This window comes from Orbicella franksi, chromosome 6 (assembly GCF_964199315.1).
Source record: "Orbicella franksi chromosome 6, jaOrbFran1.1, whole genome shotgun sequence".
NCBI classification, from domain to species: domain Eukaryota; kingdom Metazoa; phylum Cnidaria; class Anthozoa; order Scleractinia; family Merulinidae; genus Orbicella; species Orbicella franksi.
In genome coordinates, this window is record NC_138150.1 from 14,988,961 (window position 1) to 15,039,603 (window position 50,643).

The window sequence follows — 50,643 nt, forward strand, 5'->3', positions numbered from 1 at the left end:
GTACTCACCAGATTGTCATGTGGTTTTAGCCACCTGTTGCAGGTTGTTTGCTTAAAAAAGGCTTACAAAATCGGGGGTGGGGGGTGTCACGGGCAACCCAGGACCCCCTTAGCTACGCTTCTGAACAATCTTTCCCGGGGTTGTCTCTCTCTAGAGGAAGGAGAGGACCCTGAAAACAAGGCTGCTTTTGTCGTAAATTCAGTTGGGAAAAATTTGGAAGAACGTCTCACTTCGTTACATAAGGTCAATTAACGTGGTTAGCTAGTTCTCCTGACCTAGCCATTATTTAGAAGAAACTTAAGATGAGAGCTACATCAGTTCAGTTTCCATTTGTTGTACCGTCTGTGTACAATGTGAATCAACAAGCCGCAATTGTTGTCATCACCTGATACTGCAGCTTGCACGTGTACAAGTACATTTTGAATCGAGGTGTCTGCGTGAACAGCTGCACTCAATATAACTGTTATTTACAAAAATCACAAAATCAAAAGCAGCTTGAACATTTTCAGCTTGAAAATTGTCTAAACATTAGAGCCTGTTGCATCACGCCCCCCGCCCAATGATAGACTTTCTTTGTACTGTAGTTCCAAACAATACTGAATGCGTCTTTTTCAGTTACTTAGTTGATACATGCAGAAACGTTCGATTGAAGGGTTAACCCTGTAAAACAGTGGCAAGGTGTTGCAAAATATTTTGATGAGTGCATGTATTCTATTAGTTGCGAGATGAAATCAATTCTTGCTTAGATTCGGAAAATTTGGATATCGCGTGTTATCGGTCTTGGCTTTCCATTTCTAATAAAAACAATAAATTCTTGTTTATACAGGGTGACCATCAGATGAAACTGCTATCAAACGTGGGCCCTGTGTGAAAAAATGAATAAATAGCTATAAGGAAAGTGCAAAACTGGACGACGAAAACTTAAAGTTTTAGGATTCTTGTGTCACTCGTTGCTAACTCTCGAAACAGCTGCACTGACATGGTTTTCAGGAGAAGAAACGTGGGTCCTGACGACACATACCAAGAAGCTAAGCCTTAAACGAAATAAATATTTCTTCAAGTTCATAGAATTCTCTGTCGGTAACAAAATGAACGCCTGCCCCACTGAACCTAGACTTCTGATGTCTGACTGGCTTGCGGGCTAGCTTGACATTTCCAGGGCAAAGAATTAAACGTTGTGTGTGGTTTTTCACACGTTAAGAACTAGCTAGTCGGCTAAGGGCCGGGACTCAGTTGAGGTCAATACACTATGTACCTCTGGCATAACCTGATCCACTTTATGAGTCTAGTAATTCAATTACGGGAGGAAAGTTTAAGTGTTTCAATTAGAAGTTTGTCATTCATCTTGAACGTGTATAACGTTTGTGTATCAATAAAGTAACTGCTTATGTAGCCTCTAAACACACTGTTTATATCAGTTTTAGTTTCTTCCTATGGCGACACGATCCACAGTCAAGAGTTCAGAAGCTTCACACTTGTTTAAAGGCTTCAATAGGAAAATCCACCGTTTTGGAGAAGAAAGTGACTCAGCAGGTTTAGAACACGTTACAAGAAACTTATCTAGTTAACAGATACAAAACAAGAGGCTATACGTATTTCCTGCTTATTTTCCCTAGCGGACATACGCACACTTCTTTCGACCTCACGGGTCTGAAATCCAACCCAGCATAAAATAATTTCCGTTCGTAGTTCACGAGGTATTATGTTCTTTTCGTGACCAAATCTTGCTGATTCATTCAGGTGCTCAACTGGTTTTCCAAATAATTTATATGAGCTGAGGTAGGATTTTAACACAAAGAATTTTGGAGAAAAATAAGACGCACGTCTAAGCAAGAAACAAAAGTTTAATACACAAGAGGCCTTTTTATTTAGTTGTAGTGGTACGTGGTAATTGGGTTGTACTCAACAAATGGCTTCAGGGCCTGAATTAAAATTTGCTTAGAACATCAACTGTTTTTTGTTTTATTTTTTTGAAGTTGGGTTTGTTTTTCGTCAGTTCTGCAGTTTTCATGCAAATAGATTGTAGATTTTATTTTGAGTACCATGCACACAAGTGCTGATAACAGCTACTCGTTTAGATTTTAAAGACACAAAACTTCAAGCTAAAGTCACGTTCGTTCGCGTGAAATAAAATACAGGAAACCTCTAACGAGCTGTCATAAGTAAATTACTGATAATAAACGGTGTTGCTGTTTATGAGCATATAAAAATACAGTCAGATATGTTTTTTTCGTGAAAAGCATGTTGTTGACACACCGTTCTTATTGTACTCGAAATGGCGAATATGTTTGCAAGACTTGTTACCGCAGTGTTAAATGTCATGAGCACAGAGACTTCGTGGGAGCAAACAAAGACATTTGCCGGACATGTAACTGCAAGAATAGGTTTTACAGCTAACGCTACGCCACCGGTATTTAGCCTACACGAAGAAATGCTCTTAAAGATTTTAAGTTTTCTTTCCCCTGAAGATTTGCTCCGCTTTTCTCGAGTTTCCCGAATGTGCTACCGACTATCATTAGATCGGTCCCTGTGGAGGCATGTTGATCTGAGGAGCTTCGCTTCACGTCTGAACGATCCTGCAAAACTGGAACTGCTCATTTTCAAACGATTTTCAAACAAAATACGATGCCTCGATTTGAGTGGATTTACCGTGTCAGAGGGAAATCTTAACACCCTTGCTATTTCTTGCAGACAGTTGCGGGTTTTGAAACTGAAAAGTGTAACTTTTACGACTGATTCAAACAGAGACATTCAGAGGCATAACTCAGAACAAAGTGCGATTTTCCCAGGGAAACTCAATTGCCTTGATATTAGATTTTCACAAGGCCACCCCGGCGTGTTTCGAGTTATCGCCTCAAACCTCAGCAAAGTCGAAAGTCTAGGACTCTGTGACGCTTTTCTATACACCCTTCTTGAGGGTGGAATTTTGGAAGCAACCATTGAAAGCATGAACAACCTGCGCGTGCTGGATCTCAGCCACTGCCGCTTACTGAAGGAAAACACCTTGGCTCTGTTCGCGCGCTGTAACAAGTTGGAAGTTTTGAGAGTGCGCAGATGTCCTATGCTGACGGGCAGTTCTGTTCAAGAGTTTCTGGAGTCTTGTACTCGTCTTAAGGCTTTAACACTCGACGGCATCAGCATAGACGACCAAACTCTTCAAAGCATAAAGTGGGACAGTACTTTCTTGACTTCTCTTGAGTTGGGGTGGTGTCCGCTGATCACCCCAGTCGGCCTCAAGTTAACCCTGCGCAGGGTGTCAAAGATCCCAAGCTTGGAGTATTTAGGACTGTGTTCAATAGGAGGTGGAAAGGCATTGAATGATGAAATTCTTCTTGAGATGGCTGCCGGTATTTTGAAAGGTCAGTACGGGAGGCTAACAGAGGTTAACCTAAGTTGTTCGTGGCGCATAACAGAGGATGGCCTTAAGAGGCTTCGCCCCTTGGTGGGGACATTGGATACCACAAGTTGTCCAGTTTCGAACGGATTTCCAATGAGATACGACAAAAACAATAACATTGAACGAAGTACCAGAAAAATAAGCAAAGGAAAGCACATTTCTAGTCACTTTACCAGATTTGAATGGTGCCTAGAAACGCCACTTTGATTTTAAATCATTTCGACCGTTCGTAAGTCGCCGTCAGTCGTCTATAGCCGTCAAAAAGCGTTTTAATCTTATTCACAATACACGTGGATATGAACGAGATGGAACCAGCAAATAATTAAAGAACATGCAGGTTAAATAAGTCAGTTTTTACATATTCTTGAAGTTATTTTCCAATTCGAAATTCCAAGATAGTATAGCCGTGTCTGCTATGTCTCATTTTCCAAGATGTTTCTTCGCGCCGTCCTGGAATGACTGAGCAGTTTGTTCATTGTTCAGTTTGATAGTAGGTTGAAAATAAAGTATTTTAGTTAATTCACTGCTTAGTCTCTTGTAATTTTGTTAAGAATAAGTGATAAACTTTAATTCGTGTTCATGTGTTATCCTATTAATAAAAGGTCTGCCACACTCCTCAGCACACGTGCGACGATTCGATTTTTGGACCGCCGATCCAAGTGTCATGATGTGGCTTCCTTTTCCATTGTTCTCATAAAAACTGTTAAGGTTGTAGTAATAGTATTTAAGAAAATATTTATCAGTTGTTTTCACGGTATATTTTGCATCGTTTTGTGAAGATTGAAGTTCTCGATCTCGCCCCATAAGAAAATGTCAGAGCCCGGGGGGGGGGGATACTTTGGGAATTTCTGGGTGGGGATGTTCCGCTGGGACCCTGGAACCCTTAGCCTATACCAGAGCTAGTTCAGCTGAATTTTGCTAACCTATACTAGAGTAAACTCCCCAAATCCTTCCATCTATCGACACTGTTGAGGCTGATTTGCGTAAATTTAAACTTGCCGATTTGATTTTTTTATATTTTTGAGTGGCAATTTCTGGTTTCCTTACTCTAGATAAAATCTTCTACCAACCGGTCAGTTTTGTAAAAATGATACCATATTATAGACCCAAGCGCTCTGATTTATATACTCTATCCTAGAGTAAACTGCTTGAAAACCATACCCGTCACAGCGGTACATACCTATATAGCCCATATATGGCAGTGCCCCCCCCCCGGGGGGGTCAGAGGCGGGACAGTGATGTTCCGAAGACCAAAGATCGTGTAACGAAGTGTCACGCGAAAATCGGAAATCATTGGTAGTGGCACATGCTACTGAGTCGAATGATTAAAAACTTCCAGGGTCGACCCGGCAACGTCGCACGTGCGCATTATCGTGACACGATCCCTTAAACTTTTTCAAAATGTCGAATGTTGCATGAGCTTATAGATGGCGCGGTTACTTTTAACGAGATATTGAGAGTCTCCCCTACCCCCCTTCCCACTCCGAAGAGTAATTTTGATACTTATGCCGCCTACTAAGAATTTTCCATAGCAGTGAGATATTAATAGAAAAAGGGCTGCTGTGCTCTTAGAACTAAAAGAAAAGTCTTATCTTCGTTTAGTTTTACATGAAACGTTGCCTGGGTTAGGCTCGATTAACTGCCGTCCCCGACAGAGCGGCGGAAATCGAGCTCATGTCACGAGGAACGTCTTGGTATGAATGTCACGGGATTCCAAGTTAACCTTATGAGTGTCATCGCTCGGTGAAATCGGGTGATTTGAACTTGATTGTAGAACTGGGAGTAGTGAGGATGATAGGAAGGTAATGCCTCAGAACATCTCCTAAGGGTGAAGTATGTAGTAAATATGAGATGGGGCCCAGAATAGAACGCTGTGTGACACCACAAAGTAGCGGGACCAAAAGGCGAGTGAGTCGCGTTTTTTCGCAGGCGAGACAAGACGCAACTCAACTGATCGTTCATACAAAGGTAAAACTGGAATTTTACTCAATTCTCGACCAATGAATAGGAACCTCCAATTGATGACCTGGACAATTTCAGATTAAAAATTCTTTATGGTTCTTACTTTAATGTGGGGTAGAATCGTAAGATGGTTCTATCGGACTGAATTGTGATCAAAACCATGTCTTAAGAGGAACTCAGGAAAAACATAACTGAGTTTGAATGCAATTGATTTGCAGGCCAGCTGGCTAGTTCTTCAACTTAAACTGGACGCATTGAAATCTCTCCTAATTACTAGATTTGACCGCAGGTGATCTTTCTAGTCTCTACCCGAAAAAGAGCGCTTGATAAGGTGGTAGATTGATTACGCCTCTGACAAAAACTGTAGGAATCAGACTCCCTGTGGTCTGACCTTTGCTACATGCCCAATCTTGGCCTCCATACTTCTAGGTTACTTCACCGACTAAAATGAATTGCCTGTGAAGGCCTACTCGTGGTTTTGGGCGGTCGTTTCATTGTACATGAATAACTGTATATTTGTAAACACTTATCCCCGAAAGTTAACATAAGGAAATAACACTATGACATCAAGATTACAACCTCAAGAAGCCATTTGAGTTTAGTTAGTCACATGAACGACACTGAAAATATCCCGTATCTTTAACTTTGTTGGTTTTCCACTGTTGGACACAACAATCTTCAACTAATAATTGTGCTTCTTAATTTATTGGTGGTCATTTTAGGAAACATATTCGTTGTAGAATAGCTTGTGCCCAATGTCTCCACAAAAAGTTCATCCTGTGTTTAATGCCATGAGCAACTTAGGTTAAGAGACGATAGTTGTTTGCCATACCATTGCGCTAAATCTGGAAGCCATCCTAAGAAGAATTCCATCATTCCGCCTACCATTTAATCCCCCCAGGGGGTACTCCCAGAAAAATCGGATGGGGGTGTGCGGCCCGCTTCCCAAAACCCTTACCTATTTAAGACTAAAATCTGTGATTTTCCCTACCCTATTTATGACCTGACCAAAAATTTCATGCCCTATTTACACCTGACCCTTAAATCAGTGCTGTTTCAGACCTGGTTTATAACTTGTTACCTAGTTCAGACCAATTTATAGGCATTGTGAAGGGCTTTTGTTGATGGTAAGATAAGATAAGATAAGATAAGATAAGATAAGGTAACTTTAGTTATACACGGTTTTTCCGTCAGTCAACAAAGTTACTGGACTATCTACCTGTCTGCCTAACTACAATAGAAATTTTAAAAAAATGCTTTTCATGGAGGCCGTGTCTAAAAATTCACTTAAAATTAAGATATTACTTTAAACTGTGGCGACTTAATTTAGATTTGAAATTGGTCAGTGAAGATGCTTGTCTTAGGTCTATAGGTAAGTTGTTACGCTACTGAGCTCCGCTGTGCGAAAAACTTCTCTTAAGATAATCAGTTCGAGGTTGTGGAAGAACTAATTTGTTTTCGGTATGCCTTAAACGATAAGCATTTACGTTGTCACGATATACGAATCTTGATCTCAGATAATCAGGTGTCATACCATGTAACGTTTTATTAGGATAGACTTCTGTTCCAATCTTTGACAGTAGAGTCTTCGCCACCCTTGTGTCCGGAACAAATCATCCAAATTACTATCATAGCTCGCAGACATTAGGGTGCGAGCTGCGCGATTTTGAAGCCTTTGCAGTTTTCCGGAAAGACCCTTGTTACAGTTTCACCACAGTACATTGCAATAATCAAAATGTGGTTGAACAAGGCTATCATAAACTTTAATTAAAACATTAAATGGAGTGAGACGCTGAATTCGTTTAACTGATTGAACCAATGGCACAAGCTATCTTCTTAGAGATATTTTCAATATGACACTCCCAGTTTAGGAGTAATGATGAATATATAGCTTTGTCCAAAAAAAAAAACAAAAAAAAACCATGCCGAATTTAGGACTAGAGTGCAAAAACCATACCCTATTTCAGGCCAAAATGGTCAAAATCGATACCCTATTTAAGACCAAAATTGCTTAAAGACCAAACCCTTTGGAGCCGCGCATACCTATATACACCTACCGATACCTTTTTTTTTTTTTTCATTTTTTTTTATATAGCCCGTATAAGGGGGTACCCCTCGGGGCAATGAACATAGCACTATGCGCAGGGTTGACTTGAAACAGATTGGAGTGATATACCGCCCTAATGAACAGAATAATCGAGAATAATCAGATAATCGAGTTTCTTAGGAAATGTAGGTGCACTTATCCTTATTAGTAAGTCTAAGTTATCTAACTGTATGATTGTTTGAATCAGTTTTAGACCTAACACTTTTCAGTTTTAGAACATGCAGCTGCTTCCAAGAAGGAGCCGGGTGTTCAAGGTTTCCACTAACCCGCTAAATCCGCTCGGATCAAGACATAGTATCTTGTTCGTTGTCTGAAAACCGTTTGAAAATGAGCAGTTTTATTTTTACAGGATCGCGAAGGCGTGAAGCAAAGCGGTTCAGATCAATAGTCTTCCAAACAAATGATAACAAGAGAGGATGATAAGATAATAACGGTAGGACATTTGGTAGACTTGGAAAAGGAGGATCAAGTGCTTAGAGGACAGGAAACTAAGGTCCTCCACGTGTAACGCAATCGAGCAAACTTGACGCCAAGAACTACAAGTTTGGTTTAATATGTATGTTTCCACAGTCAAAGGCTGGGAATTAGCTCTTGGTAACACGTTTCCTAGGTAACGCCCCTGACATATTTTTCGCTGTAGGAACAGCATTTTAAAACTAGCTAGACTTCTGAATTGTATCTATAAAAGGAATAGGTTTTTATTGCATACGGTTCGAAGAGTTTTTTTAAGAAAAATAGCAAAATTTTGACATGTTTTTAAAAACATTTGGATAGTTCAGATAGGTATGTGTAAAGGCCACAAATTCTGTCATTAGCATGGTAGCTCACACGATGCCGATTCTTTTGCTCTTTTTTCTCTGTCGTGCATGTGGAGATCAGGTCAAGCAAAGTTTCTTTTTCAAGGGAACGACACGATTACAGAGCCGGCCAGGACGAGCTGAACCTCAGCTGCTTTCCGATCGGAAGTCCTCTCTGCTAAGAAGATCAAACTCAGTTGTAATCTTCATCGTGGGTGATTACACTGTGAGATAAACAATAATCGGTTCACGGTAGGTAATTGTGATGTGACTAAACCTGTATTTTTGTTGTTCATTGACTGAAGGGTTCTTTTGGAAATTTTTACTGACTAGAAGTAAAATGATCTTCCGGGAGTTAAAACGCACTTTCCTAGGGTTTAAGCAATACTCTATTAGTCTACTTTATGTTCATTATACAAGAGTATTCTTTTTCCTTTTAGTTTCAGGACCATAATCATTACTTAATTTCCTGGGACCGGCAAATGAGTTTGAAAACTGAACTACCGTGTGGCACGAAATGTTTGCGAGTTCTAATTTTTGCGATTTTCGGGTTTTTTCCACGATCCGCAAAAAAAAAAATGTTCCCGCAACAATTTCCTCTGCTAGCGAAAGTATACAAACAAACCTCTCATGCAGAATCTTGTTGATGCCATTTATTTAAAACTCGAAAAACCGGGCTTTCACAACGGCAAAAATTAGTACCCTCAAAATGCAAAAAATCGCCGATTCGCAAAACTCCCTCAAAAATTTCGAGCTGCACGATACTCAATATTCCATGGAGATTTAAAGCCGGCTTTAATTACTCATTGATAATATTTTTCAGTTTTTTCAGCCATCCTTTTGTCTTCATTATTCTGCCACGTCACTCTCCAATGATGCAACGACATCCGGTGGGGAAATGTTTGCTATCAGTCCGGGCAGATTTTTGCCTCGAAACAACTAAACTAATAAAAAAAGATTTAAAAGCTGCTTAGCCTGCGATCGCTTCGCTCTCCCAATTCTTAAGTTTAGGAATTTTTTTCCGTCCTCACCGGAGCCTGTTTAAGAACAAGTTTGTCCAGAATTTAAAAGCCGTCCCCTCCCTTGCCGAAAGGGGCTATTCGCTTTTCACAACGAGTTAGCTTTGGTTGTATATTAAGAGATTTTTTCGAATACATCTAGAATTATGCATGAGTCCTTTCTCTGTCATGTGGGCATGAAAACTCAATATTGGTTTACGTTCACAGTATGGCTGTAAATCTTGATCACATCAATCCAGGAAGGGTTTATGAAATAATTTTTAGTGTTTAGTTTCAGTAGTTGACCGGCTACCATTTGAACGAGGATTTCTTTACTGGGTTGATAGAGTGCGAAGGATAGGCCATTGGTGCTACATTTTCACAAAGGCCTGTGTGGTATTCCCACAAACCCTAGACTTCTTACTTCATGGCGAATCGCCTGACTATTGTTCCAATGAAAGAGCGGTTAAGGTTATGAATGAAGCTCGAATTTCTTTTTGTAAATTCTCGTTGTTTGGACTAAACAGGGCGGACACTCGAGACTTTTGTAATGTAACATATAAGACTGTGTTTTGGTATAGATTTCGTCTTTTGAACTCCCACAAAATTCTTTTCGCCTTCTTGAGGAGAGGATATCCTACTATCCGGGGATTACAAAAACAAAATAGAGGGACACTGAGGATACTCGTCTTAGTCTCATTTATAGATTTGTGAATAGACCAATGGGGTGTTGCAGTTAAGATGGAGCGAGATTCACTCTGATTTTGTTTCCGATTTCTTCCTGTCGCTGTCGTAATTTCAACACACGTTATATTGTTCATCGTTATTTCATTTCTTTGTGAGAATACACCCTAACAGGGCTTTCAGCAATTATACCCTCAGACACTTCTTTTTTTTGTTATTCAAATTCATATTATCAGCGAAGTTATATACATCCAAAGTAGACGCAAACCCAAGGACAAACTTGTTAACCTCACCACACTAAATCAAATATTCCTTATAGCCTGGCCTTGCTACACATTTCCTTCGTTCATTTGATATCTCAATCTTCAATCGACACATTGCGGCGAGAAACCCATTCAATATTGAATACCTCGCAAAATGCGGCTACAATCACGACATTTGTTTCAACGGCACGAAACCTTAACACGGAAAAACGCAGACTGTTCATGTACACCGTTCGTAAGTGGCTTCCGACCGGCTTCCCAGCTAATCCCTCTTGAGCATATATTCTGCCTGCTGTGTAATTTAGCTTTCATTATATCAATCGTCGCTTATTTTTACACTCTTTTTTTAAAGGAATATTTTTTTTACCGGCCGAGGTTGAATATTCTTATTTTTCTGCCAATGTTAGGTTGAAAATATTCTTGTGAATATTCTTAGATTAAAGCGTATGACATTTCTGTTTTTGAATGTATTTAGAGCCTGGGTGGTGTTAAAGTAATCTTGAAGCCAGACTGTAAGCATTATATGACGCCTATAACTTTTTGCAGAAAGGTTATTGGCATCGAGCAATCGTTTATTCTTAAAATACTCTTAGAATTTCGCAAATTTCATATTCTTATAAAGCATATTCTTATAAAAAAAGACTAAAGGGTGTTGCAAATTCCATGACCCTAAAAAGGAAATCGCAATACTATCCGCTTACAATTACAGAAAGAAAAAGAAACAAACATCCTTGGCCACTTAAAAAAAGCGGATATATAAAGGAAAATGTTAGACGTAACATGTAAGTCCAAAAACCTTATCTACTTCATTGAATGTAAAAATGCACTCAGCGTTATTCTCCTTTGCCAATACACGACCATACACTGGGAACAAAAAAGGGCATCCTCAATTTCAATGAACGCTTTGGAGAACATTGTCGCAAAACACTACCGACGTAGTTACCTTATTACAGGTTCAAACCACTTGAAATTATCTCAGCACTCTGCATGTCAATAATCTCTCTGGAACTATTTCATAGTGATTCACCACTACGTACTCTGTAAGAAAAGCATTTAAAGCACACTTGATTGACAAAGCTAAGACACTGAAGTCGGATATGTTTGTTTTGCTGGCGACCTATCATTATCATTTCTCTTATAGTTTAACTTTTATGTTGAAATCTTCACCTAGCGTGACTGCTCATTTTTCTCTTGTGGCTTCTCACTGAAGAAGGTTTTATATCGAGCAAACATATTTTAGTATGTCGCTGTTCACGTTTCTAATTTGGTTTCTGTTTTCAGCTCTTAATGTCGTGAGGATTTGGGTCGGCTAGCAGCACTCGTAAGATCTCACATGAATGGCTTGATACCCTTTGACAGGACAATAGAACAAACAACAGAAACAATTCCCCTAGCCCCAAAATAATAACAGCTGCTGACAATCAAAAGGATTACAAGCTTATGAGTGCTGCTAAACCGACTCCTGCAGATGTTACCGCCGAGACTCCTACTGAAAGGTCGGGGATGCTGTTCGGAAGATTTATTTAAATCTCTAATGAAAACTTAAGTTGGCGCGGCTTAAGTTTTTTACGGTTGAAAGAGATTGCCTCAGCCATTTTAGTGTCTGAACAGGGTCTAGACCACCAACACAGTACAACGGCGTTTTCATTTCTTGGCGTGCAACCCTAAACGAAACCTTGACGATACCAAAATCTACGTATTTCCCTACGCGAGATGACGAGCTTCCCGGCTTTTGCAGATGTAAATTCCCTGAGGGATTTACTTGTCATCGTTTCAATTGCTTGTGTATTGTGATGGAGACGCTTTGCTGCGAGCTAACAAAGAAGGCCGCCGAATTTTGACCCTATTGCCGGAGGAAGATCTTTTAAAATAGCTTCAGTACTCAGTGGGTATTACTGTCGCGTGCTAAGTCCCATGTAAACCTAAACGAGTCTTATGGCTCACATTTCGGGTTTCAACCCAAACAGAGATTTCCGGTGGATTTAGCACGTAACCTCTAAGACCCGGGAAACAGTGACGTATAAACGTGGCGACCTGCTATCGCTACTCACAGGAAGTCCATTGGCAAATGTTATGGCGTTTGTTATCTGTCAAGTGGATATATGTACACAAGAAACGCTTCAAAATAAATGATCGCCAGTTGACCTACCTGATTGAGACAACTGCAGTTCACATGAGCAATGCTATGTTATGATCCCCCAATCTGCGTAATGCCCGGATTAACGATTCGGCTTTAGCTAGGGCTTGTAAGCTAGAGAGAGCTTGTTTAATCGCATATTTGTCAACCAGGGTAGTTATTTAAATAAAGGGATGCTGTTATGTAAACTCGGGAATGGTTGTACGAATGGGGGAACTTACCGTTTTAAATAATACATACAAATGAGGGGAGGTGTGGGGTGCATTGCAACTGAAGTAAAGACATCCAGTGCACCCCGGACTTCTCTTGGTACAACGGTTGAGCTCCGTGTCTACACATAAAAGAGGTCCTCGGATAGAATCCCTTTTTAGCTCTGCGACATCGTGCGCGACAGTTTCAGCGCACATCCCTTCACCCAGCTGCTATTTCCTTCCTAACGCTCCCCTGCTATACTAAACCGCGAGAACGCATCAGCGATCCACGCGAGCTGGCGCGCGGGGAGGTAAGGGTGCATAACTATGTGTATTTTTACAGGACATTTTCTACAAAATCTTAAACGGGTTTACTGCACTGCCGTCAAACTTTGAGCTCTCGATGACATTTAATTCGTTTTCTTGACTGCTGTGATTTCGTAGGAGGAAGTAAAAATGTTACAGAGATTGGAATCCCGAAACCTCCACTTGAACTTCGAGTTGGACTTTGAGTTGAACCTAAATAGCGTTGTGGTTACCATAAGATGCGTTTCGGTTACCCCGCTGAAGAACGCTCAGCTTGGGCTGATTGTTACTCAGGTTAGCCTGTTTACCGGCTAAAGGTGACACGATATCTACCCAAAATTGTTGTCTTGAAGGCCAGTTTGGAGTCTAACTCGAGGTACAATTCGGTTTTCAACTCTATAACTCACGACGTCCTGCAGGTTCACGGTCATCGAAGCTTTGAACAGTTTGAATTGCCGGTTTCAGTTCGAATTCTAGTTGGAGTTTGAGTTCGACTTTATTTTAGCTTGTTAGCCTAAACAGGAATACGGTTAGCTTGTTTAAAGATAATGGTAAAGGTAACTCGCCAGCATTAATCTACCTCGATCTAAATCAAACTCGAGCCTCGATGCCTGGAGGTCGCGCTTCCTGCTTGCAGAAGCCAGCTGGCACGTGCAGATCAGTTCAGATTCACTGGACAGGGCTTAAATCAGGTAGAAACTAGAATATAGAAGACAAGGCCAAAGCAAAACAGTGAGAAACAAGAAAACTGTCCTCTAAAAACACAAGAAATTACTTATCAAATATAACTTGTAACTACGTTTTTGGCTCACGTGCCTACCCAATCTCCTCTCCACTCTCGGGCTGACTCGTTCCGCGCGTTTTCGCCGCTCGCGCATCCGCTTGCTCGCCGGCTCGGCGAGGACGGAAAAAAAATTTGGCACGTGCAGAGAAACGTGACTACTATAACTTATACAGTAAGGAGATAGATTTGGAATGACTTGTAAAGTTATGCGTAAGCTGTACTCGATATTAGCATAGCTTCAACAGGGAGAAATTAGAATATCTCCATTTATCAGCAGTATACAAGACAGCAGGAAACTAACAAAATTTCCTCTACTGAACTAGGAATTACAAATCAAATATAATTCATAACTATACCGTTTCATGAAAATTGACTAGTGGAGGCTAAATTTGTTTCTTTACCGGTAAACAAATCGGAGAGAGGATAAGCCATGCGACACTTAAATCATCGCTTAAGAGAGATTCTCTAGTGCTCGCGGTTTTAGTAACGTTGATAACAGTCGGTTTCGTGTACCAAGCCTGATGGAGTACGTGGTAAATTCAAAATAAAGCTGCTCTTTATAATAGTTCACGTGTAGAACGCACGTGAACCAGTAAATTTTTGTTGCTCCCTGATTTTCGTTTCTTCTAATGAGTCCTTCATCTTTGAACATTGTTTATCTTAAATCTTGTCTTTCAAGTCACGAGACTTTTATTTGCTTACTTTAGTAACCATTGAGTAAGCCCTTCAAGAGCCTGAGGACAAGAAAAAATTACAACTATCCAACCCTGACCGTTCTTAACCGCAGAGTAACACACACAGTTGAACCTCGAATGCTTTAGAATCCCAGGTTTCGAGACTATCTTGAAAACATATATAACGGTTTTTTAAATACCTATAGTTGTATAACTATGATTTATATGGACCTTGTCTTTTGTTTCATTAGCTACGAAAGTAGCATCCAGAGATAACAGTATTTGTTTCTCCAATAAACAGATTTATAAATAAAGATACATCTGCGACCATCATTGGGTACTGAGTTTATCCAGTTTGTATTCAGTAGCATAATTGTAAAGAATCTTTACCCTTAATTTCAGTCATCAAAAAATTATCTGTAGGAATTTGATTACACAACTTGCTGTATTCGTTGACTTAATTATTTCCGGGCAAAAAAACATCGAAGGGCCTGAAGATGTGGGACAAACCTTGTTTTCGTTCATCCGTTGGTCATGATGTTGTTGACAACAAGTTTACTGTTTCAAGTTTATTTTGTATTTCAGTAGGCTTTATATTACTGAGAGAAGTCACTGATCTCCAATGCTACTCTCGGAACCCTAAGAGTACAAGTAAAATTGACTTTTGGTCTGGTGGGGGCGGAGGAGGGTTGGTACTTCTTTCAAGCTGATCTTTTCAACTCGATGGTCCGATAAGAGAAACATAATAGCGACAAACTGGATTGCTTTTCAGCTCTTCCCGTCAGAAAAAAAACTTTAAACGTTACCCCGAGTAGCCAAATAATAATTTGTAAACGGGACAAACGGAAATCCCAGGGACACACCTACTAATTCTGCATGTGGGAGCCTGCGGTGATGACAACTCAAAATGAAAAATAATATTGTTGTTTACAACATTTGGGTGAGCCAGTGTTGGTTCTTCAAGCAATGCAAGGGATGTTAAAACTGGCACAAAAATAACGCTTCCACCTAAGAGAGTGAAAAGGAGCAATGTATCAAAGATTACTGCGCGTACAGGCGCGAATACACGCGAACGGAATTGTCTCGTGCATGATTTGACTCGCTGTAATTCACGTGCCTTTCGTCCAGTGCCCGGTTGGGCATGGGCCAAAGACCAGCATTATTTTGATGCGCGTGTTAAGTGCGTGTATTCCGACTGAAGGTTTTTGGCAAAAGAGGCGTCAAAAAAAGTGAAATTGTATTGATAGTAAGGTTCTTACCGACGTCTAGTTTTCTTCTCTGCACACACAGAGAAAAATTTCATCGAATGAAGTGGGAAAAGTATTATTTACCGCTAATTGTAGCCCGATAGACGCTGTGCGTTTGGTAGCCAATGCGTGACACTCTGTTCACGTGAAACTAAGGAAACACGAGAATTGTGCGATATCAATTGTCATTGACCCTCACGAGTACAAGAAAATACCCTGAGGTGGCCGATAAACATATACGCCAACAGTATTTTTTGGTGAACATGTTCATACGCGGTCATCCAGATCACATCATGTTCTCTGAAAAAGGCACGGTCGGTCTTCCTGTGAAAATACAGAAGAAGCTTTCCCCTGGAGTACACATGGCCATGAACACGATAATGTGTGTTCTAACCAGCGTTTTCCGCGTAGATGCCCAGCGCTCTGGCTCAGCAACTAACAAGATTCCTGCTGTGTTTAGGTTGGATGAAGGAACTCTTTTGAAGATATTTGGTTTTCTTCCAGTAAAGGATTTGCTACGGGCATCTCAAGTGTGTACGTTGTGGTACAGGCTCTCGTACGACCGTCTGTTATGGGGAGCCGTCGATTTGAGGCGCTTTTCCAAATCTTTCGATGACCCTGAAAATTTCAACTCACATGCCGTTAAGCGGTTGGCAGGAAACATACAATGCCTTGACCTGAGTGGGTTTAACTTGTCAGAAGAAAATCTGGCAGCTCTTGCTACTCAGTGCAAGGGTTTGCGTGTGTTGAAACTGAAAAGTGTAACATTTTCAACAGATCCAAGGAAAAAATGCAAAGAAACTCGTGGCGGCCAAAGCACTGTTCTGTTTCCCAAGCATCTACACTATCTGGATATACGATTCTCCCATGGAAACCCTAAAGTGTACCGCGCTATTGGGAAAGAGCTCGGCAACATCAAATGGCTTGGTCTTTGCGACGCGTTTTTCCGGAGTACTTTGGCGGCAGGCGAATTACAAACAGCTATAGACAGCTTGAAACATCTCCGAAAACTGGACCTCAGCCACTGTCTGTTACTTAAAGACAGCACTTTGGTTCACTTCGCGCGCTGTCGCCATCTGGAAGTACTGAGCGTGCGCAGATGTTCTTTCTTGACGGGCAGTTTTGTTGAAGTTTTTCTGGAGTCCTGCACCAAGCTCAAGACTCTCATTTTGGACGGGATTAGTTTGGATGACGAAGCGCTGCGAAAAATCACCTGGAATTGCTCTTCACTGAAACATCTAGAGCTGGGATGGTGCTCTTTTATCACACCGAAAGGACTCAAATCAGCCTTGCCTCAGATAGCGAGAATCCAGACTTTAGAGTACCTGGGATTGTGCGCTATCGGAGAAGAAAAAGCACTGGACGATGAAATTCTGCTAAAGCTAGGAACTAGTCTAGCATGCTGGGGATGCAAAAAACTGAAATCGCTAAACGTGAGTCGTTCACAGTCCTTAACACAAGATGGAGTGATTGCGTTCAAGAAGTTAGGCACTTCTGTTGAGATGCTAGACACAACGGATTGCCCCGGGATGGAAATCAACGTAGCAAAATTCAGTAAGAAGAACGATAAGAATCAAAATGATCAGGTATTTGTCCAGAGCAACCACCCCACGGAGATTTGCGGGGAAGAAGTCTCAAGAAACAGAAAGGGGTCTGTCAGCGCTACACAGTTTGCCAGATCCAAGTACATTCTGGAGACACCTCTTTAAGACATTACATTGTGCACGTTTGTACATTTCCGGATAATTCTTTAAGATTGCAATCCAGATGTTTTTTACTTAAAGTAGTGGCCTTGATTAGGCCAAGGCCGGTTCTAAATTAGCGGCTGGCCCGGGGACGAGCGCGAATCGGGCGTTCGTGAGTGTTTCTTTTCTTGGTGGCCTGGAGCCACCACTCGGTCGGCTCACGCAAGTTTTGAAGTTTTCTCGACTAATTGAAAACTTTGCGAATATTGTGCTATTTATTTAATGTAAACATATTGCCTTTTGTGTTACAGAAGAGTTTGACTAAACATTAGCGATTACATCACTTGCAGTGAATTAGAAATTTCTAAAGTCTTTTCCAAGGTTTTGAGAGTTGAAAATTATCAAACCTTGGAATTTTGACTTATTTATGCTTTTAGGATTTGAAATCAAGTCAAGATGAAGTTGACTTGTAAAAAAAAAAAACCAGACAGTAATTATCATAATAACAACTTTATTCATCAATACTTCGGGTTTCTAAGGAGTAAATAATGTCTAAATTTTTTCGCTTGTGCCTGGCAGAAATTGATTCAAAGCGACGTGGACATGACACTGTAGGAAGGTAGGCGTCATGGTAGCCTTCTACGCAGGCGCTCTTTGGGCACGTCACGCAATCTTCGTGGGAGGAGAATTGCATGACAAGCCAAAAGAGCGTCTAGTGTCATGGCGGTCACAAAAATGAATACCGGCTCATCTTGATGGTTGTTTTTGATGTTATGTAATAAGTTGGTTGCCTCGCTAGACTTTTTTGAGGTTTTAGCATCACGAGTGCTAGAAATTACTCACATAATTACGTGTATGTGATAGCACATGGGTGGAGCAGGCTTTGTAGACAATCTAAATGATTTTGTGATTTCCAGCTGCTTAGACAATGTAAAAGAATGTGCGAATATTGCTCTAGATGCTACGTGTCGAAAAGAATTGAAATTAAAGTGGCTCTCCTTACGTTTGTCTAGCTGGTGTTATTGCAATGTCCCTGTGTTCTGAGGAGTCATACTGTGAGTTCTAAGGGCTTTTTAAAAATTGGCTCCAGGGAGATGGAAAATGTTCTGTGTTGTTAAGAATAACACAACTAAGAAAACGACTCGTCTTCCCTAAGGAGAGAAATTCCACTGAGTTTGTGAACGCCAACATGGCTGTCGTGGCCTCACGTGTAAGAACCAGGCTATTTTTAGAAAGATGCCAGATTGGTTAAACAAGGTAGTATACCAGTGTTTTCGATCGGTCAGTCCGAGTTCATTATACCGTTCAATCCAGGCCTTGCGCTTTGTCGAGTTAGAATATTGTGGTTTTATGCTCACTGCTTAAGCTGAGCGTGCATTATATTTTCTACAGATGCACGACTGGAAATTACAGAGTAGAGTACGTGTATCAAAGTTGTTGTGTTGTCAGAGCAATTACCGGCCCTTCTCAGATGTAAATACGGTATTTGCACCCCCTTTTCCTCCCCTCCCCTCCCCTGTCCTCCCCGCCCCTGAAGGTACGGCAAAAATGAAACTTTTGCTGTCTGTCTTCAGTTATTTGTAACCGGTAGAGTGAAAATATTTGCATTTGTTGTGAATAGCACAAGACGACCTTTCACTTTTATGTGATTTATTTCAGGATTACAGGAAAAGAACACAAAGTCAGAGGCAATTTTGCCGTTAGCTGTTTGCCGTAAGCATTATGCTTAATCCAATATTACGAGTTTGAGCGCGCGCAATTAATCTTTAGAGCATTTTATAACGGACTGATAGTCCACTTGCTCCTCGTGCATTGTTGAGTTATGTAATCAATTGTGAACTTTTAAGAACAGGAGTGAAGTTCATAGAGAAGTTAAACACGAGTTGCTCTACTAAATTCTCACGTGCTTACTATACTAGTTACGCAACGTTTTCGAGTAGTATTCCATGGAATATCCCTCGAGTCTCTTGTATTTTCCCGGTATGCACGCGAGCCCTTAGACGATTGTGTATACCAAGAAAAAAAATTGAAAGTCTTGCATAATTAACGTGTTTTTTTATAGCAAGTCATAGAACCAAGTCATAGAGTGGCCAACAAAATCAGTGTAGCTCAGTACGACCTCCGCGCAGCGCACGATGGGAAGATTGGGTGTATTGCCGTCGAGCATACAACGGCCTTCCTGTATTCTGATTAGCTGCTGGGATAAAAATAAAACACTCGCGCGGGTCGACAAAGTCCGCAAGGACGTGAGGTATGCTAGCGTCACTCCCTTAGTCTTAAGTTCTATGCTTCCTGGAGGAAACACGGTACGTGAGCCTCTTTTATTTGCTTTAAAAGTTTATGAGCAACGAGTTGCCTTTAAAAACGAGTTTCGCTTTTAGTTTGTACACGAGATATAGCGCTGAGGATCGGAATTTGTTTTTCAAATTCTTCTTACCGAAAGAGTGTCTAAATTCCTCCAGCCAAAACACACACCACTTGATGTAAAAAAGATATGCAGTTTTAGTCGTGAAATTGAAATTGCACGAAAAGCGAAAATTCCAGGATGAAAAAGGTTACTGGCCTGGCTCACACTGACTAGTGACATAACGACGTAACGACATTTAAGTCAGTAATGGGAACATGGACATAAAGACATGAAGAAAGATTTTTTTTTCACTATGTCTTGATATTCATGTTGTAACGTTGCTATTACGTCATCATGCTAGAATGTTCATACTGCCAACATCATGAAAACGACATCACGTTCTTATGTCATAATGTTTATTTCGTTAGTGTGAACTACTCTTAACAATTTCAAGCTGCCCTTGCATAGAAAACGCCTGATAATGGCCTTAGAATTCATTATGATTCGCGGGCTGCGCCGAGCAACACGCTCAACTCTTTGCTAAGTTATTGAGGTAGTTGAAGATTTTTAAGAACACGCGAGAAACACATAGAGGAGCCACCAGGAACAGCGGAGTGCCTCTCACGTCTTTCATAGGTGATTATACAAGCAAGCAAGATTATATAATTAAGTTGACTATTTCTTCTCTTGATAAATGTACTAAAAATTGCGCTCGTTCAAACTCGTGACTCAGGTCGCGTGTGTTGTAACTCAATTAAGTACGCGCGTGACGAAGGGCACGCCGCCTTATGGAGTAATGTAATGAACTCGAACTGAGCCGCCGAGCAATCGTAGAGCACGCAATTTCTTGAGTCTTTTATAAATACTGGAGATAGAACTGAGTGGGGACCAGTTCGATCGGTAATAATACGACCGATTAACAAAAACAAAGAGGCCATTATGGTCTCTCGCAAAAACTAACGACCCCGTACGGCCCGCGGTTGTCCGATTTCACCTGGTTTTAAAAATCACCGTGACCATGACAGAATTGGACGACATGAAGGCTGTGAAGCCCTGTTCCCAATAAAACAAAACTATGTAACGAAATTGTTAAAAATTCTTACAAGTGTGTTTTGACGAAGATGCATAGGAAAAGGACTCTATTCAAGCACATCTGTCCAAGAAAAAGCATGCGTACTGATGACGCATATTCTCCTTAAGAAATAGTGTACCGTGTTTCTATCGAGTAATTATAAAAACACGAATGGAACCAAGTTGGGAGAACGAGAAATGCTATGGGACCACGAACCAACGGGCGAGTGTTTCGACAGCTTTTTTGAGTTCTCCCAAGTTCTCGAGTGTTTCTATAACTCGATAGAAAAACAGAGAACATATTTTCTATTTTCTTGTAGTAAATTCTGCGACGAAAAAAAGAGAACAACTTGTTTACTTAGATCAACCAACGCGTTCTAACGTCAATATGTCTGTAGCCGATATAACGCGCCCTCTGACTGGCCATTTTTTAGGTAAGATTCTTCTTTACTGCCCACTGCTACGAGGAGTTATTGTTAATGCCCTGTTAAAAATAGGGTTCGGATAAGAAAACATTGGGAAATACAATTGATTACAAAAAGATGCCAAAGTAAACTAAGACGTTCCGAAGTCATCTTGACTCCAATATCATCATGCAAGTAGAGAAAAGAAAACAACGGTCGAGATGTTAATTTACAGATTGAAAGGTGGAAAAATTCACGAAAGAAAAAGGCAAAACTCAATACACAGCCGGACTCAATTCGTTCGAAAGTATTAATCTGAGGTTACTACGCACATAAGAACTCTTAGCCCATGCTACACTTTAATACATCTTGCACCTTTCACACTATACATTAACTTCTGTCCTTTTCACTGCTTGATAAAGGAGTCACGATGACTTCGAAACGTCGTAGTTCACTTTCGCTTCTTTTTGGAATCAATTATAAATAGAGTGAAAGATCATTCAAGACGGTTGCATCTTTTTATCAAATCCACAACTCGGTTGCAGACGCTATAGGCCTGGTACCCACTCCCTGCCCCTTTCATTCCTGCTCTCTACCCCCCCCCCCCCCCCCCACCTCCCACCTCACTGGTACCCACTCCCCGCCCCTTTCATCCCAGCCCTCCCTTCCCCTCTCCTCGAGGCCGTTGGTTGCATAGAATCGTTGATAAAATTTTATCCTCTCGAATTAAAAACCACAACAGAAAACATAGTTAGGACTAGCAACTAAACGTAAACAGGGCTGAGACCACATCACATCCAAACACACATCAAGAGGTCCGCAGGAAAATTACAGACTTATTTATGGAAACTCGGGTGGTGTGGATAATAAACAACTGCAGGATCGAGGGAGAATGTGTATATGATAAAAGACCTAACGTCGACTAGAAAGGGGCATGACAGTTTGGATTGGTTTTTGTGCAACCGTTATTTTAGATTACAGTTGTCTTGTGTCAACGGCGGCAATTTGTCCCCGTCATCAACCGCAACTTGAAATAAACTAAGCATTTCCGGCTTAGGCAACCACAATATAAACCGCAAGAACGTTTCTACTGAAAGAAGCCGAATGTTACTCCTGACACTCAAGGTATATATTTTTTTAAAAGCTATTGAAGCATGGCGACGCAATTTATCAAATCACGTTTAATATGAAAGATTTTGAAAGACGAACTGGTCTGTACATGTTATTGCAATCATTATACATCTCCTCTTCTTAAATCACGTGTCGACAGGAGGTTAGCAACCTCTATTTAGATCTGTTAGCAACTTTCCGGCACAATGGTCGACTTCGTAGAAGTGTCAGGGTTCGTACTTCTGTCACTTGCAAAATGTAAACTGACATAACGTATTTAACTTTCCCCACGGCGATAGGACACGCTTATTAACCAACGGATTCTAGCAAAACACAAACAAATGGTTCTTAAAACTGTTGTGCCCTGCGGTTTTATTGGCTCATGGTAATTGTTTACTGAACAATAGCCGTTTGGCACCCTATATTTTTGTTGCATAAACCAATTAGCATGAATAAACTAGCGTGAAGTTTATGTATCTCACTTTGAAGTTGTTGCAAACAAATTGCCACTTCAACGTTAGATAACCAGCTTAGAGACGAGAGGGGAATTGACCTACACGTTTATATGGATGTTTCTGACAGCAGAAACGCTGAAAATAACCACAGATTTTGATCTTATGACGTTTGAACAACAGGACGTCTGTTATCTGTTTCATGCTGTTTTCAATCTGGCTCACTGTCATATTTTTTCTTTGTGTTGGTTTTAGCACGTTCTCAACGCGAATTTCAACCATTATTTCCGTCACCGATTTTTGTTGCGCACAATTTTTTTTCCGTAATGGTATAAATATTCTGTTCATGTAGAATATTATTTACGGTTGGACACTGTCCGTCTAGAAGCACCTTCTACTGACCCAACTCTTATCCTCCCGAGATGAAAATAGTCGAAATGCAATCGCAGATCTCAAAAGCGCTAATTGTTCAAAAAATCAGTAGCATTCTTACGGTCAAGGGTAGCGATTAATCCGGGCGATTAATTAAGCATGGTTTTTCTTCTGGCTTGTAAGTAAGCTGAATTAAAAGTATTCTCATCTAATCCTACCAGAGATGTCTAACAATGGAAATCACTTCTAACAATAGCCTGTCAAAGGTGGGAGTAACGGAAAACAGAAATAAAGGTATTTACGCCGGCAGAATTCTTTATTAATTGCTAACCTTGGCGACCTTGTGGTTTACGTGCGTCTAGAAAACAATTTGACTGGCTTAGCGTGCAAGCGTCACGTTTTTAAACCTACAGAAATCCAGTGCAGTATTTGTAGTTAACGTCAAACGACTACAGAAGTTAGATCGGTGAAGTGATCTGCTACAGCAAACTGGAACGAGCTGACAGAAAATGCCAAACAATCTTAAAACGTTGAATACGTTCTCCGAGCTATTCAACGAAGGCGTTGTACATCGAAGCATTCCTCCATGTTCGGCAAGTTTATTTACCACACCAAACCCCACAGTTAACGGATTCTGTGAAAGCTCTCTCTCCGATATTTGCGACAGAATGCTCAAGAGTATAAGAGCTCACAGTGGCGCATTGGATTTTAAAGCTTTAAGCACACCTCAGTCTATTCAAGACGATAACATGACTTCGCCAGACGCTCGACTTCGCTGCAATCATTTTCCTGAAGAAACTGTTCGCGAAAACAAGGAAAAAGGTGCGAGAAATGAAGACATTTCTTGGACAGAAATCGACATAAACAGCTTCCTGAGATCTCAATCAAATTTGCCTCTATCGACGCCATATGTGGGTTTGAGAAATCGTTTAAATGGACAAAATGGTATTTTTGGGATGCAAAATATTACTGTCGTCCACGACAAATCTCGTACTGGTGAACCAGCGACAGAATGGAACAGAATACAAAACGTGCCCGCTAGCAAGAGAACATCGCCTCAGAAGGATAAACAACCACAGGTTGAACGATTGTTTAGTATTGGAGACAAAGGCGAGGAGCTCAATGAATTTGACGAGCCTGTGGGAGTCACTTTCAACCCAGATGGAGACATCATTGTCGCAGATTACAACAACGACAGATTACAAGTGTTTTCCAACGACGGAAACTTTATACGCGTGCACGATCATTATTCCAGGGAAAGCGGCAAGCGGTTCCCTTTCATTTCTCCCACTGGCGTTGCTTGTGATGCTTCCGGGAACATTACAGTGGTTGAAAAAGGAAAAAACCGGGTTGTAGTTCTCTCGCCAGCTGGGACAATTCTGCACGCTTTTGGTCGACATGGCAGAGAACAAGGCCAATTCAGGGGTCCCCACGGGGTTTCTGTAGACGCTCGAAGCCGTATCATCGTCACCGATACCATAAATTGCCGCGTTCAGGTTTTCGACCACGAAGGAAATTACCTCTTTATGTTTGGCAATCAAGGACCTGGGAAACTGAACTACCCCTGTTTCGCAATATTTCATGAGGGCCGATTCTACGTTGCTGATACCGACAATGACTGTGTAAAAGTCTTCGACACTCGTGGGACGTTTCTGAGAACTTTTGGAGACAATTTCAGCGCACCATCTGGAATTGCGGTTTACAAGAATAAATATCTACTCGTTTGTGATTATAGCAATGACTGTGTGAAGGTTTTTTCTCTCGAGGGACGGATGTTGACCAAATTTGGCACAAGAGGGGAGGGAAAGGACCAGTTTTTCGGGCCAGAAGCAGTGGCAGTGACTCGACAAGGAAAGATTGCTGTGAGCGATAAACTCAACTATAGAATTCAAATATTTGATATACGTATTTAGTCGATATCAAGATCTATATTGACAATTATAAGACATTGAAAGATATCTATCTATTCTATATGCGACGATACAATTATGTGTATTTTTTAATTTCTTCTAAGCTAATATGAACTTGAAACCCTCGGCTAAGAGAGAGAAACTCTGACTACAGAATCTTGATAAGGAGACCGTTTTGTCAATAGCAGTCAATAGCAGTCAATAGTCTTCATTTGTTGTCGAGAACGTCAAAACTGACTACCGGGAGTGAAACTAAAAAACTCATTAATTCTGCGTAAATTTGCATGCTATAATAGCGAATCCTTTGTTAAATTAGGCACTTTGAATAAGTTGCCCCAGCGTGAAATTGTTGATCGAGCTTTAAGTCTCCCCAGTGTAGTTTAACGGTCGTTCAAATTTCAATAGCTGAGTTAGTCCTCCCCCCCCCCCCCCCCAAACTCCAAGTATCATCTGCAAACTCTAAATAAGCTTAGCGTTTTAACTTGACGAGCTAATCTCCAGATCTAATGATTTACAAGGCCTGGTTTCCTGTTGCTAATTCCTCGCCTATTAAAGGTTACAGAACTGTCTAGGGGTACTTAAGAAGTTTGAGAGGAGTTTCGAAAGAAAAGCCTTTCGTTTTACACATTCTTTTTCAATCCAAGGGAAACAAACTAACATAGAGCAAAAGGCTCGGGAAATCATTCTTTTAAGCTAAATTAATCGGCTTGAAACATGCTTCAAGTTGATGCAATTATTGTAGTCTTGGGTCGCTTCAGATCCATCTTAATCCTATAATTGAAGTTTAATAATTTGAAGATTTTGTAGACGACTTTAGAATAAAACTTTGCATGCATTTCGCAGTTGGCGAACTTTCTCGTGTTTATCAATTTCTCTTTGCAAGTTTGCATGGGTTTCAGAGAAAGCCACGTACAATGTGTGAAGCGCATTCTATTTTTAGCCCCAAAACTGCGTTGTATTATTTTAAGTCTATATCTAGTACCATTATAGTCCGGGTGCCCACGCTGGGGAAAGGGGTTAAAAAATGATTTCGTTTACTCGACGAGCTGGCAGACTTTGACTCACCCAGCAGTGTTCTTTAGACCTTAGGGAATAATAATGGGGTGGCAGTGGAGCTGACCAAGTGGGGCCATGGTAATTATAATTTACATTTTATTTGTTCACGCAATCTTAAATGTCTTTTTGGCGAGGGCATTTTACATTTGTTCTTATTTTTGTATAAAGTTTCTTTCACTTATCAATTAAAAACTATTGAGAAAAATATCACGATTCAGACAGAAGATACAGGGCGTTTTACATCCAAAATAACATAAATATCTAATTATTGAAACTAAAGTTGCCTGTAGCATTGAGAAGTCGCGTCTGTAAACTTAAAAACAGGCTCATAAGTTATCTACGTCTATCTAAAGGAAAAATAAAAGTTTACTCTGCTAGATGGTCACTGCACCCATTTAGTAATCACTTGACCTGTGCTTTTCTCTTTCGTGAACGTGAGGGGTAGCTCATTGTGCCCCTACCCACGTATCCTCAAAAGTATTAACTTAATAAAGTATGTTTAATTCTTCTGAGCAGTATACAACTAGTGGTACAAAATTACCCCCGACCCCACATTGGCGTTGCAGAAAACTGTCCGCTCTAGAGTTTCCACTGCCACCCTAGCATTAACTACCAAGTTCCAAGGAACAATTCTAGTAAAGATAAAATTTGCCAGCTCTCCAAATAAACGGGACGACCATAGTTGGTCACGAGCACCCGGATTATTAATAAATGTATGATAGACTGATTCTTATCATCTTTCAAAGCATTGAATTGTATTCTTTTGTCGAATGTCGCGCCGCAATTAGCCATCTTAAGCCTGATACACACAACTGATTTACGACGCTCAACACGTGATATGGTTAACATACAACAAGAAGAGTTATAACAGCGAAGAACCGAAACTCAACTATCTGGCTTTCGTCGCAGTTAATATTGAGTAAATCCAAAAGTTTTTGAATCAATTCTTTGGCGAGTTGTAAGAAGAAAAGACAAAACTTTCTGTAACTGTCACTGATTTCATTTCCTATTTGCCCTATAGAACGAAAAGACAAAAACTGATTAAACACTCTTTCTATAGATCGATTTAGCTCTCTGTTCATAGAGACAGATGGAGACATATGCGCCTTAGATTACAGTAGTTGCAGTCAATCCTATTTTGAATTTCTTTTGCCAGTTCTTAAACTTGGCACTCGTATTTTTTATAACATTTTTGCTCTTATTCTGGAAGTCGGGGAGCTTTTCCACGCCGGGTATTGTCACGTAGTGAGCTGAGCATTGGACAGAGAGTCTGCGATTGGCTTCCATCGCAATATGAGCTTCTTGGAAAGCCATCTTCGCCGCCCTGGCAGCAGAAGTATACTTGAGCTTAGCGATCTCTTTCATTCGCGTCTCTCGCCCGCCAGGCGCGCTCTCGGGATTGTCGGTTTTGCACGCTTTCACGATCTCAAGTTTATTTGGTATTAACGTGTTCACGTTTTCTTGGTACCTTGCCAAGGAACCGCGTCTATTAGCGGTCTTAGCATCAACCTTGATGACGTCAGACACTAGAGAAGCCCTCCTTTGCTCTGGTTTGTGTTTACTCGGTGACACGGCAACCGTTATAACGTCTGTGACCAATGAACTTCGGCGCCTTGATTTTTGTCGGTTAAAAGCTTCTTCAGGGATCGCTTTCCTTCCCCCTTCAGTTTTGTGCATAGACTTTGACTTTATTTCCTTTTGAGCCAGAGACCGCAGTAAGTCATCGCGCAGGCTCGCACGACAACTCTTATCGTGGATTTCATAACCGGAAATAGTATGACGTCGACCCTGATTGGTCTGTTTCGTGACATAAGTGGGTGCTGCGAATGTGAAGCAAGTGACCATTCCTCTGTTGGACTTTTCGCCGATTTTAGCGTGTACTTGTTTTACGTCCACAGGGTATGTTTCCTCTTCTGAAAAACACAAAGGAAAGAAAGAAAAAAGATGGGCGTGATGCTTTTCATGGCTCATAATAATAATAATGATGATAATAATAATAATAATAATAACAATAATAATACTAATACTAATACTAATACTAATAGAAAGACTTTCATCAAATCCGAAGTCAAACCAAAACTAACCGTAGCTCACTCACACACGTTTTCCCGCGCTTCGCGTCAGCCTCATGCATTTACCTCGAGTTTTGATTGGTTCACTGGATTGTCTATGACATTTGTGATTGGCCAGGGTGATAAGTTGAAAGTAACTGACAAATTCAAAAAAACTTCAATAAAAACTACTTCAGTTGGTCGTAAAACTACTGGGACCCGGTGATCCCTAGTTAAAGCTGAGCTCTGAGCTCTGGTTTACATGGGGTATCAGTCTGTAAACTATGGCAAGACAGAAGGGAAGTTACATTTCGTCATTTCAACGTATATTAGCAACAGTTTCAATGAAGACAATTTCAAGCCAACAGAGAAGTAGCCTAGTAAACTGACTTTTAGAAGCTCATTTCCTTGAGTTATTAGAAAACGTTTGCTTACCAAATTCATCTGTCTCTTGAGGGGCACATTCTGAAGGCTTACGCACGAGGACCGGGTTGAGATGTTCCTCAAGATAACTCAATTCGGGATTATCCTTGATGGCCTTTATGCACCAGGGGCTCCGAAACACTTGCTCCGCCGAGGCCCGCTCATCTTGGTTCGTATTGAGCATCCAACGAACCAGGTCCCGATATTCTGTTATAGAAAGAGTCAAGATGCTGTGTTGTCTTCATTAATATAGACAAAAATGTGAATTCATATTCCAGAACAATACATTACCTAGCTATACCACTGGGGATATGTAAGTTGCAAATTCTCATGCACCAGGAGCTATAATCGGGGACGGAGACCGTAAGCGCGCGCCATTTCTCGTATTGGGGTTGTCCCCATGATATGGGACAATAATTCTATTTTTAGAACAAATTGCGCCATCCCTGAGGCACACGCGTGTACATGCTGCGAGGATTTTTGCGGATGTCGCGCGGGGGAAATGGCGCCCGAAATTCCCGAAATTTGTCATGTTTTTGGCCCACAACTCAACGCGTTTACGTCTGTTGGAATTTTTCTTAAGTATTTTCGTCGTAAGCTGCTCCAGTTTGAGTGAGGTAAGACAGTGTCGAATTTAGGTATGTTCCGCTTTAAGCTTATATATGTCGCTGACCAGGTTGTGTTCCGACGGATGCTTCGTTTACATGAGCTGTACATTACTCCACTTAAAATTTCACATATGTTGAAGATTAACAGCTTTTCCATTACACAGCGAAAAACTAGCTGGATATATTTAGATATAGCAGAGCTTCAGGACTTCATAGTTTCCTAGCTCCTCTTGCCACACGCTTGCGAGGAATTTGCTAGTCTATCGCGATTGAAAAGTAAAACAAAATAATTGCTAGTTTGGTCAGTTTGAGTTTCGCATGAATTGTAAGCAACGCTTGATGTTTCATCAAGGCCCAATAACTTTACGTCCGTAGAAACTGCTCAGTTTTATTCGTGTAAAAATCCAGTAAATTCTCTGTTGTCGATGAATGAGAGCGGCCGCCGATGCGTGTTTTGTACAGTCAGTAAACATGACAAATTGTACTTCCGCCGCACTTTCGTGTGATAGCGTACATCGAACTCAAACAATAACTCTATATTTTTTAAATATGTTTAAGATTGATAAATGTTTGAGAACATATTAAAAGCTAAGGTGAAAATATGTGAATAAAGCAGAAATAATCAGCAAAGTTACGATGACGCTTTCTTTAATCAACTTCGAATAACGATTTCGATTTTGTTGATCGAGTTATCAAAAGTCCTTGTCTATTTTCATTTTCGCAGTGTAAAACTTCACTATGCTTATGTTGAAGAAACACACATGATGTTAGTAGCCTTTTTTGCGTTCGTGAAATTTGTTGCAGCATCTCAGCACAAAAGATAAAGAAAGAAATCTTTGTCAAGATTTGTTGACAATTGAAAACACCGACTCGGACTTGAAAGTGCACGAGCTGCACTATGCAAATGAGCTGTACGCGTCAGACTTTCCCTTCAAAAACTCTTGCAAACTCACCAAACAAGCACAAACAATAAGAAACCATCAAAACAGGTTTTGGTTATGATTAACCATTGTCTGAGAAACTCACAAATTAACTCGATACCAGAGTAGAGAGTTTTCTTGCTATATTCTTAAGTCAGAACAAACGCAAAAACATACGCGTAAGCTTACAACTAGCGCAAGCAGATCTTATTATTCATTCCCAGCGCGAGATTGAATTCTTGTTTTCGACCCTGAAAAACCCACGTTTTCTGTTAGCTCAGAGCATAAAACTACATATAAGCGCCCTGGTTCGTATTCCCTGCCTTATTCCCTGCCATCGCTGTGAAAAATACGCAAGATAATCTCTCAAGGTCTCTCAACTCTAACCATTTGATCACGCAACGTGACAACATCCCCGCGAGAGCCCCCGACATGTGCGTGGATCCGCGCGGATATATGACGTCAGGATGGCGCAATTTGTTCTAAAAATAGAAAAATTGTCCCATATCATAGGTGCGCGCAGATCCCAAGGCTTACGGTCTCCGTCCCCGATTATGGCTCCTGCATGCACTAAACTAACATGAAAATAAATATTTTGTTGGACCAAAATGTATCAGAAACAACAGAAAGCGAGTTCAAATTTGCCGATTTTAACTTTTTGCCCCCTCAAATTTACACTGCAATATGAAACAAACAATGCAGCCATCGTGAATAAGATCTATTTCTGGTAAAGGAAAGGAAGGGGACAGGGATAGCCTTCGAAACATTTTACTGAAAAACGTTAAGAAAACACTGCTTTATCTATCAATCGTGACATTCAAACATTTAGTAATATACCTTTACTGACTCTTTTTGAGAATTTGATCTTGTTTGTAAAGTCTTCGTTAGTTAACGCTCGCATATCTTTTTCACTAAATGGAAGCCTTGCGCACCCCATCGCGTACAGAACTACACCCATGCTCCACACGTCCGCTTTCTTGCCGTCGTATGGCTCTCCTCGAAGGATCTGGGGACAACAGTAAGCGTACGAGCCGCAGAAGGTTTCTAATAGGCGATTCTTAATAGTGCTGACGGCGAACCCGAAGTCTATAATTGAAGAAAAAGATGTGATTAGGAAAAACAATTTAATGATTCCATGTCCTCATTATCAAGTCTAAAGTACATGATAGAATTGATTAGGAAAATAGTGTGGAAATATTTGGAAGTGTTATAAAATTAGTCAATAGAAATGTTACGTAAAGAGTTTGGCAAGAAAGGAATCGATTTACACTACCAGTGATGTTTGAAAATTCTGTCAAAATTGCACGCGCCTTCAGGTGAGTGCAATTTGAAAGAATTTTTAAATCATGATCCCTTGTAGCGTAAATCTTCAATTGCTCAAGCTGTCTAAGATTACTCATTTTATTATGTGTTTGAGGAAAAAACGAACGTGCCTCTATTAATTTGCGCTGCATTGCAAATACGAAGCATTGAAATGGAAATAATCAGAAACTTTACTGGAGGTTTCACACTAAAATTTGGCTGCACCGATTGCTTTACCTGGGTTTATTTGTAGCTATGGCAAGAGATTTTCACTTAAAACTCTCCGGTGAATTACCTGTGACTTTCAACTTGTCGTCTCCACCAATGAGGATGTTCTCACATTTTAGGTCCCTATGTACCACGTGCTCTTTATGGCAATAAGTCATGGCAGCGGCTAGCTGACAAAACAGCATGCGCACCTCGTCCTCGCTCAGCATGGATCTGCTATTTATGTATTCCAGCAAGTCTCCTTTAGTAGCTAATTGCAGGATAAGGAAGACTTTGGTTGAAGTTTCCACAACTTCGTATAGCTTGATCTGCGTAAACAAAAAGTATAATTATATAAAACACTACACATTTTTAACGCGTATTTCTGCGGTTGGCCGCATTTGTAACAACGAACCAGCTTTATGGATCATAATATCACATTAGGAGCTGTACTCAGTTGACACAGAAAGCAGCAGCCGAGAAAGAAGAGAAAGCATACAAGGTCAACGTCTATATAGAATGCGCGGGAAAGGGAGAATTAACTTTCAGGGACTGGCTAGGACAGCAAGGCACGCGCACGACTAAGTCAAAGTCGTCAGTCTCCCCAACCAATCAGGACTTGACTTAAACGCACGTTTTCCCGCGCTTGGCATCGATTGTGCGTTTCTGCTCTGTCGGTTCTGATTGGCTGTTCGCGTTGGTTGTGATTGGCCAAATGATATCACTGTAGTTCATGCTTTCATGGCAGTGATAAGAAAAACGCTCAATTTTCCAGGTAAACTGAACTTTCGATTCTGCGCGAATTATCTCCTGCTCGTCAAGAAACGATGATAACTACATTTAGAAGTTATTCGATTTGTACCTCTGTTCTCCGAACGCGACCAAGTTCAAACGTCAACAGGATTCTCAGGGATTTGTGTCATGAGTTTTCTAAGTTATCCAATGACGGTCAATTAATAAAAACTCACTTACCACGTTTGGATGATCTAACCGATGCATCAGGTGTACTTCTCGAGGCAAAAACTTCTTCAGGAAGTCCTTAGGAGCTCGTCTTTTGTTGATGACTTTGACAGCCACTTGACAGTTGTGTTTTTTAGAATCGGCCAGCTTAACTTTAGCGTAAGCGCCTTCTCCGAGAGTTTTAATTAAGGTGTAGCCATGTTTCTCTATGATGGACAACTGCTGCTCTTTCCTGGGAACCCAGGAATCATTCTTTTTTACCAGGCTGATGTTGGATTTTAACATCGTGGTCGCTTTGTCAATAACATTGAAAATACAGCTTCTTTCTCCTAGCTAGTTTTCCACTGTTCCAGTCATGTCACCATGTTCTGAAAGGTCCGAACCTTTCGGCTCTATTTAGGCGCGAGCATCTTCGAAAAGCAAGCTGATTGATGCTAACGAGATGATGCCATCAATTTTTATTATGACGTCATCTAATAGACATTGCTGTTTCTAATAGACAGCTTGTTTTACTTATCGCTCCGCAATCGTTCTGAATGTCTCAGACGAAGTGATGTAATAACATGAAGGTTTCTTATTTTCTTGGATGAGACAGTATAATTATAAAACACATACACAAGCAGTCACGTGATGCCCATACCTCAGATATTTTTCACTTGACTAGCCCAAACTGAATTCTACCGATAAAAAGACTAATTTTCCATGTTTTTTATTATTCAAAAAGTCCACATTAATGATTGAAAAACGATAGATCATCGATTGTAAAACCCCTTGCAATAGCCGAACGCGCAGCAGGATAAAATCGAACCTGTCGAAAATTTCAAAGTTCTTCGATAGCGATACGAGACGCGCAGGAGCGTGACTAGCGTGACGCATAAACCTCGTGCGTGTTGTAAACGTGAAGAGCCCAGTGACTGCTGGGTAAATTTAATGGCGGCCTGAAATGTTGCGTTGCCTTCAGCGCACATATTCCCCCGTTTTTCTGTCGCATGGTTTCTTAGAAAGAAGACTAAACGTTCTTAAAGTACTGTATCTTCGGACCTCTTCTCTGGACCTGAGGAGCCTAAAAAGAGGAGACAGTAAGGTAATGAAGATGTCTTTAATCTGTCTAATGTCTGTGGTGACAACTTTCAGTTGACCCAGGCCCTTGGAAAGATTTTCAGTATAGATATTTGTATTTTAATTTAGATATCTTTTTCTGATTCTTTGCTTTTAGCATTCGCTGTTATGCAAAGATATGAAATGGTAATTTTTTCTCGTGGAAATAATTACAAAATTATATAGCTACTTCCAGTGTTAGTCGAAGCGGGTCATTATTGCCTCTTATTATATGGCTAGCTCCGTGAACGGGCAAGATGAATCAAATCCTGCGCTGTGATTGGCTACCCGAGCGGGGAAGATGGAGCTATCTTGCCCGCTCGGAACTACCCGCGGTGTCCCGCAAGAAAAATTTCCCTGAAAGCCATATAATAAATCCTTTATTGACCAAGCTTGTTCGGTCAAGATGGCTGGATATTGGCCTCGTTCGTTTTTTGCGAGTTTATGGACCTTGACTCCGTCTCGGTCCATAAACACGCAAAAAAAGAACTTGGCCAATATCCAGCCATCTTGACCGAACAAGCTTGGTCAATAACCCATACATATGGTCCCGATATGGTCCACATGACATTTTAAATTGGATCATTTCGAAAATTAAATGATCTGGGTCAAACTATGATATCGAAACTTATAGCCAGAAGAAAATAGTGTCCATGGTTGAATTCTCTTCCTAGGTATTTAACAGTGTTTTACTATTCCCCTTCAAAACAAAAACCCAACAAAAAGGGAAAAAAAAATGACTAAGGCAATTGCCTTGGTTTGCTTCATACTGTCCATGGTCCATGGTTATTTAAATGAAAAGTCATGAATACGGCAGGTGGTACAGCAAATTGCACTCTTCCCTGTCCTATCCAGTGTGTTTCACTAGTTCCTGTGATGTCAATACCTCTACTGGTGATTTCTTTCCCAGCCTGTGCAATGTTTCCACTTCTGTGCATTGTTCTTACATTCCAGTTTCCAGTCTTCATGACTTTTCTTGGGTGCGCCAGTGGCCTATTTGACTCGAGGGCATCGTCTCGACTTTTGGTCCTCATGCATCATGATCTGTCCATTGAAGAGAGTGGTAGCCATGTTGTACTCAAGACTCGAATCAGCTCTGTTTATGGTTTCTTTCATGTTTTTCTTTTACGGGAGAGGGTTATCAGATATCAGCTATACCTCCAACCTGGAAGGTCTGGGTTCTTCCATTAGGGTTTCCTTCCCTTAGATGACTGCAGTGTCATTGCTAATGAACTCCATCTACCCAGGTTGGAAATCAGAGTTTCTCTTTTGTATGTGATTTACTGTCTCACCGACTGGCTGTCAGGGCATTTGAGGTAGCCCTGATTTGCCCAGGGGGAGGCTATTTTGTGAGCCTGCGAGCCCGAGCCTCGAGCTGCGAATTTCTTTTTGCAAGCCTCAAAAGATTCCCGCCAAAAAATCCAAAAACAGGCATAATGCCCTAATATGGTATTTATTACATGCGAGGTGCTTCTGTTGTGCCAATACCCAAGGAAAGTAGAACAACATTTTCCGATCAAACCGGGCCAACCAAGAGGAATTGGTCTCTTACCATTTTTTATTCCTTTTCCGAATTCCCTACATAAGTGAAGAGAAGCTAGCAGGGCAGTGAACCGCTTTGTCAAAAATGGAACAGCAAATTTCGGTCAGACCGGTGCGACCAAAATAAGTGGACCACCTCTAGCGGTGATCCTGAATATTGTGGTCGGAAGAAACCAAAATGAACCTTTCCATTTGACTTCCGACCGAAATTTCAGGAATCTTTGGCATAATGGAAAACACCCTCAGTCTTCACATGTACAAGTGAGGTGATAGGAAAGTTTTCCTCTCTTTTTTTTTATTTCTACCAAATAAGCAGATATTATAGGAAGGTCATTTTTGCCATCTTGCTTTTTGGTAGCTGCAAACGAGGTAGACAGAAGTGTCGTAACAGCGTGACATTTCATAAGTTGACAGCTAGGATCATGAGATTCGTAAACATTGTAATTGGAGACACGAGTGATTGTGAAATAGGTTTTCATCGAGAGACCACAGAAAACAGGACGCGTTGTAACACTGGAAGAGAATTAAACAAGGATATGTCGAGTACAAGTGAGTTGTGAGTGTGCGAGTTGAGGTGTACCTCACAATTTTGGTACAGAGGACACTTCTGCTTAATCTTTACTTATAGTCCATCAGCTGAGGTGGTTGTATAGCTCACTTAAGGGGAACAAATGAAACTTGTATATTCCTAATCTTTGACTATTAAGTATCATTAAAATGCATGATAGTGAGGACAGAACGGTAGCTTTCACTTTGTAAATCGAATTTTAAATTTACCCCCAATACCCTCCTTTTGGTCGCCATCCTGGAATTCTAAAAGAAACATTAAAAGGTGTTATTTTCCTATGTTTCCTTTCTCAGAGGCACACAATATTTTGCCTGGACGTATATTTGGAATAATTAGTATCTTAGATATTATTTCAGTATTTTCTGTGGTTGTTCAAGCTATGATGACGTCATAAATTATGCCACAATGGCCGCCATTTTGTTTTCTAGTTTGTGATTCAACCTCTATTTTAACCATCTGAAATAAATAAATTACCAATAAGGTGCTCCACACACAGTTCTATAAAAACACCTTTCCTATGTTAAGTTAATTAAGCACTACCCCATGAACCAATATACGATAACTCAACGTATATACATGTAACTAGGTTCACACTTCAATTTAGAGCTTGTTTGAGTACAGAAGTTTTTTTTACACCCCGATCGTATAATGCCCTTTGTCACGGCTGTCATGTGCATTTGGATCTATAACTTCTCAAACTCACAAACAATTCATCAAGCCTAAACATGACCATGATGGTGTTTGGATATTTGATTGTTTTAGCAGATATTTCTATTGTTTTATTTTTCTGTTTCTCCTTAGTTTTAGTTCCAATTGAAAAGTTCTATAAAACACTCAAGACTCTGTTTGAGCACCTCTCCAAACACCTCAAAAATTGTCAAAAATACTCCGCTTCTAGCGTCGTATTTCAACTCTCTTCTCTGTGGTGACGGCTCCCCTCCAGATTGCTGCTTGATAATTTGCTCTTGTAACGTGGCGTCATAGAGAAGACTGGCATAGCCGCAAAGCCTCTGGCTAGACTTTCCTGCCTCTGGCACAGTGGACTTCATAGCACAGCTCATCCATACTCTGGCAGTCCTTCTCGTACAGCTGTCACACGAGTGCCTCCTCCAGTATCTCTTCAGATACTGCTCACTCCTTCCCAATTCTCGCCATACCTCAGAAGTACCTTTCACTGTATTGGAGAATTAGAAGCTGGACTGCTTACCAGAGAGTGTCAGCCTGTGATCGTGTGTACACTAATTAGGACTTTCATGAAGTAGTGCTTGTCAATGCAGCTGTTAATAACTAAAGAAATTTAATCATTCTGGTCTTTTCACCTCTTCCATTCTTCATGTAGCACATTCCAAGGTTTTGGCTTTGAGCAAGCAGTAGGACAAAGATATCAGTGTCAGAGTGAATGACGCACCTGCTTCCCACATACCAAGTAGGGAGAACCATACTAATATCAGCCTCTTCATGATTACACTCTATCTCAGGAACTGGTTCGCATGTGGCTGTGTCTTAGTCTCAAGCACTGATCTTCAGTTGTCACATACATGATCCAGTTCCTGAGCCTGCCTCAGAATGTTTCTTTCTTCCACTGTGACACAAGGGAATTGGCAATGTCAGGTTTGTTCACGGTGACATTGAAAAGCTTGTTCCCTGACTTCGCAGTATTAGGCTACAAGTAGTCTCTCTTTTGCTTAGTCTGTTGAGGGAGACCATAGACTGCAGACCGTAAATAAACCGCAAGGAAAAAATGGCCACGTGAAATCCTGGGGGCGTCCCCAGGAGTTTGCATGGCCATTTTTTCTCACGGTTTTCTCTTACGTCACGCACCACGGACAAAGTGAAAGAGGGACTACTCGTAGCCTATCACAGTGTAGGTAGGAAGTATGTTCTTGTATTGTTCACCGTCAGAGGTAGACACTCTTTAAAATCTTTCAACAGTCTTGACTGATACCTCGTGATACATGTCGAACACTACATCCACATGCCTGTTGTCGGTGCTCATATTCAAACACTCTCTTAGCACCCACATGAGACATACCTCCAGAGGGTGAGATATTCTACTTGTGCAAGACCACCATTCCAGGTATACTGAAAATACTGGTTGCATTGTCGGGGTATTTCTTGGTAACTGTATGTGTGTGGTGCGTCACTCTAGCTGTTGGGAGAGTTCGGCTTTGCACAGTTGTTTTTCGCGAGAGTCCACAAGAATCAGCAAAAGACCAAGGAAGTGGAAGAAATTGTCCAACAAGTGCCATCAGAGCAAATACATCACGATGCATACGGGAAGGAAGTACAACATCCTCGTTGTGAACTTTATGCACAGCCTACAGATCCCTAAGACTCCAAGCTTGGCTTTCTTCAATGGATCTAAGTAATCTGAAGTGGGATTAGATGAGCAATGATCGTTACAAAGTCATTCACTGTCTTGTTTACCTTGCTCACTTGGCTTACAATAAGTCATCACTTACTTCTGATGTCGCTTTTTGTACAGCATTGATGTCTTCTTTGATGCTACTGGAGCCAACTCCTTGTGGATGTAGGTCTGTGATCAAGTAGTAGCCAAATACTCGTTAAGAAGCCTCCTGGGCTAACCTAGGACCCTAACAACCGCATACAATGCATTCATCCATCATTGATCAGATCATGGTGCAGGGGAAACACTTTCGCACTTTTGTTTGTGAGAACGCATGTTTGGGAACTGGGGCTGGATGTAGGAAACAGGGAAATGAATTTGAGAGCTTTGTTTCAGCAAACTTGCAATTTATACAAATATTTTATCTACCTGCCCTCTTTTCATGAAATGATTTTGAGAACTATACCCCACAGTGTTTTTGCAATGATTATAAGAACAAAATATAATGATCATATTGTGACCGATAATCAGGAGTTGTGACATTACCAATGATGTCATGTACTTATAATTCAAGCACTAGAACAAATGGACATCATGTTTGGAGTTCCGGTACATTTAAAATTTGCATTTGAAACATGATTCATTTACATTAAAGGAATACAAACCACTTTGGAGCCTTCCCCAAAAATCCAAGGTGGCGTCAAAGCAAGGTTATGTGGGGCAAAATTTAAAATTTGATTTACAAAGTGAAAGCTACTGTTCTTTCCTTGCTATCATACATTTTTATGATGCCTAATAGTCAAAGATTAAGATGAGACATGTTTTGGCTGTTCCCTCAAGTGAGCCATAAACCCAAATTGTTGGCTCTCAGCTGATGGACTAGTAGTTTGCAAGGAGTTGTGAATTTTTTCAGCCCAGTAAATTGTACTGACTTTCACTGGGCCGAGCGAATGGGTTTTATCCCCAAACTTTTATATTGCTCGAAATCAGCAGTTGTCCAGTCCTTCGATTTTATGGGGGAACTATTAAAAAACAACAACAACAACAACAATTACATGTAAGAGCCTGGCTTCCCAAGAGACAAAACAATGGACAACTGGAAGCCAAAAAAAATAAACAAATAAATTATGCACCTTTCATGGCAGTGCTTCTTGATATATCATCTTGATAATTACCTAAAATTTGCCTCACTTGAACGTTTCCCTGTTTATATTTGGATATTAGTCAATTTTACATTTTGATACAAAAAGTTGTGAGGGAAACTCAAAATTTCATTCATATCTAAAACTAGAAACTGACCTGTAAAATCCGTTTTGATACAGACAGAAAACTACTCGCATGGAATTTCACACACAAAAGAAAATTGAAAACTTTTGTTTCTTCTGACAAGTGTGGCATTTACTGAGTAAAACATTAACGTTAAATTAAAAACTAAAAAAACACAGAAAAAAAAAACGTGGCTATGGCTTGCAGGCTCGCACATCAGTTTCACTCATTCGCCTATAGATGGTCATATCTTGGGGCACGGGGTACTTTTTGGCTTGGGGATGTCAGTGCCACCCAACAGCCCTCTCTTTCCTAATATGACCACTGCCATTTGGTCCATGACTGCTTATTTGGCGTGTGCCTTATTTGCAGATGGTGTCCATATCTAGAGGTCATTCCCTTATCAGCCACCCGAGGACATGCCCGATGGGGATGGTCCTCCACACAGGTGGAGAGAGACACTGTCAGATTTAAGTGTTTTGTATAAAAACACAACACAATGACCCCATCCACAACTTAAACCTGGACTGCTTGATCCAGAGTCTAGTGCGCTAACATTATGCCTATAGTTATAAGCTCATCTTAATACCTGTATTTAGTTGTTTAAGGCCAAACCTGTAACTAGCAATTTAATGTTGTTCTTCTTTCTTGACTTCTTTTTTAACATTGCCATCACTGATACATTTTTGTTTAGGATGATGATGGCCAAGCTTTAAGCTTGGATTACAAAGGCAAAATTCCACTGGGTAAGACACTAAAGAAAGAAACATTTGCTAATAGATTTAAATAAATTTATTTGACATAATTTCTGTGGGATTATGCAATATACTGTGAAATCCCATATAGCCCGTATCTTGAGGGTTTGAGGACATGATGTCACGTGACAGATCTCACGTGAGAGATCTTTGTGAGCATGAGTAGTCTGAGAGGTAGTATCCCCAGTTAGTGGAAGTTCTACCCTCAGCCATGCTCTTCCTGATACGTTTCTAAGTCACCTTAAACCTAGAAATGCACGAGAAGCTTTCTTGAAATCCCATTAAAACAACATACAACACTCTGTATAATTTACACATTGCCATAAGTAGCTATGGACACTTTCAGTGTCTAAGTTCCCATAAGTGGACTACACAAAGGAAAAATCCTACAAGCCTCAGCTGTTTTTAATCAATTAACGTCACATTGTTACATGGCATTGTGTGCTATTACAGTGCCATATTTGGTTGTTTTGTCACGAACTGAGTTTTGATACAGCCAACCAGGCAGTACTAAATTATTGTTATGATACATTGGGATGTGCTGCAGACAATTCTGGAAATATTTTGCACCTTTTGAGCAAGGTTGCAAAGCTACAGGGTTATTTTGTTACTTGTTGAATATGGTCGCACAGCTACAAAGTTTTTGAGTGTGTGTCAAATGCATTTTTGACTATGAAAATTTACAGAACAAAGAGGAGAGTGGGGAAGTGGAAAATACTAAAAATTAATGGAAGTTGCCACGGACGTGTTAAATAAAACATCTGAAGGTGAAAATGATTGAAAAAAAGAAGTCAACAGTAAACGTTTTAGCAAAGAATGAAGTCAGCCAAAATTTCAGTGTTCAGACTAAGTTAATTTCATGTTAAGTTCTTTACAACAGTTTATAATAATAAATGGTCATAAAACAATTATATTGTGAGAATGTAGTAAACAATGAATTGTTTGTTATCTGGCTGGCCAGATAATAAACAAAATCTATCTTTTAATCCTTTCTTTGTAAATTAATGCTGATTGTAAATATAACTGTTGCACTGAAGACGACGGATGACCATCAAAATGTGTTTGTAACATTGAAAAATGTTGTCTTATAACTTGTGAAATTATCTGTGATTCTGCTGCTTTCTCAAATTGAAGATGCCATTTCCCGTTTGTTTGACAGACAAGTTAACAGTCAAATGTTCGAAAAGTTCTGGACCAGGTGGACAGAATGTGAATAAAGGTGAGACAAACTCACATCAAAGAACAAGGAAACTAAAGTCAAACCTCTATTAAGCGGCCATTTACCCTAATTAAGCAGCCAGTTATCAAAGCCCTGGATAATTTTCAGTAGAATACTGCAGTTAAAACCCCTATTAACCAGCCACTCTATTAAGTGTCTGCGGCCATCTTTTGGTCGTCCCCATGAGGGTTTTCTGATGTCTTTACCCCTATTACACTGTAAGTATCTGCATACATTAAAATTTAATACACATAGATTACACTCTGACATAGAAAGAGACGGCCCAAAAAACGTTCAAACACAAATTTATTATGATTTTCTTGATGTAATAACATGTTCACTAAGCAATTAACTAGATGGAAAAAAAAAATTCAAAGTATATGAACCCCTATTAAGTGGCCAACCCCTATTAAGTAGCCACCTCCCATTTTCCCAAGGGTGGCCGTTTGACTGTATTGAATTCTTCTTCGAAGTCTTGTTGGTTGTGTAACCATGACAATTAAACAGACAGTATTTTTCAAACCTACTTGGTTGTGTGGCTAGATGTCATAGTAATAATCTTGTATTAAGTCATCTTTTTGATTGCATATTTTAATATGTAAATTATCAAAAAGATGACTATACCCATGTACCTGTTCAATCCAGAGTCCATTGCTCTAACCATTGGATTTTGTATCCTCCATGATTCAACAAAAAAAAAAGTATATACACATATGAGCTTGGCAGTTACCTGTAACACTGATATTAACAACAACAACAACAACAACCATTTTATTTTGCATAATACAGAGAATATCATTCAGCAAAAGAATACATTAAACTTAAATAAGCAAAAAAAACTACTCAAAATAAATAAATATTACTATAACTTACACCCGCTTTCAGTGTTATGTGCATAGGCGACATCTTTCAACCATCTCTCAACATTCCATCTTTCGACATGCTATGTAAACAGCTGAAATACCGTTTACCTGTGAAACTATCAATTTTTCCGGTTATTAGTGGAACAAATGACAAGTACATGATAATTACTGACCTCAAATGAGTGAAGAAGATTGTGGACTCCCAATTTACAGGATAATTCAAACGATTTTAGTGTAGTCGATCGGCTCCCAATAGTGACTTCCAGTAGAATTGGGCCGCTGCTGTTCAGTTAATATTCGAAAGATGTAAACATTCAAAGCAGTCGATTTATCCCTCACAAAATGTTTTCTTGATGCTCCTAGCCTCCATTTGATGTCAAATAAATCCATCTTTCATGACTAAGAGTTGAGTTTGACCATAAAGAAGCCACTTGTGCTTACATTTTGATGTAGGCCAGGTTACATAGCATGTTGAAAGATGGCATGACTTTTTAAAAGCAGTTTTAACTTATTTGCTGAAAAAGGGTGAAGTGATTAAAACTAAATTTAGTTTTTGTGCCCGCTTATTTTCATTTCTTTTAGTAAATACCAAGGTGGATTTGCGGTTCCATGTATTGTCTGCACAGTGGATTCCTGTAGATGTTCGACACAAGATAATAGAAAGGGTACTTTTGCTAGGTTTTGCTTATACAAACTTTTGTTTAGAACAAAAATTATTTTGTTGTTGTTGAATTCCTTAAGCAAAGTGCAAAAAGGCGAAATCTTTAATTATTTATTATTGTTGTTTATAAAAATTCTTCATTATTATATTTATTTATTTATATATATTACTTTTTAATAATTTGATCTAAAGGCTTAAAGTCAGGGGTGAAAGATCAGAGACTGAAGTAACATAAAAGAAAGTGTTAAATGTGGACTTCTAGTGCCCCTCCCCATTTGGAAGCCACCCCCAAGCTTGTATTGTTATTGACTTAAGCTACCAGTACTCTTATTGAATTTGAATGTTACCTGCTGAAATTTTCATAAGGACTGAAGAGAGTTCACTAAGAGACTGCCTGATTTTTGCAAACTCCTTTGCACTGGCTTTCATCCCTGTTTGACTGTCCTCAGACAAATGGAATGTGTTAAATTTATGAGTTCAAGTTAGAATTTCAAGTTACGTTCAAAATTTTGATATTTTTTAAGTGCTATGAAGCTCTCAGTGCAGGTTTGGTTTCATGGCTGCTAACATCAATTACCGTACCCAAATTTGCAATCAGCCAATTAGAAGCTATGTCTACTGTCCTGATATCCCGTCATATCAAGTCACTGACCTGCTTGGCTGCAATATCATGGTCATTTTCAAGTACCTTTCCAGTAAAGGTAATTTTTTGCGTGAGCCAAATTGAAAGGAGTTTTTAAAAAATGGAATATTAAGTGCAAAAATAAAATATTTTATTAGCATTTATTTTGGGGGTTAAAAGGTGTCAAAACATTCCTGCCAAACTCTTTGCCGACAATCCTGAAACTATTTTTTGCTAAAATGGAGCAAGAGTTTCAGATTTCTTGCAAAAATTGGATTTGGAAAATTCTGTAAATGAAACTCCACACGAACAAGTTAAAACAATGGCTGATGAGGAACCAGAAACAAGTATTGAAGATCTGGAAAGTTTGAACAAAAGCCGGTCTACACAGTTTTCTTTCCTTACAGATTATTGTACCGTAACCTCTTCCAGGCGCTCAGTTAGTTGGGGCGCAGCGCAAAAAACAGCTGCGCCCAATCTAACTGAACGCCTGGAAGAGGCTAATTGTACTGCAACTAGAAAAATATCTCCTGAATTTTGGCTGAATCTGGGTATGGTAAATATGGAGTTGTACCTTTTTTTGGTATGCTTCAGTAGCATTTCAAGTGAGCTTGGTCTCATCATGGTTATTTTGGTGAGGTGCAGTGGTGCAAAAATACAAATGATGGCTTCACCAAACTCACCTGATGTGCTGCTGAAATGAACCAAAATGGTATGATTACATATGTTAGTGTTACCTTTACCTAAAAATATAAACCCTTATCTCTAAAGTATCAAGCTAACGGAAGTCATCATCATCATCATCATTGCCTGTAGCCCCATCTGGGGCAAAGGCCACCAATAAGCACCCTCCAGTCATCACAGTCCTGGGCCAGTCGTTGCAGTTCTCCCCACGTGTAGCCATTTCTCCTCATGTCTGCCTCTTGGTCACGGTGCCACAAGTTTCTTGGTCGGCCCCTCTCCCTTCTGCCCTGAGGGTTCCAGGTGAGGGCTTGCCCTGTGATGTTAGATGAGGACTTCTGAAGGGTGTGGCCGATCCACTTCCAGTGTCTTTGAAAGACGGTGGTTCTCCAGGTTTCGGCTCCATAGAGCAATACAGGCTTCATGATGGTGTTAAAGATCCTGATTTTAGTGCTGGTGCCGAGAAGTGATGATCTCCAGACATTCTTCAGCTGTTGGAAAGCTGCTCTCGCCTTGCCAATGCGAGCTCTTACATCAGCTTCTGTCTCCCCGGTGTTATCTACGATACTGCCTAGGTAAGTGAAGCTCTCTACATCATCCAGTGCTTCACCTTCCAGCATAATGGGAGTATCTGTGACCGTGTTGACCTTCAGGACTTTACTTTTCCCCATATGGATCTTAAGGCCCAAACATGCTGAGGCGTCTACAACAGTGCTGGTCTTTTCCGTCATCTGATGTCAAGAGTGCAAAAGAAGGGCCAGGTCGTCAGCATAGTCCAGGTCAACCAACTGCTTTCAAAGTGTCCACTGGATGCCATTTCAGCCTTGGGCTGTAGATGTCTTCATTACCCAGTCCAACGTCAGAAGAAACATAACTGGTGACAGCAGGCATCCTTGCCTCACTCCAGTTCTTATCTCAAATGCATCAGTGAGTTGCCGTCCATGAACCACCCTGCAGGTCATCCCTTCAAACGAGTTTCTGATGATATTGGTTATTTTCTCCGGTATTCCATAGTGTCTCAGTAGCTTCCAGAGGGTCTGCCAGTCCACGCTGTCAAATGCTTTTTCATAGTCCACAAAGTTGATATAAAGAGGTGAATTCCACTCCAGGGACTGCTCCAGGATGATACGCAGCGTGGTGATTTGGTCGGAAAACCAGCTTGCTGCTCACGAAGCTGTGGGTCTAAGGCATCTTTCATCCTGTTTAGCAAGACTCGATGAAACACCTTTCCCGGAATGGACAGCAGTGTTATACCTCTGTAATTGGAGCAGGAGCTGAGATCACCTTTTTTGGGAGCTTGATGAGGTAACCCTCCTTCCACTCTGTTGGTACCCGCTCCTCTTCCCAGATCTTATTGAAAAGAGGGTAGAGCAGCTCTACGTTTGTCCTGATGTCGACCTTCAGTACCTCTGCTGGAATGTTGTCAAGTCCCGCAGCCTTGCCATTTCTCAGCTGCTTGATAGCCTTTTGAATCTCCTCCTTTGTGGGTGCGCTACAGTCAATGGGTAGGTCGCTGTCGGCTGGCTTTATGTCCGGAGAGTGTGGGGGAGAAGGTCGGTTGAGCAGCTCCTCATAATGCTCCACCCATCTCTTCTTCTGCCCTTCTAAATCAGATATTGGTTGCCCATCCTTATCTTTCACCGGTCTCTCTGGCTTGCTATATTTTCCCGATAGGTTCCTTATGGTAGCATAAAGGTCCCGCATATTTCCATGATAAGCTGCCTCTTCAGCCTCTGCTGCCAATGACTCCAGATAGTTGCGTTTGTCTGCCTTAAGGCTCCTTTTGACACTCCTGTTCACCCCTTTGTACTCCTCTGGCACCTTAGCTTTTACAGTTCATGTTCGGTTGTTAACAGCTGCCTTCTTTGCTTTTCATTCCTCAGTCTTCTTCAGTGTGTCTGTGGAAATCCAAACCTTGTGGTTGGGGTTCCTCGGACCCAGCACTTCATTGCACGTCGATGTGACCGCTCCTTTCACTCTCTGCCACCTTACGTCAATGGTTTCCTCTTCCATGCTTGGAACTTATTGGAGAGTGTGATGCTGAATTCCTCCCGTTTGTTGGTATCATTCAGAAGAAAGGTGTTGTACCCCAAGCGTTGGTTTGTCCTCCCTGTCCAATTCCTCCTCAGTTTGAGCTTCAACCGTGCAACCAGGAGATGGTGGTCTGAAGCCACATCTGCCCCTCACCTGACACGCACATCTTGAAGAGTTCTTCGGAATCTCTTCCCGATGCACATGTGATCAATCTGATTCTCTGTCTGCAGGTCTGGTGATACCCAAGTCGCTTTGTGTATCCTTCGGTGTTGGAAGTAACTCCTTCCTATGACCAGGTCGCTTGTGGCACATAGGTCGGCAAATCGCTCTCCATTGTCATTCATCTCCCCTAGACCTTGCTGCCCCATGATCTCCTCGTAGCCCCTGTTATCACTGCCCATCTTGGCATTAAAATCTCCCATTACAATGATGACGTTTCGTTCTGGGTGATCCTGGATGATGGTTAACAGTCTGCTGTAGAACTCTTCCTTGTCTTGGTCATCGCTATCATTTGTTGGGGCGTAGCATTGGATCATATCCATGTTGATCCAATTAGTGCCCTCTGAGCTGTCCTGGACAACATCAGAGCCACACCCTGGGTGTGAGGAGCATTTTCTTTTTCATGCCCTGAAAACAGCAGCAGTTCCGCTGTGATCAGCCGCCTCTGACCGGAGCCAGTCCATCGCGATTCACTTATTCCTAAGATTGAGAGCCTGTAGTTCTTCATCTCTGTGGCCAACTGTGCTGTTTTGCCAGTCTCGTACATTGAAAGGGTGTACATAACGGAAGTACAGGAGGCGAATAAGTTTTGTAATCCTTATGAGTGCTACTGAGGCTAGAAATTATAGTAACTGAACGTTTTACCATGAACTCGAAACTCACGCTGGAACTCATGAAATTTGAATGTGAGTTGCTGAGAGTTTTAACTCTTTTAGAAACTGTTTTCAACTCTCAGCAACTTCCCATCCTTGTATGACATGGGCTTTACATGTTCATAGCCATTTTCCTGATTTTCTTTGACAAATGATTTGCACAGTAAAAGCTTTACTTCTTCATTAATTTTCAATAATTTAACCTCGATGTTTCATTTCAATACTCTGCAGGAAAAAAATCGTATCAACAAGAGTGGTGAATTATACCTCACTTCTATGAAGACCCGAAGCCAGTTGAAAAACTTGGAAGATGCAATTCAGAAACTGGAAAGAATCATTGAGGAGGCATCGTATGTTCCGTCAGAAACTACACTAGAGAAGAAGACTCATGTGCAGAAATTGTAAGGCATACTTCTTGTTTAAGCCCTTAACTCCCAAACGTGATATCAGTCAATTTAGAAGTCGATATTGACTAATGTATACCCTGCGAGACTCATAGGGTATGTGTTTTATTGTATTACCATTCATTCAAAACCTGCTGAGGAGAATAAATTCCCAAGCAAAGGTTTATCTGGCGTGAAGGTTTTTCCTTCGAAATCCTTCTACTGAAGTTATGTCGCCAACAGTTTTCATGTGGGAAATATTATGAATGCGCCGGGTCAAGTGTTCTGGGTTCAAACCTTGGTCAATCTAGGTTGATCATTGCTGTGTTATCTTTGGCTAGACCCTTCACTTCAAAGATTGCATGCATGCTTTCAGATTGGATGTACAATGTTACATTTTACACACAAAGACGGTTCAATCCAAGATTTGGAGGTATTGTTTTCCTAACTTGTTTTATTTGTTACCTTACAGAATTAGAGTGGGTCATCAAAAGCGGCTTCTTGCCAAGAAGTACCTATCAAACAAGAAAAGGGATAGGAAGCAGGAATGAGTCAAACGTGGACAGCACGGAAAGTCAACGATCAGGATAAAGAAAGAAACGAATAATTATCACAGTCGTGCCTGAACGAGTTGCCAAGGAAAAGCTTTTATACGAACATGACAACTCACAGAGGCCACTGAAAACTCTTAATTTTTATGTACTGAGATTTCTTTGAACAGACCGGCATGAAATCCCCTTAGAAGCTCTTAGACCAGCCATCGGAGCAGTTTTCTGGGGCGTGTCTGAAAAACCTAAACGAAAAAAATCTTATCTGGCCATTCGGCCGATCACGACAGACCACCAATCATAACTTGACGTGAAAAACAAGCCATCAGTGGCAAGCGCAGGAAACCGCGAGTTCTGATTGGATTTGGGTTTGCTTCTGTGATGGGCTAAAAAGAGCAGTATGTTTCACCTGATTAACTGAAGCATGCTACGTGAGTTAAAAAAACACTAATCAAGCAATCAAGTAAATATAAAACCTCTATAGACTATTGCCAAGTAAACCAAAACTTTTTTCACTCGAGTCAGATTCAAGTGATCAGTGTGGTTTTTCTTATCCCATTTTTGTCCATGGTTAGATTTGTTCTTTGGAGGATCCTTCAACTCCTAACTTCTAGTAGTTGCGTCATGATCATACTAGAACACAGGCTCTTTTCTGTTAAGATGGATGAGCGTGGCTCTGGCGCGAACTTTTAAGTTCGAATTTAAGGGAGCGGGGGGGTGGGGGGAGGATGGGAATCGTAAAAGAAAGTTTTGGGCTTCTGAGCTCTAAAGAGATGGCAAAACCGTAAAAGCCATGTAGGCCATATAGACTCTAACAAAGACCCGTAAAAACCATGTAGGCGATATAGACCCTGACAAAGAATTTCTTTGTTAGATTCTATATTACCTACAAGGTTTTTATGGTTTCGATATCCCTTTAAGGACATTCGCGCGAAAATGTTCTATTCGATAGATTTTCTTCAAACTTCTACTGCGGACAGATAATGATTTACTTGTTTCAGAAGTGAAAAAAAAAAAAAATGGGAGGTCTCGGACTTAAAGCGTATGGAAAACTAGTCTGATTATCAAATATTAGCGCGCGTAAATCGGCATGGTCTCCAGGGTTTTTAGCTTAAAATATTTATAAAAGCTGAATCAACGGACACAAACTATCCTAGTATTATTTTGTATTTATAAGTGTATCCATTGCGTTAATAATTCCAAATGTTGCCAACGTTTCCACAAAACTTAACCCTTCAAAAGGAATTTGAAACCGCGGCACAGATAATCCAAGCGCTAACAAGAACGGAATTCGATGGGGCATTTTGCAAAAAATTCAAACTTCTAATCTATAGATTATCTTCATGGTTTCGTGAACGTAGAAAATCGGCATAGAAAATGATCCATCAAAAGAAAAATAGGGGTCACGGAACGTCCAAGATCGTTAAATCCCGACAAAGCTATAGCAATGGCCATCTGCCCTATCATTGTTCATTTGATTACTTAGCGCGCGCTCGATGCATGAAGTGGCATGTGAATTTGCGTGCGCAGTAAGGATGTGCAGAAACAATTAGCGCGAACGTCCGGTCCTATAAAACGTGGCTTACTAGGGCTTACTACAGTTTTTCGGAGACTCGGTAGCACGCGCTATGATTGCCTGCCAGACGTCAGTATTAATCGCGCGTGCAAAAATGACGCAACTAACCGTAAGAAAAACGAAAATCACTTCAGCACTTGAAAGGCGTTAAATCACTTCGGTATACGTAGCAATAGTTTCAAACTCCGTTCAAACATGTGTTTTAAGCCTAGGGCCAAAAAAATACGACAAAAAAGCTCGGTAAACAATCGGTAAAAGAGCTCTAATGTTCTCTTGTTTTCTCGCACGCGATACATGGCGTCAAATGAGCTCGCGCTTAGATAAAGGGCATGCGCGATTCAATTCTCGTCCAAGGCTGTAAAAGCTGGTCTTTGATCGAGGATTGCTCGAAAGCCTACCGTACAACCCGTGATAAAATTTTCACAGTTGATTTGTAGGGGTGAATCACAGTTGAAGCCAAAATTTTAAAGAATCTGTAAGACAGATTTTGAGCTATTTTTGATTTCACATTTTCTTAGTTTGCGAAAAATCTGTCTTACAGATTTATAGCGGAGCTCCGGCGGCCCGAAGGGCCGCCAAGCGGAGCCCCATACTCATATAGGAAAGAAAAGGAAACCCATGAGTTGATTTTCTCATGATTATCATGGCTAGCGGTATTGCTCGTGGCGCGTACGCACGACGGCGACGACGACGACGACGACGGAGTCGCGCAACATGGCGGCCATACTCCAAATAATAGCAGCCTTGGTTTACCGTGTACTTCTTTGATATTGGACCTCCATGTTATGATCAACTGACACCTGTCAAAACAAAGTATCCGCTGACCAGTATCACGTGACCATATCGCGGGCTCAAGTTTACAGCTCATCGAGGTCACGTGTTTTTTGGAAGTTGACCGCTGACCAGGTGCTGGTTTTCGGTTAACTTGTTGAAAACTGGGCAGGATTGTCCGGAGGCCAATCAACGCTAACCCAGGATTAAAAGTTAACAGAATTAAATCTTTTTCTTCTGTACAAATATTTTTTGCTGCTTTGTTTCTTGTATATGGTGATTATTAAAACTCAAAACAGAGGGCCAAACAATACACAGAAAACCTCACTGCAAAGTTACAAAACTCAAATCAAAATTAATTCTACCTTTTCCTGGGTTAGCTTAGTCGGGTTCTGAACAACCTGGCCGAGGA

The 50,643-nt window shown here is 40.7% G+C and overlaps 5 protein-coding genes across 5 annotated transcripts; 4 read left to right on the plus strand and 1 right to left on the minus strand.

The window, feature by feature from the left end:
• The first annotated feature begins 2,275 nt into the window (after positions 1-2,275).
• LOC145490472 (F-box/LRR-repeat protein 12-like) lies at positions 2,276-3,604 on the plus strand. Its single transcript, XM_081469586.1, has one exon. The coding sequence runs from the start codon at positions 2,276-2,278 to the stop codon at positions 3,602-3,604; it is 1,329 nt and encodes a 442-aa protein (XP_081325712.1).
• A 12,005-nt stretch (positions 3,605-15,609) lies between these two features.
• LOC145489981 (F-box/LRR-repeat protein 12-like) lies at positions 15,610-18,759 on the plus strand. Its single transcript, XM_081469069.1, has one exon. The coding sequence runs from the start codon at positions 15,811-15,813 to the stop codon at positions 17,254-17,256; it is 1,446 nt and encodes a 481-aa protein (XP_081325195.1). The 5' UTR covers positions 15,610-15,810; the 3' UTR covers positions 17,257-18,759.
• Positions 18,760-20,277: 1,518 nt separating this feature from the next.
• LOC145490266 (uncharacterized) lies at positions 20,278-25,749 on the plus strand. The gene has a single exon (XM_081469392.1). The coding sequence runs from the start codon at positions 23,498-23,500 to the stop codon at positions 24,899-24,901; it is 1,404 nt and encodes a 467-aa protein (XP_081325518.1). The 5' UTR covers positions 20,278-23,497; the 3' UTR covers positions 24,902-25,749.
• A 1,218-nt stretch (positions 25,750-26,967) lies between these two features.
• LOC145489353 (uncharacterized) lies at positions 26,968-33,150 on the minus strand. Its single transcript, XM_081468320.1, has 5 exons — positions 32,438-33,150; positions 31,554-31,794; positions 30,794-31,042; positions 28,441-28,635; positions 26,968-27,867 (listed from the first exon to the last, which is right to left on the minus strand). Exons 1-5 carry the CDS (start codon positions 32,708-32,710, stop codon positions 27,062-27,064), a joined length of 1,764 nt encoding a protein of 587 aa, XP_081324446.1. The 5' UTR covers positions 32,711-33,150; the 3' UTR covers positions 26,968-27,061.
• Positions 33,151-33,295: 145 nt separating this feature from the next.
• Positions 33,296-48,576, plus strand: LOC145489352 (large ribosomal subunit protein mL62-like). The gene is made up of 6 exons (XM_081468319.1): positions 33,296-33,509; positions 39,941-39,992; positions 41,161-41,220; positions 42,666-42,748; positions 47,185-47,354; positions 47,809-48,576. The coding sequence occupies exons 1-6, from the start codon at positions 33,369-33,371 to the stop codon at positions 47,885-47,887; spliced, it is 585 nt and encodes a 194-aa protein (XP_081324445.1). The 5' UTR covers positions 33,296-33,368; the 3' UTR covers positions 47,888-48,576.
• The last annotated feature ends 2,067 nt before the right edge of the window (positions 48,577-50,643 follow it).

What these genes read in the sequence shown, in the direction of transcription:
- LOC145489981 (XM_081469069.1), top strand. Translation starts at nt 15,811, where the DNA reads ATGTTCATACGCGGTCATCCAGATCACATCATGTTCTCTGAAAAAGGC.
- LOC145489352 (XM_081468319.1), top strand. Translation starts at nt 33,369, where the DNA reads ATGTTGCGTTGCCTTCAGCGCACATATTCCCCCGTTTTTCTGTCGCAT. An exon ending in TGGACAGAATGTGAATAAAG is followed by an intron (nt 41,221 to 42,665) that starts GTGAGACAAACT and finishes CATTTCTTTTAG; the next exon opens with TAAATACCAAGGTGGATTTG. An exon ending in AAGACTCATGTGCAGAAATT is followed by an intron (nt 47,355 to 47,808) that starts GTAAGGCATACT and finishes GTTACCTTACAG; the next exon opens with AATTAGAGTGGGTCATCAAA.
- LOC145490266 (XM_081469392.1), top strand. Translation starts at nt 23,498, where the DNA reads ATGCCAAACAATCTTAAAACGTTGAATACGTTCTCCGAGCTATTCAAC.
- LOC145490472 (XM_081469586.1), top strand. Translation starts at nt 2,276, where the DNA reads ATGGCGAATATGTTTGCAAGACTTGTTACCGCAGTGTTAAATGTCATG.
- LOC145489353 (XM_081468320.1), bottom strand. Translation starts at nt 32,710, where the DNA reads ATGTTAAAATCCAACATCAGCCTGGTAAAAAAGAATGATTCCTGGGTT. An exon ending in CGACAAGTTGAAAGTCACAG is followed by an intron (nt 31,043 to 31,553) that starts GTAATTCACCGG and finishes CTTCAATTATAG; the next exon opens with ACTTCGGGTTCGCCGTCAGC. An exon ending in CTCAAAAAGAGTCAGTAAAG is followed by an intron (nt 28,636 to 30,793) that starts GTATATTACTAA and finishes TTTCTATAACAG; the next exon opens with AATATCGGGACCTGGTTCGT.